At 33.9% G+C, this 72089-nt stretch overlaps 3 protein-coding genes across 5 annotated transcripts; 2 read left to right on the forward strand and 1 right to left on the reverse strand.

Annotated features, from left to right (window-relative positions):
- The first annotated feature begins 24344 nt into the window (after window positions 1-24344).
- LOC120114364 lies at window positions 24345-25329 on the forward strand. 2 transcript variants are annotated; one of them, XM_039135298.1, is made up of 2 exons: window positions 24345-24584; window positions 24909-25329. In XM_039135298.1, exon 2 carries the CDS (start codon window positions 24940-24942, stop codon window positions 25300-25302), a length of 363 nt encoding a protein of 120 aa, XP_038991229.1. In that variant the 5' UTR covers window positions 24345-24584; window positions 24909-24939; the 3' UTR covers window positions 25303-25329. The 2 variants fall into 2 exon arrangements, with proteins under 2 accessions (XP_038991229.1, XP_038991230.1); XM_039135299.1 differs by having other exon boundaries at window positions 24345-24537.
- Window positions 25300-30495, forward strand: LOC120114363 (phototropin-2-like). The gene is given in 23 exon segments (XM_039135297.1): window positions 25300-25652; window positions 25855-26037; window positions 26142-26233; window positions 26314-26587; window positions 26681-26897; window positions 27000-27070; window positions 27180-27286; window positions 27387-27436; window positions 27592-27655; window positions 27658-27695; window positions 27848-27907; window positions 28140-28229; window positions 28301-28377; window positions 28478-28562; window positions 28731-28811; window positions 28911-29014; window positions 29127-29176; window positions 29305-29411; window positions 29504-29626; window positions 29771-29822; window positions 29899-30011; window positions 30090-30230; window positions 30315-30495. Coding segments are annotated over 23 exon segments (2619 nt in total). The 5' UTR covers window positions 25300-25329; the 3' UTR covers window positions 30432-30495.
- A 2564-nt stretch (window positions 30496-33059) lies between these two features.
- On the reverse strand, window positions 33060-48553 carry LOC120114365 (brefeldin A-inhibited guanine nucleotide-exchange protein 1-like). 2 transcript variants are annotated; one of them, XM_039135301.1, is made up of 11 exons: window positions 47310-48553; window positions 41004-41321; window positions 39937-40270; window positions 39299-39724; window positions 38755-39047; window positions 38004-38277; window positions 35894-36396; window positions 35410-35731; window positions 34964-35327; window positions 33807-34489; window positions 33060-33703 (listed from the first exon to the last, which is right to left on the reverse strand). In XM_039135301.1, the coding sequence occupies exons 1-11, from the start codon at window positions 48359-48361 to the stop codon at window positions 33113-33115; spliced, it is 5160 nt and encodes a 1719-aa protein (XP_038991232.1). In that variant the 5' UTR covers window positions 48362-48553; the 3' UTR covers window positions 33060-33112. The 2 variants fall into 2 exon arrangements, with proteins under 2 accessions (XP_038991232.1, XP_038991231.1); XM_039135300.1 differs by lacking the exon at window positions 47310-48553 and having other exon boundaries at window positions 33071-33703; window positions 39937-40280; window positions 41004-41182.
- Between the last annotated feature and the right edge of the window lie 23536 nt (window positions 48554-72089).

Consider the following 72089-nt stretch of genomic DNA (forward strand, 5'->3'; position numbering starts at 1 on the left):
TGTGCAAACAAGCGAAGCACCTTGATGTACACCGAGTTTTCAGTTCCTTCAAGCTGCAAAGGCATATATGTTATATATAAATTACAAATAAACTAAAGAATCAAACCGAAAGTGGAGCAATAAAGAATACCACTGACAGGAAAAAGGAAACAGTTAATAAGCCATATCCAGCAAGAAAACAATTAGTGACGGCTTTGGTTTCTTAGATTAAAGAAAGAAGGAAAAGAAAAGAACAGAAAAGTAAAGAAAACGATAATGGAAGAGGATTTGACCTCGGCGACGGTGGGCACGGAAAAAATCTTGGAGAATGCGAAGAGGGAAGGATGCGACGTTGCTTCGACGATTACGGAACCAAGGGCCGTCCCCTTCTGAGCCGACGCTTGCTTAACGAAGTGATCAATTAACTCGGCTTACTTTTGCTCCATATCTATCTTAAAACTCGAACATTAGGAAATAGGGATAATAAATATTAGTTGATAAATATAGAAGATCAATATTAGTTGATTTAAGTATTATATTATAAGATATATATAAGTTGAAGTAAACATTGTACTAGAAACTAGTCTTGGAGCAGAGGTTGAGGCTGTGCTTAATATCCAAGGAGGTCCAGGTTTGATTCCCCCCTCACCCACTTTGGGATAATGTTGTTTCAATTTATTTTCCTTCAATCATATAATTAGAGGATTAAATATGTTGAATTAATTTAAAATTATGATCAATTTGATAGATTATGTAAGTAATAGGGGCTAAATATAAATTATATCAATTTTATTAACTGTCACATCAGCACTTCGTTAACTGTTAATGGTTAGTGGCCTGATTGAACACATTTAAATAGTTGAGTATCTGATTGACAAGAATTCAAAATGGTGATCGAAATGAAAGGGGCTATAGTTGGGTGGTCTTTAGTATAATTTATCGAAAATACTATTCAGACACTATTTGACATTGTTCATACAAGGGCACTATTCATGGATAATGAGTTTTGAAACTTTTGATTAAGTTCCGAAACTTTGCCCCTTGAAATGATTTAAACAGTCTGATTTTCTTCAACGACCATATTTTTAAGTAAGAGTTCCGAAACTTTCAATTACAATGAATTTAAGAGTTTTGAAACTTTTCATGTTCAGGTGGCCTTAATTGTACGTTTTTAAAGTTTCCAACGAATATAACTCATTCCTAACAGTCATAAATGGTTAAAGACACATTCCAACTGATAAATATAATAAAGGGACACTTGAAGAAGGTTACTGCACTAATCAAAGCTAAGAGATCAAGAGAAAATAGTCTTCAATCTTTATTCCTTCATTTTCTCTTGTACATAGTGTATAGAGTCTTATTGAATATCTTTTGTAAGCTAAATCTTTGTAAATACCTACCTTGTAAGGTATTTTTGTTTACCCAAACATCCTTTGTAAAGTGGAGAGGTTTTAGTTGAGCCTTAGTAAAAACTTGAGTTGTAAAGGTTACAACTTAGCCTAGAAAAGGTAAGAGCAAATTAGTGAACTTGTTAGAAAATTTTTAGTGTGGAGCTAAGGTATTGGATTTAGACTTCATTGGGGAAGTTAAACCACTATAAATCATTGTGCAAATTGTCTATCTTTCTTTGCTTCCACACCAAATCTTTTAAAGGCCAATTCACTCCCCCTCCTAGTTTATTTCGGTTGTTCTATAAAGCCTCAATAATCCCAACAAAATTTTAAGAAGAAGCAAACAACAATAGAATCATATTTTATTAAGTTGTCTTAGTTATATTTGTAATTTTATAGAATTATTAATTTATAATATTGAAGTGACCATAAATTTATATAAGGGTCTTTCAAAAAATTATTATCATATTAGTTTATCAAAATTATTAATTTAAGCATTGGGCTCAAGTTGAGACTGAGAAAAATATTATTTTAAAGAAATTATTAATTTACCTAGTATTAGTACAATAAATTGATAACTTGTAACTATTGTTGTTTTTGTTTCATGATTTTTAGGGTTTCTTATTAAATATGTTAATATACAAAGGAAGCCCTCAAATTCCAACCCTATGTTCAAATAAATCCTCATATTTATTTTGTAGTTTAATAAACTTTTAATCAATTATTTTTACCTATTAAATCCCTTAATTTAACAGGTAATTTATGTTTATATGAGGGAAGGCGTGACAAAATAAATTATACAATTTTCATTTATTATTATTTTTACACATGTCACGATTGTATCAGTTACAAAGATATAATCTAAACAAAGAAACAAACACAAAAAATGAGGTCATAAATTCGAACAATTGTGTCTATAGGGTGTATATACATTTTCAATAGTTAAGAAATTTTTTGAATATATATTATCTTATAATCACCACAATCTATTAAAAAACACCAACAATCGGATACCAGTGATTACTTAAAAAACCAAAAATCACTCCATTAATTAAGCAAAATGGGAGAAACAAGTGTCCTTGAACTCTGTTTTCCAATGGGATTAAGCAAATCATGAAATTAGCTGAGCAAATCATGAAATTATTTTTTTCCATTATATATCCAATAGATATCACTAATTTTTTTATACTTTCATAAAATTATTATATAATTAAAATTAATTAATCAATAAATGAAATATCAATAATAAAAATAAAACAAAATATTAGAAAACAATCAGTCAGCAACAAAGGCCTCCAATACGCCAAAATCCTTTCAATTGAATTCGAAATCTCAAGTGCTGCGGTGGCTTCAACTAAGCCCACAAATGCAGAACATGAGACAAAATATTAACTACAGTTCATGCCTCGCTAAATTATGGAATATTAAATATTAAGAATAAATAAATATATTTTATATAAAAAATTATTATTTAAATATTTTATATTTTAATGTTTCATCTAAATCAACTTAAAATCATATTTAATAATAAATTTTAAAATATAAAATTTAAAATAATAAAATCCCTAATATGATTAGGGTAACTTGGATATAAAAGGATTATTAAATTCTAATTAATTAAATATATATTTAATTAATTTGAAAAAATAAAACCCTAATATGATTAGGGTAAGTTGGCTATAATAAAAGGGTGTGTTAGGAAAAACAATATTTTAAACTTTTTTTCCTCATGGATCACTGAATCAACATTTGGAAAAAAAACTCTTTAAATAAATAATCTATAATTATGTATTAAATAAAAAAAATAGTTAGCATCATTTTTTTCACATTATTATACCATAAATGGGGCAAAATGAGTGCAATAGTCCAGGTGGATAATTTATTTAGCCTAATAGAACCATGGGTGAGCAAAACTTGAATAAAAAATTAAATTTTTTACTCAATTCGACTCGAATTGACTTCAAGTTGGAATTTCATAAACTCGACTCAACTAAAAAAAATCAAGTTCAAATTGAGTTAAATGCAACTCGAATAACTTAAAATTTTTAGTAATTATTGGATTTATTTTCAAGTTTGAGTCGAGTCTTTGACCTTTGTATGATATATGTATATCACATATAAAAAATATGAAGAAATATATTTGTATTGTATATATGGTTATAGAAATTCACTTAAATTAGAATAAAATAATATTATAATATTTTAAATATTTACAATTAAATTTAGATAGAAAATTGAAAAATCGACTCAATTTAATTCGATTCAAAAAAATTTCAAGTGAATATTGAGTTGTAAAATAGGACTCGTCAACTCGAATAACTCAAAATTTTTTGACTCGACTAAATCATACGCTCACCCCTAAATAGGACAGTTCAAAATTTATTTTAAGATCTATGACATTTAATATAATGAAAGTCAAACTCATTATGTAGAGGTGACGAGTTTAAAAAAATATTTTTATTCACACTCTTCACAAGAGCACGACTAATTTCAAAAAAAAAATTTATTAAAATATGTCACATCAAAATAATTAATTTGAATAAAAAGTATATTTTATTAAAATTCGTTGACGAGTTCTAAAACAATATAAAAAATACAGTAAATTGCTAATACCTTTTTAGTTATCCTGAAAGCCTAAATAATTATTAGGCTAGGATTAGTAATCTTATCTTTGATGATGGGCATTGAAACGTGGCTGCTAACAAACCGTACCATTATCCCATCACCATGGCTATTTTTTGTGGTCCTTGATCTTGATGTGTGTTCATGAAAATGCTTTTATTTTGGGTAAACTACACAAAGGATCACCCAACTATCATGCTCGGCCTTGAAATGACCACTATTTTAAATTTACATCAATTTTATCACTGAACTATTTAAATGGTTTTAATATAGTCGCATATCGTTAACACTTAATGGAAGTGTGTCTGTGGCAATTAGGGTTGTTCATAGACAGTTAATCATATCGTTTAGTCTAAACGGTCGGTTAACCGTTATAACGGTTATGCGATTTTTCTAACCATAATCTAACCATTAATAAATTGGTAACCGTTATTAACGGTTCAATTACAGGTTAAACTAAGGTTAACCTATTATAATTATTTGTCAATTTTTTTTCATAATTCATAATACAAAAAAATATAGCACTTAACACATACTTACACCCGTGTAAGTATGTGCATCTCCCAAAATCTTAGTACTTAACAATAAACATATAATTATATTGATGTAAATATGTTTCTATATTTTCAAAGAAATATATATATATATATATATATATATATATATATATATTAAGTTATTTGTATACAAATTTTATTAAATATACATATAAATCATAAATAATAGAAACTTATGATATCAGTATTTGTGTAAAAATAAATAATTAGAAATACAATTATAAATTTAATTTATTAAAGGTTAATAATTGGTTAACGGTTTATCAAAATTTATAATCGAACCTTAACTGTTAACCATCATTTTTAGCAGTTCAGTTAACCGAAACTGTTTAGTAGTAATGGTTCGGTTATTAACCTGTTATAACAATTATATCTGTTAATGGTTACAGTTAACATTTTCGGGGGTTTTTAACACCCCTAACGACAATTAATAAAATTGATATAATTAGGGTATAAGTCCTTGTAAAGTTATGTATTCGTAGCGCTATAACCCTATTTTGTTTTTTCTGTTTTGGTCACCACTTGTAGATAATTTTTCCTTTAATTTTTATTTAATGCAATTGATCCTGATTCTGTTTGAATTTGTCTAACACCTTAATTTGAGTATTAAATTTATAGATTAAATCCCTTAGATTTTAGAATTAATCAATTTGATCACCAAGATTAACTTTAATTCTTATTTTTAATTATGTTCTAATTTCAAGTTAATTTAATAAATTTATTTCTCAAATCAATTGATATGTCTCAATCCGATTAGATGATTTTTTTTAAATTTTAATTTAATAAATTTAATAATTTTTGATCCAATCAAAAGATGACATGTGTCACATTTTGAATTGAAATGAAAATAAATAAAGATGAGTTTTAACACCCAAGAGAATCCAACTTGGGTCCCAAGGGTAACCTGCGCATGCCTTAACAACTAAGCTAATTCTCACGCTTATTATTAAAATAATACATATGTTATATAACTGTTCAAGTTAGGCAAAAAAAAAATTAAAATAACTTAATTGGATTTGAATCCAAAATGATTTAGTAATCAAGCGAGCCTTAATCAAAAGGGTGTTAAAAAAACTTGTAATCGTTAACCGTAACTGTTAACCGGTATAGCAATTACATTTTGGGTTAATTAACCGAACCGTTAACTAAACGTTTCGGTTAATTGAACCGCTAAAACTGATAATTAACGGTTAATGTTACGGTTACGAATTTTGATAAATAGTTAATTGTTAATAATTAAATTTATAATTTTTTTTCTAATTTATTATTTATTACGCAAGTAATTAATATAATTTTCTATTAATATATATTTTATAAAATTTGTATACAACTAACTTAATATATTTTTTTATTATTTTTATTTCTTTAAAATTATAAAAACTACTACACCAATATAATTATATATTTTATAAAATAAATTTTTATTTTTATTTTTTTATTATGAGATGTGCATACTTACATTGATTTAGATATGCATTAAGTGCTACATTTTTGTAGTATGAATTATGATCATTTTTAACAAATATTATAATATGTTAATTATAGGTTAACTTGTAACCGAACCATTAATAATGGTTTCGTTTCTTAACTGTTAGTTATAGTTAGTGTCACAACCGACCCATCAGGGAAAGTCAACTAGTTACAACGATGAGGTTTTTCTTTTGAAAGTGTTTTAACGAAATATGAGAGTCGCCACCACTAATTTGTGAGGTGTGATTGGAACACTTAAAAAAAATTCATCGGATGAAAAACAAGTGTCTACAATTAGAAAAATCTCATAAACGTTATAACGATTAACCTAACATTTAGGTTAAACGGTACGATTAACTGTCCATAAACAACCATATTAACCAATAAGCTAAATCTAATATATATGAATCAATTATAACAATATATATATATATATATATATATATCTAGATATATATATATATATATATATATATATCTTTCAAATTATAATCATAACAAAAATATTTAAAATTCAAATATAATTTATTTTTTAAAATTGTGCTCGCTAGTTCAAGTATGTTAATTTAATTTTAAATATAATTTCATATATATAATCATCAATAAATAAATTTAATTTAAACATATTAAAATCTTAAATTATTATAAATAATTTTTTTAACAATTTAAGTGTTATCATATTCTCAATTGGCCTAGATAGGGCTGTAAATGAGACGAGACAAACTATGAGTTGGTAAAGATCAACTCGATCAAAGCTCTATAAATACTCGACTTGAGCTCGAGCTGGCTTGAGATCTTAATGAGCCGAAACGAGTAACTTGATATTCGACTCGAAAAGCTCGCGAGCAACTTGAAAATATAATATATTAATATTTAAAAAAATTAAATTATAATAATATAACATTTATGTGTTGATTATTTGCAGTATAATTTTCATGTATTTAAAGTTCATGTTCGATTTCGAGCTTCAATCGATTAAGTTAATATTTTTTTTATTTTGAGATTTTAAGAGCTTCAATTCATGATTTCGAGCTCGAGTCGAGCTTGAAAATTTTAGGCTCGCAAGTTTTCAACTCGTTCAGTAATACTTGAGCTCGACTCGGCTTGTTTACAGCTCTGGCCGTAGATTTGAGCCCTCACTTGTCTATTTTTATTTATATCATTAACTATAATATATAATAAATAAAAAACATTGTAATTGATTCTTAAATATTAGATTTAGCATTGGTTAAGGTTTTGCTAGTACTAACTGTCGACACGTTTTTCGCCCGGGCGGGGAAAAACTAAGTACGACTTGGGGGTTTTTCTTTGAAAAGGTTTTGAAATGTCTTGGAGTCACCATCGACCTTTTGGGTTAGGTAGGTCGAATACCCATAAACCGCCTAAAGAGTTTTTAAGAAAACATCATTTTAAAAGATGCACCGATCTACGTATAAAAAGAAATTCATTCTTTTTTGTAATAAAAAAGGGGTTCGGGAGTCGATTACGTGTGGAGAAGGATAAGCACCCTCACAATGCCCAAATTTGGTACCCCGTGGATTGTAAATTGTCTCTAATAGTGGAAATCTAAGAATTCGAATATAAATTTAAGTTACGATCATATTATTCCAAATTCAACCATACAATTTTTATTTAATGGAAAATTCTAAGGAGAAATAGAAAATATTCTAATATTTCCAATCGAAGAGAAAATAATCCCTAAAATACTTTAGGACGAATATTTCTCTTTCCAACTGAAATAGAAGGAATATAATAATTTCTCCCAAGAATTCAAGATTAAAATAATTTTATTCTCCCAAAGAAATAAATTAAGCCAATTTATCCAAATTATATATGATTAGAAAAGATTAGGGATGTTCAATTATTTAAAAATATCAGGCCTAATCCTTAATAAAATACCAAATTGTCCCTAAGTTTAAATAAGTGAATTTTCATTTCCCTTCAAACTTGATTAATTTTAAACGTAATCGATTTTTTTGGGTTTTTTTCTAGTAGGTATTTATTTATTTTAAACATCGGAATATGACCTCTAATTACTTTAAGACAGTCTCTTCTTGCTATTTAAAATAAATAAATACAACCCTTAATCCAATTATGTAATCAGTTGAGTTATGCTTTAGAGGCTTTCATATATTCGAAATGCATAGATCTATATGTACAAACAAATTACATGGAAAAGCTAAAAATTAAAAATACCAATTAGGAAGAAATAAATGGAAATTAAAAAATATAAAAATTAATGCTATTCAATGCTGGAAATAAAATTTGACTAAATTAACAAGTGCATGCTTTAAATATAATATCAAGTCAATAAACAAACAAAGAAAAATAGATACTAAAATCTCATGACAAAAAATTAAAATGCGAAAATAGTATAGCTTAATTAATAAAGGGATGTAAGTAAATTGCAATAAATGACAAGTATTCAAATGCAAATAAAGAAATTAAAGTTCCTAAAATCAAAAACATAAAATGGTATAGCAAGACAAAAAAAAGGACAGAAATAAATAAACAGAATGTAAGGTGCTATAATTAAAGGATTGAAATAAATTGCTAAAAATAAGGGATCAAAACGTAATAACACAAAAATAGTAGCCCAAATCACAAATAATAGTGACCAAAATGCATAAAATAAAGGAAACAATCAAAATAATAGTGACTGAATACATAAATTAAAAATACAACAAAAATTCATGAATAATAATAAAACAGAATACATAAAGTGACTAAATTAAAAATAAAAACAGAATCAATGACCAATTTCAAATAAATGGAAAAATAAACAAACTAATTAGAATAAAATAAAGCAAATGATAACTACGCAATAAATTTGAAAAGGGAGGTCCAGTGACCAAAATGCAAAAATACGAAAAATGTAGGGGACCTGAGCATGATTTTCCCTAATTTAAGTGACTGGAATGCAAAGAGGTATTAAACTATGAGCGCTAGAGGAATTAGACCTAAAACTAGTGACAAGAATGTAAATATACTAGAAGTACATGGACTAAAGAGTATTAACCCTAACGTCAGTGACAAAAGCATAAAATATTCTAAAATACGGGGACCTAACGTGTGATTTACCCAAAAAATTAAAATAAAACCCCCTTTATCACTTCCAAAACGCGATGAACCAAAAACCCTTCCCTCTTTCTTTCATTTCTCTTTTTTCTCCATGGCTAAACTTCCCCCCCCTTCCAAACTCGGTCGAGGACCCTCAACGCCCACCAACCGAACAAGGCTCCGGCGAGGATAATACCGTCGACGTCAAGGTAAGCTCTCTCCCTCCTCTCCTTATTGTTCTTATTAGAAGAAAAAAAATAAGAAATGAAAAAAAAACTGCTGAAAAAAAAAATTTAAGGAAATAAGCTTATATGATTGTATTCGAATATGGGAAAATTGTTACAATGCTCTCTTTTTTCCTAGAGGAATCGGCCAAAGAGAGAAAAAAAAGGGGAAAAAGAAGCCCCTTTCTTCTCTGTTTTTGGGGTCTTATTACCCATTTTGCATGCATAAATCAAAAATAAAATTGCTGATTTGGTTGTGTGGTTGTTGATGAAGTGAGGAGGCTGCTGGTAGGGCATGGATGGTGTGGAGCAGTAGGCGGTTGGTGAGCTTGGGATGGCTACTGCTGTGGCTGTATGGTGGTTCGGTTGGTAAGCTCAGGCATGGTGTAGCAGCATGGGAGGGTTAGTGGTCTGGTGGCAGCAGGGTATGGTTGTAATTAATTTTTGTTGGGATAAAATTGGTGATTACAACTGCCCCTATTTTCTCATGCTGTGAAACGAGAATAGAGCAAAAACATAAAAAACCAATTTTATCCGACTTGTGCTGCTGTAATTCTGGCGCTACAAGCTCTTCTCCTCAGCGAGTTCTTATCGATGTCAATCCACTTCTTCTGTGACAGAATCAAATAGAGTGTGATGTTGATCAAACTCCATATGTGAGGATGAGCTAAATACTGGTGTGTTCCAACTCCTTATGAAATCAATCATATTCTTTGTTGCAAAATGGTGTCATCCTTGCTTCATTTTTTGGTCTCCATCTCCAATTCTTCAAGCTTGACCCACACCAGCGTTCTTCCTTGATACTCCACCGAATCATCCTCTCATCTTATAATTTAATGGATCACCTATATGTGTATTTTAAAATCTTCTCATCTGGCTCGCTCCAACCTTACAAAAGGACTGAGAAGAATACTACCATTAATTATCACGTGTAGGAATTTATTATTATTTTCCTTTTTCTTTTTGACTTCTTTCATTTTTTGCATATCTCATTTTTAGCATTTTTTAACACCATATGAACCATATTGCCTGAAGGTCTAACATATGGCCCGAAGGACTTACTAAGTAAGAAACTTTGGAAATCGTTTTCTTATTTCAAGAAAAATCAATTTTCAGAAAAGATTTAAATGAGAAACTTTGGAAATCGTTTATCATTTTCGAAAATCATGTGAAAACATCCTGCTCGAAGGTCTTATGGATGCTCGAATGACTTATCATCTTGCTTGAAACACTTATAGATGACCTAAAGAATTTAAGAATCATGCTCGAGACTTACTGATGGCACGAAGAACTTACTAAGTAAGAAACTTTGGAAATCGTTTTCTTACTTTTCAAGAAAAATCAACTTTCAGAAAAGATTAATGAGAAACTTTGGAAATCGCTTTCTCATTTTCGAAAATCATATGAAAACATTCTGCCGGAAGGTCTTATGGATGGCCCGAAAGACTTATCATCTTGCTCGAAAAACTTATAGATGACCTGAAGGATTTAAGCATCATGCTCGAAAGGCTTACTGATGGCCCGAAGAACTTACTCATCAAGAAACTCTTGAAAATCAAGCTTAGTTCTTAAAAACTTTTGTTTATAGTTATCATCAAGAAACCCCTAAAAATCAGGCTTAGCTTCTTTAAAAATTAATTTGAAAACATCAAGAAACCCCTGAAAATCATGCTTAGTTTCTTTCAAATTCATTTGAAAACATCAAGAAACCCCTGAAAATCATGCTTAGTTTCTTTCAAATTCATTTGAAAACATTAATAAACCCCTAAAAATTAGGCTTAACTTCTTTCAAATTTATTTGAAAACATCAAGAAACCCCTGAAAATCAAGGTTAGCCTCTTTCAAATTCATTTAATACATCAAGAAACCCCTAAAAATTATGCTTAGCTTCTTTCAAATTCATTTGAAAACATCAAGAAACCCTTAAAAATTAGACTTAGCTTCTTTCAAATTCATTTGAAAACATAAAGAAACCCCTAAAAATTAGGCTTAGCTTCTTTCAAATTCATTTGAAAACATCAAGAAACCCCTAAAAATCAAGCTTAAATTCTTTCAAATTTATTTGAAAACATCAAGAAACCCCTAAAAATTAAGCTTAGCTTTTTTTTATTATTCATTTGAAAATATCATAAACCTCTAAAAATTAAGCTTAGCTTTTTCCTTTGAAAACATCAAGAAACCCCTGAAAACCATGCTTAGCTTCTTTAAAATTCATCATGTCAAGAAACCTCTGAAAATCAGACTTGATTTCTTTGAAAGCTAATTTAAAAATCATCAAGAAACTTCTGAAAATCAGACTTAGTTTCTTTAAAAACACATTTGAAAATTGTCAAGAAACTTCTGAAAATAAGGCTTAGTTTCTTTAAAAGCTCGTTTAAAAATGATCAAGAAACTTCTGAAAATCGAACTTAGTTTCTTTAAAAACTCATTTAAAATCATCAGGAATATTCTGAAAATCAGACTTATTTTCTTTGAAAGCTCATTTAAAAATAATCAAGAAACTTCCGAAAATTGGACTTAGTTTCTTTAAAAAATTGCATTAATCGAGTAACATGCCCTACTTCAAAAATGATGATTATTTTGTGTATTGAGTTCCTCAATTCTTGAGGTTCTACCGTTCTTATTCTTGAATACAAAAATGTTTATCATCAATTATTCTTCTGGATCAAGTGGAGAACTCAATCTTCCTTCACTTAATCATCTTTGAATGGGTTCTACCTTAATATCGAAGTAACAACTTGCCTGCTCAGGTTTGCAATATTCTAGGGAGTAATCTAATTATCTTGTGTAATCGTGTCTTTTATGTCTTCTATTTTTGGTTTCTTTGTGTTAGTCTTAGAAGAAGTGATCTCCTGCGTTCAGGCATATGGTCTTGATGCTTCTTTTTTGTTCTAATTCAATGGTTATATCAGGAAAGTTTGAGTAAAGTCTTCTTGTCGCATATTCTACCCTTGGCATTCCAACGGTGAGGTTCTTCACCTGTCAGCCTGATCTTGTTATCTCGATGAGATATGGTTTGGTAATGCCCCCATGCTGGTCGTAGCTCTTTTCGTGCCAAAATATTAATCTCGAATGTTTTCACTCTTGTCGCTAAACTCAATGTTATCGAATAATTTAAAGGATTCTCTTCATGATGCCATACTCAGATGGACACTTAAGAAGTGATCAATTCTTCTAACAGAAATGTCTTGAATCTTTGCCATTAGCTGAGATATGTGCCTCTTTCGACTACTACGATCATCTCCTTCTTGATGGATTACCGACAATGTCACAAAGAAGTTTAGAAGTTATATAATCCAGTTTTTCTGATCTCTCGGACTATGTGAAATGTCTTCATTACACTAGCATCGTTTATTCTTTTCTCTGATTGAGGCAGAATGAGCCTCACCAACTTCAAGAACTTTTTCACTTGAGATTGTCCCGTTTGAAAATATTCTCTTTTCTTTTATTTTAGAAATGTAAAAAAAATTGTTGAATAAATTTCAAAAATGTTATCATTTTCTTCAGGCTCACAATCAAAATAAATTGTAAAAACAAGAGTTCATTGAATATCAAATAAGTCAACTTCTCTTTTAATCCTTCAAAAATTATATACATTTGAAAAGTGTAAAGATTAATGTTGATATAAGGTTTAGGATGCCTTGGGAGGTAATGTGTTTTCAGGTTAATTTGCGAAAGTAATATGATTCAAGTTGACTTCTTTGGTTGAAATCTTGCATCCTTGATTCTGGTGTTTGTTTATTTGATACAGTAGACGTTATTCTTATCTTCTGGAAATGTTCACCGATTTCCAGCCATTGTGAGCACCTTTGGGTTGTGTAGTGCTTTGTTAAGATGTATAAGATCGTCTTCTGTGCAGTGGTTGGAAATCTTTGTATTCGAGCTGCCTTTTTAGGTTTTCAACTCAAATTCTCCTTTGGTTTCAAGACGTCATCTAAAATTTTACGTCTTGAACCCTCCTTTTATTATTTTTCCCTATCATGCATTAAAGATTTTAGAAAACTATTTTTTGCAAATAGAATTAACCCTGAGGGGCGGAATGAAATCTGAAGATAATCTCTCCACTTAGAAATCCATGTATGATTAGAAAGGACTTTTCAGGCACATAATGTAGGCTAGGGCTCAAGGTTATGAAAGAAAAGGATAAATAGGCTCAAACAAATGTTTAAGAGTTATCAAACCAAGGATCAATTCTTTTTTCCATCTTCAATTTTGCTCTGCCTGATTTGAATATGGTTACAACAATTTCATTTTCTTCATTTTCCTAGATCCCTCTAGACTACCCATTTTTGGGTTTTCACCTGAGAGTTAATCTTCATCTTGCTATGCCATCGCATTCTTGATCTTCTTATTGAATTTGGATCTTCAAACTAGTCGTACTTGATCAACCTTGTGGTTTGAGGATTATTGAGTCAATCGTCTTGAATTATTTTTTCTTTTTTCTTTCTTTATTTTTTTCTTATTCTTTCTTTCTTTTCTCTCTTTCTTTTATGTTTCTCCCTTCTTTTTGCTATATCTATTCTTCTTTTTCTCTTGTGTTATCAACTCAATTTGATCTTCGAGCGCTTCATATTTGGTCCACCTTGCGATATCTTGTTATTTCTTACTTTATTTTTCCATAACTTGCCTCTGTAACAAAATATGGATTGATGGCTTCCATTCTTGCAAGTAGATTTCCTTCACCTTGCCCCCCAGTGTGGAGGGTGATCCTTGGTTATGGTTGAATCAGAAGAAAAATACTATTGGATCAAGTGAGTACAACATGGGATATATATTTTGTGAAGTGATAAATGAAACAAAGTCGTTCATCATCTCATACACGAAAGTCCTTGTAAAAGATGTATCCCCAGGGGGATGAGTGTTTAGGATCAACCTTATTTACATGAAAACAATATAATTAATGCATTATAGAATTATTTCAATGATTCCCTTTATTTTTCTTCTTCTTCTATTTGCCCTTGGTATGCCCCAATTATTCGATTTCTCTTGTAAAACTTAATCGGTAACACTCATTTTTCTTTCTTGTAGGAATGGTTCTCTTACACACGACCATCTCATACTTTATGCCCCTAGGATTATTGAAGTTAGGAAAAGAATGCTAGTTCTGTGTCGATGAAGGGAAATGTGTGACTTTAAAATCATGATTCTGGAAAAAGGTAATGTTATGGAAAGGTTAGCTCTATCTAGGAAGGTAAAAGTACTGATTTTGGGGCCTCGAGGAGGATAAGGGCATGACTTTATTGTTTCAGGGGGAAGTGATGTCAAGTTTCAGTCTCTATTATTTCAGGTAAGAAATCAAGTAATGATTCTTTAGGCTTTGGATGGGTATAGAAGGTATAATCTTGCCGCTTGTCAAAAACATAAACTAATGAAGTAGTAGAATAACCTTTAATTCATTCGATATTCAAGAATTACGATATTAAAACTTGATTTATTGCTCAAACCTTGGAAAATGGCATAAGTTAAATAAACAAATATTTATTGAGTATACAAAGAAAAAATAAAAACACGTTCAAACAGGACAATGCCAATGCAATATGGTTTCACTGTGAATGGAATAATATTTTTCCTGATTGGCACAAGAATGTCTCATGACACGTTAAAGGTCAATACCCCTGGGTCAAACAAATTCTGGACCTTACTTTTCGGTGCCCAAAAAATCTCAATGATGTGCCTCGAACTTCAGACGACACTAACATCACGTCTTTAGCTCTCAATTCTTTTCTAAGTACGAAGGGGTGAATTCAATTTACCTTAAAAGATTTCGCGAGTTACTCCCAGGATCCGTGATTAATGCACGTTGAGATGCAATGTATATCATGCAGTATACGATGTATAGATGCTAATGCAAAATTGCAAAGATGCACATGCAAAGATGCAAAAATGGGAATGCAAAATGCAAAATGTAAATGCAACAAAGGAAATTATCCCCAAAGTAATTTTCATAAAACAACTTCCAAAGAACACACAATGTCTAAATACACTGAGGCAGATGAAAACTACAAATCACGTCATCTACTCGACTTCTTCAATTTTGATCGAACATGCAAGGAAACAATATTTTTTTTATCCTTGGCTTGATAGAAATTCCCACGCTTCACACTTCTTTTCCAAAAATGCATTTGTTAAACGACCATATGCGACTGACATCATTCACTGTCTCGTGTTGGCTATAATTGTAGCTTGATGACTTCAAACATATTATTTCTTTTCGGCTAGTTGTATCAACATCGTCATAGCACCCTTGAGAATCTTGTTTTACTACATCATTTGATCTTAATGTATTCCAGCTTGATGTACCTTTTCAATTGTTTCCTGAAGCACCCTTCTAGACCATTAATGCGTTTTTGCATTTCTATTCTACATCTTCGAGTGACATTGTCGTATTGAAAGCATTCTAATGTAACTATTAACTTAGGAATCAATACCTTCTATGACATGACATGTATGAAACATGTGTTAGTTTCAAGGTAGTTATCTTAGAACAACTTTCAAAGAACTCACAATATCCCAACATGTCAAAGCAGATAAAATATTTACCCTTTCGTGTAGCGTTATCGTTTTAAAAGCCTTCCAATTTTGATAAGAGAAAATCGCCTCAGTGACCAAAAAAAAGTTATAATATACGATTTTAACCAACTTTTTTTGGATTTGCCAAAATGACCAACAAAATCGCAACGCGAAATAAAAATCGCAACGCGATCCCCAGAATCGCAAATCAGTTTCCAGAATCGCAACGCGATTCTTGAAAATCGCGATGCGATAGTACAAATTCGCATTGCGATTTTCCATAATCGCAACGCGAATATGAAAATCGCCAACGCGAACACATAAATCGCAACGCGTCCGTAAATCGCAACGTGTATCCGTAAATCGCAACGCGTATGGGTAAATCGCAATGCGTATCCGTATATCGCAACGCGTATCCGTAAATCGCAACGCGTATCCGTAAACCGCAACGTGTATCCGTAAATCGCAACGCGTATCCGTAAATCGCAATGCGTATCCGTAAATCGCAACGCGTATCCGTAAATCGCAACGATAATCCGTAAATCGCAACGCGTATCCGTAAATCGCAACGATAATCCGTAAATCGCAACGAGAATCTGTAAATCGCAACGATAATCCGTAAATCGCAACGAGAATCTGTAAATCACAACACTGAAATTTTGGGTATATAACACTGAAATCATAAACTAAATCCCTAAATCGCAACTCATTCCATCTCCATCTATCACTCTCTCCGGCGACATCCGTTCCTATATCCAACGACATCCTTCCCCATCCGGCAACAGGTCTTAGTTTCGCATCTCGTTTGTTTAGTTACAACCATGAAATCATCTAATGTTGATCATTTTTGGATAGATTTGTGTTTTGGAGGTCATGGGATAATGTTAATGGTGTTTTACAATATATGCCTTTACCCATAAATCTTCAACTAAAATTGTCTTTACAAAAGTTAACTTATAAACTCTAATGCTACGTGTTTCAAATAAATTGAATTTAGAGCCCCTAAGTGGATTTAGGCTATCTTATCAGAGAAATGGTAAAGTTTATTTGTTAACCGACAATGAAGATGTTGAACGATTCATTGCTTACATTAGTGTTTCACAAGATGATGTTACATTGTATGTTGTTGAACCTAGAAGTAGTATTGTTGGGTCAGTAGCGGGTAGTAATCAACTAAGTTTTTCTCAAAACCCACACCTTTCTCTAATCCAAATCCCAATCAACTTTCAGCACCAAATTCCGGTTTTCGTATTGACCAGTTAGACGATGAGAGCCACAGAATTGTGAGTACTAGTCAGTATTCGAAATTTGGTCTTGGTCAATATCCGGACTTTGATATTGGTCAATACACGGATTTTGATGATGTTTCAGAAGAAGAAACAGACCATGCGTGTAATGATATTGATATTGGTCAATACCCGAATTTTGATGATGAAACAGCCGTTTGCCGAAGAATGTAATGTTGATGATAATGAGGAGGAAGTTACGACTGTGAATGAACATGTTGAACATCCATTCTGTAATTCATATAATCCTGAAGAAGAAAAAGAAGAAGAAAAAGTCCCCGAAGAAAAGAAAATGCCACGGGCGTATAACTGGAATATGCCAGAATTACTTCAGATACCGGAAGAAGAGTTGATAAAGAAAGCAGTTGATTGTTACACAAAAGTTTTTCGTATCAAGAAAGATGATTGTTTTGATACAAAGGAAGACTTGAAGATAGCTTTATATACGAAATGTGTGGAAGATGGCTATCAACTAAAAGTTAACAAATCAAGCAAAGATCGTTTCGAAACAAGGTGTATGATTGACAAAAACTGTACGTGGCGTATGATTGCAAAGAGAATAAAAGATTGCAAAATGTTTCAAGTTAGGACTTTTATTGATAAACATACATGTTCAAGAACCCAAGTTTTTCCTCACCATAGACAGGCAAACAAAAAGGTGTTGGGAATGTTGGCCTCATCATCCGTGCCATCAAAAAAATTCTGACTAGCTTGCCACCAATCAGTGGCAAGCTCTTCCTCCGTGGGTGTCAGTCTTTGTAATGGAATGTTGGCCTCCTAAAATATAAAAACTCAAACAAAGTTAAACGTCTACTATTAATAACTTGTTTATATATTATATGAAAGTATTTGTGTTAACTTACATTATTTATTGTGGCATATGGTATTAAGTCTTCCCAATCCAACAGAGTTTTCCTCTTCCAGGAAATAGCCCTGGGAATATCATTTGACGTTTTTATTGCATATGTACGCATGCTGGGGAAAGCCTCGAATATCCAAATCTACAAACAATATAATAACAAAATTAGTAATTGTTAAATAATTAATTAATTTTAGAAACATTATATAGAAATTCTTACCTTAAAGGCCCAAACAAAGCCTGACAAAGTGTATTTGGACCCATCGCCCCGCAAACTTTTGCGGTCATCAAAGGCAGACGACAACTTAGTCCAGGTAGCTTTCCATATACGAACCCCACGGAAACAGATTCCATGCATTCAGGTCCTCTACCAATATTATTAGCTCCCGATGAATAGGTTGTCTGGCCTCTCTGCCTAAAAAAGCCGGCATACACAAGTAGTAGAAGGCATACTCGGACAACATCGACGTCTTCCATCCGAGTGAAACCAGCTTTCTTATTAAATAATTTCTTCAGGTCGCGACATGTAGGTTCGGCTTCTCCATTGACTCATCCGGAAAAACCCGGGATAACCATGATGGGCGGGCGATATGACGAGTGTACCGGCCTACATCATCGTGTCCGAATCGTAGACCAGTGATTAAGCAGAACTCCTTCCGCCCAAAGCAAGTATACGCTGGTGGAAAATGAAACCATATCTCTTCCTCACCACGTTGTATACTGTCGGGTAGATTTGATGTCATGGTCTGAAGCCACAAATGGGTCAAATTAGCATCTCCACCCGGATGCTGTACTCTCAGCCATGGCCCGAAGCAGGTTTCCTCAAACAATTGTCTTTGAGCAGGTGAAAGCTTCTTTGCAATTGTAGTGGCCAGGCTGACTTTATTTCTCAAGGTCATTGAGCCGAAAAAATTTCTACAAAAACAATAAACATACCAAGTTAGATATACCAAAACTACACTGTGAAGATATACCAAAAACAATAAACATAAAAAGTAGTAGTTTATTCTTTAAACTAAAATTTGCAACACTGTTTTGTCTTTTGGTTGAAATGAAAATCGCAACGAGAGAATCGCAACGCGAGATGACAATCGCAACGAGAGAATCGCAACGCGAAATGAAAATCGCAACGAGAGAATCGCAACGCGAAATGAAAATCGCAATGCGATTTGGTTTCGCGTTGCGATTCTCTCGTTGCGATTTCCATTTCGCGTTGCGATTCTCTCGTTGCGACAGTCATTCCCTCGTTGCGATTTTCATTTATCTCGTTGCGACTCTTCTGCAAATTGAAACTTGAATGGATTGCATTACTTCAACCAAAAGACAGAACAAAGACAAAGACAAATACTAACTTGAAAATCGCAACGAGAGAATAGCAACGCGAAATGAAAATCGCAACGACAGAATCGTAACGCGAAATGAAATCTAAGTGAAATGGTTAATCTATTATTGAAATGACCAGTAAACTTATCATCAGTTTCAATATGAAAAACCTACAATAATGCAAACATTTCAAAATAAAAATAATTAAAAAAACTAACCCTCGGAGGTTGATTTTCCATTTCTGAATATTGTGAGGGATTTCTGACCGTGAATGGTTGTGAGGGATTTCGCCGGAGATGGGGACGGAAATCTTCGGAGATGGGGAACGGATTTCTTCGCCGTAGAGAGTGAGAGATGGAGATGGGACTGAGTTGTGATTTTAGGTTTTAGGTTATGAGTTGCGATTACGGGATTTTGTCTTAATATTCTTTTTGTAATTTGAAAATAAAATACGCGTAGCGATTATAATGGCGCTTTAAATATCGCGTTGCGATTTACGGATACGCGTTGCGATTTTATGTATTATCGTTGCGATTTACGGATACGCGTTGCGATATACGGATACGCATTGCGATTTACCCATACGCGTTGCGATTTACGGATACACGTTGCGATTTACGGATACGCGTTGCGATTTATGTGTTCGCGTTGCGATTTTCATATTCGCGTTGCGATTTTGGAAAATCGCAATGCGAATTTGTACTATCGCATCGCGATTTTCAAGAATCGCGTTGCGATTTTGGAAACTGATTTGCGATTCTGGAAACTGATTTGCGATTCTGGGGATCGCGTTGCGATTTTTATTTCGCGTTGCGATTTTGTTGGTCATTTTGGCAAATCCAAAAAAAGTTGGTTAAAATCGTATATTATAACTTTTTTTTGGTCACTGAGGCGATTTTCTCTTTTGATAAATAACTCGGGTATTAACAATATGTTTATGCACAAAATAAACAAACATGACAAGTAAAAGATGTTAGCAAAAATAATAATCAAAGAGAGGAAATGTATGTTAGTGAAATATGAAAATATTAAATTAAACTGGTAAATGAACCATAAAATACAGTAAATAAAACACATATAGGAAATTAAAACCCTAATCGCATGTGTTCTAATTCACATGCATTTATTCAAAAATAATATATAGCTTAAATTAAAAGACGAAGGTTGGATTTTATTTCCCCTTTGCGTACACTTATTTAGGTACCTATAGAAAGAATTTCAGCATGGTCTCAGATCGGGTGGGTTTCTACAGTTTATTATATACAGAGTTTTGGTTTTAGGAGTAAAGGTACTCAAATTTTCCTTGTCAGTGCCCCCTTAGGCGAGCCAAACCATCAATCTTCGCTCATTACAAGCTTAAGCAGATCGAGTTTAATTTGAGAGGGTACATTTCCCTATGCCTTACACGGAGAATAAATCCTCACAAAGACATAGGGCATATGAACCCTAAAACCTACTTGCTAGGTCTAACACAGAATAAATTCTCACGAAGACGTCACTTTTGACTCCCACTTAAAGAGGAAATAGCTCGAGTATAGAGCTTATGTTATGCAATGCAAGTGTCGTGTGTGAGGAGAAATTCTCAAACCTTTGACAAACAACCACACTTAAATCGAGAAAACGAATCCAAATTTCAATATCTGAAAATCAATCAAATACAAACATTAATATATAAAGATAAAACAAATAAAAATAATAAAAGAATAAAAAATTGAAAGAAATACAAAGAATCGTGAATTAAACAAAATTGAATTCTCAATTTCCAGCTATAAAGATAATATATAATCAATTTAGGGCTTGATCCACTAAGTCCCCAGCGGAGTTGCCAAGCCGTCGACACTGTTTTTCGCCCGGGCGGGGGAAAACCTAGTACAAATATTTCTCTTTCCAACTGAAATAAATTGAATATAATAATTTCTCCCAAGAATTCAAAATTAAAATAATTTTATTCGACCAAAGAAAGAAATTAAGCCAATTTATCCAAATTATATATGATTAGAAAAGATAAGGGATGTTCAATTATTTAAAAATATCGAGACCTAATCCCTAATAAAATTAGGTGAATTGTCTCGATAAGTTTAAATAAGAAAATATTTCTTTTTCCCTTCAAACTTTATTAATTTTAAACGTAATCGATTTTTTGGGTTTTTTCTAGTAGGGTATTTATTTATTTTAAAACATCGGAATAAGACCTCTAGCTACTTTAAGATAGCCCCTTTTTAATATTTTAAAATAAATAAATACTACCCTTAATCCAATTATGTAATCAGTTGAGTTATGCTTATGAGGATTTTAATATATTCGAATAGTCTAGATCTATATACACAAACAAATTTACATGGAAAAAGCTAAAATATTAAAAATACCAATTAGGAACAAATAAATGGAAATTAAAGCGAAGATAAAAATTAAATGATATTCAATGCTGGAAATAAAATTTGACTAAATTAACAAGTGCATGCTTTAAAATATAAATTCAAATAAACAAACAAAGAAAAATAGATACTAATATGATCATAACAAAAATTAAAATGTGAAAATAGTAAAGCTTAAATATTAAAGGGATGTAAGTAAATTGCAATAAATGACAAGTATTCAAATGTAAATAAAGAAATTAAAGTTCCTAAAATCAAAACAACATAAAATGGTATAGCAAGACAAAAAAAAGGACCGAAATAAAATAAACAGAATGTAAGGTGCTATAATTAAAGGACTGAAATTAAATTGCTGAAAAAAAAGGGACCAAAACATAATAAAACCAAACATAGTAGCCCAAATCAAAAATAATTAGTGACCAAAATGCATAAAATAAAGGAACAATAGCTAAATCAAAATAAATAGTGATTTAAATGCATAAATTAAAAATACAACACAAAATTCATGAATAAATAATAAAACAAAATACATAAAGTGACTAAATTAAAACAAAACAAGAATCAATGACCAATTTCGAATAAATGGAAAAATAAAAATTGACTAAATTAGAATAAAATAAAGTATAATGATAAATATGCAATAAATTAGAAAATGGAGGTCCAATGACCAAAATGCAAAAATACGACAAACGTAGGGGGGCCTGGGCATATTTTCTCTAATTTAAGTGATTGTAATGCAAAGAGGTATTAAACTGCAACGGACCTAGATGAAATTAGACCCAACACTAGTGACATGAATGAAAATACACGCTAGAAGTACGGGGACTAAAGAGTAATTAACCCCTAACATGGGTGACAAAAGCGTAAAATGCACTAAAATATGGGGAACTAACGCGTGATTTACCCAAAAAAATTAAAATGAAAACCCCCTTATCACTTCTAGAAACACGATGAACCACATATCATTCCCCATTTCTTTCATTTTCTCTTCTTTCTCCATGGCAAAACTCCCCCCCACCTTCCAAACTCAATCGAAGACCCTCAATGCTCGCCCACCGAACAAGGCTCCGGCGAGGATAAACCCGTCGACGTCAAGGTAAGCTATTTCCCTCCTATCCTTACTGTTCTTATTCGAAGGAAAAAACAAAAAAGGAAAAAACAAGCTGTTGAAAAAAGAAATTGAAGGAAAGAAGCTTGTATGCTTGTATTCGAATATGGGGAAAAATTATTACAATGCTTTCTTTTTTCCCAGAGGAATTGGCCAAAGAGAGCCAAAAAAGGGGGAAAAAGAAACCCCTATCTTATATGCTTTTGGGGTTCTTATAACCCATTTTACATGCATAAAATCAAAAATAAAATTGTTGATTTGGTTGTGTGGTTGATAATGAAGTAAGGAGGCTGCTGGCAAGGCATGGAGATGGCGTGGAGCAGCAGGCGGCTGGTGAGCTCGGGATGGTTACTGCTGGCAGTATGGTGGTTCGGTTGGTGAGCTCAGGCATGGTGCAACAGTATGGGAGGGTTGGTGGTTTGGTGGCAGCAGGGTATGACTGTAATTAATTTTTGTTGGGATAAAATTGGTGATTACACTAACTGATCTTTGGTTCAAATGCAATTAAGTTATTTAGTTTTATTTTCTTCCTAAACTTGAACAAGTTATATAACATATGTATTATCTTGATAAAAGTGTGAGAATTGGCTCAACTATTAATTCTAAAATCTAGGGATTTAATCTATAATTTAATACAGTACTATAATAAAAGATTTTAACCTAATGCTCAAATTAAGGCATTAGACAAATTAAAATAGAACTAGGATCAAGTTGCATTAAATGAAAATCCAGTGAAACAAACCATATATAATAGTGACCAAAATGAAAGAAAACAAAGCAGGGTGCCAGCGCCGCGAATACGTAACTTTACAAGGACTTGCACTCTAATTATACCAATTTTATTAACTGTCACGTTAATACCTCTGTTAAATATTAACGGTATGTGGTTGTATTGAAACCATTTAATAGTTTAATGTTCATATTGACACAAATTTAAAAATAGTGGTCGCATCGGGGTAACAAGTCACTGTAACAAATGTTGTGGATTGCTAATTAATTTTTGAATTGTCCTGAAAACCTAAGTAATTATTGCGTATTATTGGGCTAATTTTGCCCCAATGGTCCTAATTAATTTGTTGATGATGGGCATTGAACGTGGCTGCTAACAAAACCGTACCATTACCCCATCACCATGGCTATTTTTGTGGTCCTTGATCTTGATGTGTGTTCATGCAATGCTTTTATTTTGCCTCAACAAATATCGTAAAGTGAAAGCGATGTTTTAGCTTCAAGAAATTGCTGAGCATTTGGTGTCATTGTAGCCTCACAAAGTTTGATGAGTGTCTCACTTCTCAACTCCACGAATGATAATCTTTTATACAACATAGATTCCAATCGAAGAATTTGATTTATTTTATCGAGACGGATAAATAAGGGTAAAAAGATCGGATAAAATGACTGCTAATGAATAAATGAATTATTTGACCATAGCATAAAATCATGCCTCCCATCCTTACGCAAGGAATCTAAGGCCGTGATGGAAACTAAAAGGTATGGGGCCATTTGTGGGGTTGGAACTTGGAAGTCTAATATTTATGGAGCATTATCCTGATTTTAACTCTGTTTTCATTTTATCTTTTCATGCGGAAACCAGAACCAGAAACTTAAAAAGATATGTTTGTTCATGTTAGATTGCATGTGTAGCAAAAAGGGAGTCTTCAAAGTGTTAAAAAGTACCATGGAAGCTTCGTTCTCCCCGTGGAGGAGCAGTGCCATTGACACCATTGTTGTTCGAGTTGTTTGAGTTCGGACTCGATTTTGATTAAAAAAAAAGTACGCACCATTGGAGATTTCTTGCTATATAAGTTTCTGCGGCAAAGGTCCTTTTTCCCATTTCTTGACTACCCCTTCTGTGTACTTTATCTGCAAACTGTTTTCGACTTATTATTAGCTCAGAAATCTATTTTGCCAGAATTTCATTCATAGTTCTGGGCTTTGATTGTTACTTTTTGCCAAGTATTAAAGTACAAATGCTTTATGTTGGATCAAACTAGCAACTTTTCTGCATTTTTCCTAGTATAGTATCATGTAGGAGATCATTTACACGCTCTGAATTCTGAGAGACATTTTAATTGATTTCGAGTGACATGATGATGAAGTTTATTTCTCATAAGGGCCACTTTTCTGACTTGGTTTATATGCAGCCTCACACGTTCGTAGGAAATAGAGGGACCAATGGCTGGGGGACAGCCGGGGTCATCTGCATCAAGTTTTAATAGTTCGACATCATCGGTAAATGCTAAATCTAGCCGCCGGGAGCAAGAGAGATCAACCGAGGTTTTTGAATCATCGGGTACTCGAAATGTTGGACAATCTTGTGATACAGTAGAGGGTTCCAGTGCAGTGGCACAAGTGCAACAGGAAGGATCATCAATGGATGCCGTTCCTAAAGCAAGAAAAGAGCCTGCAAACAAGTGGATGGCTTTCGGAGGAGAGGCTGCCGACAAGTCCAATACCATAAGCATTGTTGATTCTATCAAAAACTTGAATGGGGAGGGAAAGATCCAAACGAAAATTCCTCTCATAGAATTTAACTGAAGCTAGCATAGCTGAAAGAACTGCAGAATGGGGTATTGCATTGCAGACAGATTCTGGAGATGGTACTTCAAAGTGATCGGCAAAACGATGAAGCCGAGCGGAGAAGACAATCAGAATAAGTTCTCTTTAGATAAATTTTCAGTGGGATCAGTAAGGACATCAGATGAATCAAGTCATGGATTGGATCAAATTCCAAGGGTGTCACAGGATCTGAAGGATGCTTTGGCAACGCTGCAACAAACTTTCGTGGTATCGGATGCCACCAAACCTGACTGCCCTATAATGTATGCAAGCAGCGGATTCTTCACCACAACCGGTTATTCCGCAAAGGAGGTCATAGGAAGAAACTGGTATGTACTTGCTGCTAGATATGTGACACAACCTGCCATCATTCTACAGCACAAAATTGTTGCAATTTTCTATGCTAATCGATGACACATGATTGATTGTAGATAATCTTTTTGACACTTGCTGTTACTGATCATTTCAAGTATTGTAAAACCGTAACTGATATGCAATGTAATCTTTATTGTCCCCGTATTTTTCGTTTAGCCGCTTTCTACAAGGACAGGACACAGACCAGAATGAGGTTGCCAAGATCAGAGATGCAGTTAAGAATGGAAAAAGCTATTGCGGCAGGCTCTTAAATTACAAGAAAGATGGAACTCCTTTCTGGAATCTTCTTACTGTGACTCCCATAAAAGATGATAATGGGAAAACCATCAAGTTCATTGGGTTAGTTTTCCTTACTTTTCTTCATATCGATATCGGATTTCGAATTACACCATTGTTTTTTCATTCCAAATGCATGCATAGTTATTGAATGTTGTTTTATGCAGAATGCAGGTGGAGGTCAGCAAATACACAGAAGGTATCGTTGAAAAGGCATTGAGGCCTAATGGACTGCCTCAGTCGTTAATTCGTTACGATGGTAAATTATGCTTTAGCTGTTGGGGGTGTTCTATAATGTGATTTCAGTCTAATATGTAATGATCCTACATTTTGAAACAGCTCGTCAGAAGGATAAGGCTTTAGATTCCATCACAGAGGTTGTCCAAACTGTAAAACGCCCTCAATCTCACATTCGAACAACATGTAATAATGCAACTAACAAGCTTGAAGAGCAGGAAAATTTCAACATTGACTATGTTCTGCCTAAATCTGCTGAAATTGAAAACAGTAGTACCCCTGGGAGATATACTCCTAGGTCCGACTTCTGTGCTTCTACTCCTATGCAGGATATTAACAAGAAAGATCGAAAATCAGCACGAATTTCTTTAATGGGGTGAGTTATTCTGGATTAAGTTCTCTCATGTATTCATTACTTTCTATTTTGAATCTGAAACAGGTATATATGATGCATGATATCTTCCCCCAGGTTAAAAGGCAGGTCTTCTAGCTATGCAGCCAGGCAAGAAAAAGAACCAATTGTTGAACCAGAGGAATTAATGACCAAAGACATTGAACCAACCGATAGTTGGGAACGCGCTGAAAGAGAGACGGACATACGCCAAGGATTCGATCTAGCAACAACATTGGAACGTATCGAAAAGAATTTCGTTATCACAGATCCTCGAATCGCCGATAATCCCATTGTAAGTAAGACCCTTTCAGTATCATTTTCCTCACCCGATTCGATTTCAATTCACAAGATAAAGTACATATATTGTATCTGAAAAACCACTACAATGTTGCAGATATTTGCATCTGATAGCTTTCTTGAATTGACTGAATATACACGAGAGGAAATCTTGGGAAGGAACTGCAGGTATGTAATTATACAACGTTAATTTTGATATTGAGCTACTTCAATCAACTGCCGATTATAAGTTGGTTTCCAATCATATCGAACCAATAACATGGCATTTTTTTAACAGATTTCTTCAAGGACCTGAAACTGATCAAGCGACTGTCTCAAAGATAAGAGATGCTATTAGAGAACAAAGGGAAATCACTGTCCAGTTAATCAACTACACCAAGAGTGGTTTGTAATATATATATATATATATATATGTTTGTATGTATGTATGCATACTGAAGGAAACATCCTTTGAGTGACCTGTTACAATTTGTATGACTTGCAGGTAAGAAATTCTGGAATTTATTTCACTTGCAACCTATGCGTGACCAGAAGGTGGTTCCTGCTACATCCAACAATCCATGTATTTATTTCATGTTTTCTTTTACATGCCACTGTCATGATTTTGACTTGTTCGTGTTATTTTTTTAGTGTCGGTGTTTAGTTTGTCTCCTCAGAAACTCTTGTGACAAGTTCCTGGTGATTTACAGAGTGAGCTTCAATATTTCATAGGCGTCCAACTTGATGGAAGTGATCATGTTGAGCCCCTACAAAACGCCTCTCAAAGCAGACAGAGCAACAAAGTGCTAAGTTGGTCTGTAATCATTTTCTTCTTCTAAATATATACATATCGTAAATGCCCGTTTTGTAGACTCTTCCTTTTTCTTAAAGTAGAGTGTTGAAAGAGTGAGCATAATCATGTCAAACATACTTGATGCTCAACTGGGATATCATTTCGTTAATCAGGTCAAAGCCACTGCAGAAAATGTTGATGAAGCAGTTCGCGAACTTCCTGATGCCAATTTGGTAAGGTATTCTTTCTTTCTCTTCGAAATATTAATAGCTTTGTCTCAGTCATCGATGAAAATATAAACAAATATGTTCTTCCAATTGCGTTGGGAACTCTATATCTCAATGTTTACACTGTCAATATTCTTTCAAGTTGCATCGAACATGGTATTCGATAACTTTTAACTAGGAGCTGTCTGATATGATTATAATTGATGAGACTTTATATGCATACTGGTAAAATATTTAGAGCCCGGAAGATTTGTGGGCGCTCCACTCTCAACCAGTCTTCCCAAGGCCTCATAAAAGAGATTGTCCTTCTTGGCTAGCAATTCAAAAGGTAACCTTTTCCGTTTTCTCAAGTCATTATTTCTTCTTGGATGCAGTCTTTGATATTTATATGTAATACAGATCACTTCTCGTGGTGAAAAAATGGGGCTGCATCATTTTAAACCCATAAAACCCTTGGGATGTGGTGACACTGGCAGGTACCTCTTTCATGTCACTGTTTGCTTTTACCTCAAGTCATTATATATGGCATGAATTCTTACTTCATTTCTGTGTCTAATCTAAGTTATTGGGTTGCAGTGTTCATCTGGTGGAACTGAAAGGTAGCGGAGAATTATTTGCTATGAAGGCAATGGAGAAGTCTATGATGTTGAACCGTAACAAGGTTTGCTTATTGTTTAATTTCTTCTATATATCAGCATTCGTCTCGAATCTGGGTTAATTGTGGATTATATGTATATGAGTGTAAGCATTTGGCATTGACGATCGAAATTGTTTGACTAAAACAAACAGTATTTGATCATTGAACTGACTCATCGAATTAATTGTACAGGTTCATCGAGCATGCGTCGAAAGGGAAATCAGCTCACTCCTGGATCACCCTTTCCTTCCCTCATTATACGCATCTTTTCAGGTTTTTGCTGTCAAATTCTTAGTTCATCCTATAATTTGCAAGTTTTATGGATCCTTAAGTTGTAATTGACATATGCTAATGATTTCTTCATCTCCTCAGACTCCCACACACGTTTGTTTGATAACAGACTTTTGCCCTGGTGGTGAGCTATTTAACTTGCTCGATAAGCAACCTATGAAATTTTTCAAAGAAGATTCTGCAAGGTACACCTATTTATTGCATAATTATAACTTCTCAATGTTCCTACTTTTTTTTTGGCAAAACAGATTTAATCTTGTTCCATTCTTACTAGGGTGTTTATGTTGCTTTTTCCAGGTTTTATGCAGCAGAGGTTGTCACTGGTTTGGAATATCTTCATTGTCTAGGTATGTTGATAAACTTTGGATTCCGATGACAAATAAAATCGAATCGAATAACGCCTTTTTGCAAGATCTAGGCTACTGCAATCTAATATAATGCTGATCAAGCTGCCATTGTTAATGGTTTGTGATAGGAATAGTATATCGAGATCTGAAGCCGGAAAATATTCTACTCCAAAAAGATGGGCATGTTGTATTAACAGACTTTGATTTATCATTTGTGACTCCCTGTAAACCCCAAGTATGTTTTTTATGTCAATCTTGCATCATATGTACCATTTTGATAAAATATGATATAGTTATGCATGAGATTAAATTTGATGAAATTTCCAGGTTTTAAAGCATGCCTTGCCTAACAAGAAAAGGAGATCCAGGAAACAACCTCATCCAACATTTGTTGCAGAGCCATCTACACAGTCCAATTCATTTGTTGGAACCGAAGAATATATTGCGCCAGTATACACTCACTCCTCTTGTTTTAAGTTCCAGACCAGAATATGAATCGGATACGAATACTTCAAGGAAAAAAAACGTGAGAGTCGAAGCGGCTCTACAATCCTTAATTTTTACTGAACATGGTTATATTTTACTTGGTTTCAGGAAATCATTACAGGTGCAGGACACAGTAGTGCAATTGATTGGTGGGCACTCGGTAAGTAGTTCTCATGTACATGTTAATAACATTGTGTTATGAACATAACATCAATGGAATTATGTTTGGAATTCAGGCATTTTGCTGTATGAGATGCTCTACGGACGTACACCGTTTCGAGGCAAAAACCGGCAGAAGACGTTCTCTAACATCTTGCACAAGGACCTCACCTTCCCGAGTAGCATTCCGGTACGATTTAATACCGAGTGTCATGTACTGGTTTACTTCTTGGAGCTGCACCGGTGAAAAATGCTTTGGTGAATGCAGGTTAGTCTTGCAGCAAGGCAGCTGATTAATGCATTGTTGAACCGAGAGCCTGGTGGGCGACTGGGGTCGCGTACCGGCGCCAACGAGATTAAAGAACATCCTTTCTTCAGGGGCATCAACTGGCCTCTTATACGCTGCATGGTACTACACACATTATGATTCAATTGTTTGTTTAAGCTCCTTTGTTGCTGCAATGATTAATAGTTTTTTTTTTTTGGTTTGCAGAGTGCACCGCCATTAGAGGTGCCGCTTGAATTAATCGGAAGAGAAAGTGAGAGCAAAGAGGTCAATTGGGAAGATGATGGGGTGCTCGTTAATTCTATTGACATGGATATTTTCTAAGGCTTCGTAGCAAGTATCAACTAGTTTCTTAGGGTTTATAATTTGTGGCAGCAATCTTCATTTTTCTGTTGGCTTCAAATAATAGCTTTTTGGAACTGGAAAATGTAATCATAAATATAGTTTTTAATGTTCATAGCTTTTGTTAATCTAATTATTATTATTTATTATATTTGTGTGGCTCAAAGATCTAATGATGATTTTTGTTTGTCTCATGTAAATCAATAATACTGCTTAAATATTACCAAACTTGTGTATTAATGTATTCATGTTTTTATTTCAAGTTAATATAAAAAAATCAAAGTTTTTGGTATATTTAAAGTATTTTTTATATTCTCATATATTCGTACACATTATTATTTTTGAAACAAAGAGAAAGATAAAGAATTTAGAGATTAGAGATATCATATGTTGATCTTATTAAGTGATTTGAAAAATAAATTTAAAGGTCTCTGATTCAATCAATTACATCTATAAAATATGCACGATGCTAATAATTTAAAAAATATTTTGAACAAATATTATTCTATAATAATTTAAATTATTCCAAATAAATAATAAGTGTTATATTAAAATTTTAAAATTAGAGATGTTACTATATAACACATACTGATATTTGCATATAAAGTTTTTCTTAAAATTGATCATGCTAGATTTTGGCATACTCTCGATAAGATGACCATAACAAAAAAATAAACGAAAGATATAACAAAATGATTGTCTCTTGAAAATATCAAATAATTATATAATTTAAATAACTTTTTTATATTTATATTAATAATTTATTTTCGTTCGTGAAATCTTATAAGTTTATTGTCTCTAAAATTTTAAAAAATTATCTATCCTAATACAAAATCCTATATCGGTCCTTATCCTTGACCTGAAACACTTTCAGACTTTTTAGCTACATGTAAAACAAATCAATTCAGTAAGCATGTTGTTAATTTACTCTTATGGAGTTGTATATTGGACATAATACCAGCCACCATAGCACCGATTATAGCTGTAGGATCACCAAGAACGGCCGAGACAATTAGCCGAACAGCCCCACCAGCAATTTTACAGAATTTCTTCGTCTTTCGTTCTCTTCCTCCGTCATAGTTTCGCAACGTCCCACCAAGGCTCGGGATCCTGGTCTGCAGCTCTCTAACCCTGTTCTTATCACCATTCAAATACATGGCTTCCCAACTCTCAACCAGCAACTCCTTAACACACGACACATGAAGATTATAACCTTTGCATTGCGACCTGTAAGACCAGCCGCTCCCTTTGTCGCCGCGCTAATGGCACGAGCTTGATACCTTAAGGCACAAGTAAAGATTATGTTCCCCGTCATCCAACACTCGGGAGGAGGTTCGCGCAACAAGGATGGAGATCGAAATCGCACTGTCTGCAGTGGCAGACAAAGCCCGTAACATCATTCCGACACGCGTTGCAGATCCTCATGCGTTGCCCCCGGATACATAGAAGAATTGGAACTCGCAGTTTTTATAAAACGGGCGAGTGATGGTCGGAGAGGGCTTGGCGCAGGTCTTGTGTAAGTCGAAATCTCAATGCCAACAACTGTATTTGAGGCCAATGCCGGCGACGTTACAGCCGTTGCAATTGAATGGTATCTCGGTGCATTGAAGCTTGAGTTTGTGGTGTGGATGGAAGGGGTTCGAGATTCCTTCGTCGATCTTCATTGGATGTCTTTTATGATACTTCAATGCGTTGTAAGGACGACAGGCATTGCTTATATACATGGAACTTAGCTTGAGTTCCACTAGCTGAGAATATAACTACGTGTAGCTGATGCAGTTGATCCATTTGGGTTCAATTGTCTGTAATATTTGGATATAAATATCTATGATATTCTTTATTTTTAGATACAGAGTTTATCAGGATTGAAAGATCAAACATAAGTTGATGATGATTTCTTCTTTTACTTTTTTGAATGCACGAGTGAATTGGTCAACGGAGAAGTTTATAATTATAGTAACGATTCCTTTTACTATTCCAAGAGAATAAAGTATCAGCAGTGTTGGGTGGACTGATATGAGGAGTTCCATGTATCATAATTTGTCCCACTCTTCTCTTTAATTATTTAAAAGCCATATTCGATAAAATTAACCCTTAATATTTGATAAAATAATTATTTTAACTCTTATTTTTAAAATATTTTATTTTGGGATAAAATATCCTCTTATAGCTTAAAATTTGTTTACAAAACATTAACAAAAAAGTGTTTTTAAAAAAATTAAAGACTAAAATGATTATTTTATTATATTAATTTTATCATTATCCCTATTTAAATGCTATTCAAAATTCGTGAAATTAAAATAAAAAGTTTAAATATCTCAGCTCTTTGAAACCTATTTGATTACCCAAACAGCATATATTTGTGTCGGCCAAAGCCAAATCTCGTGTAACAATTTCATATTTTGACCTTGTCTTGCCTGATAGAGGAAATATGGTTAATTTAATATCATTTTCTAGTAAAAGAGACTATGTAAAACCAAGTGCAGCAAACTTCAATTCATATTATCAAGGAGTCCATTAACATGTACACTCTCTTTTCTATGAAACAAAAGAAAAAGAACTCATAAAAAGCTATATCTTCGCTAATCATCAAGCCAACTATGTGATCAAAACCGTGACGTAATAATATCAAAATGCAATTTACTCTAAAACATAAAATTAAATTATTGCATGATTATTGTACCTATACACGACTGGAATATGTTGCGGAGAACATGTTGAACTGCGGCCGAGCTATGCTCGCTCCGGACAAGATCTACCAACAGATGAAAGATGTTTGATATGTATTTTCTGAAGGAATCCCTTCCCAAACCACTCAATGCCTTCAATGCTGACACAAGTAATGGACTTCTAGCTGCCAATTCTTCCTTCTCGGCAATACCTAATGGAATAATCCAATGGGTCAATGGCACATTCTGGTGATCGGTGGCACAGTTGAGGTATATTTGCAATATTTTTTCACACACTGCTACAAGTAGTGATTCTAGATTCATCTCTTTGGAGATGGACAGATTATTTTCGACAAAATCTTGGAGGAAGTTGAGGTAATTGTGATAAGCCTCGTTCTCAAAGCTAAGCATGGGAGGTTCAGAGAGCTCCAAGATTGAGCACGCTATCTGTATTTTCTGTTGCATTCTTGTCTCAGAGTTCAGTTCCAGAGCATGTGATGAAATGGAAGAAAATATCTCGACAATAACATTAGTATTTGCAGCTGACAAGAATTGCATGTGTGTTTTGTATATATCAGTTACAACCTGAAATAATGAAAACCGAAACAACTATGATTATGTCATTAGTTTCTATAGAATTAAGAATAATGTCATTAGCATGCAAGAAAATAGCACGCAGAGGGAGAACCTGTAAAATGTGTTGCTGGATGGAAATATGACTCTTCATTCTCGAAACCACATAAGCCACGGTTTGCAGATTATCACCCTCAACATCATCATTGGTGAATCCATGATCAGAACTCGTTTCGGTATTAGAATAGGATTGAGAATTGTGAGGCACTTTTATGTCATCCATGGTTCTCAAAAGCTTCTTAAACCCAGGCAAAGTTGAAGTGGCTGTTTCTTTTAAAGCAAGAAATATTTCTTGCCACTCATCTTCTGAAAGTCTGCTTCCTAACTCTCCCGTCAAACGAGACATCGCCGCAACTCCAATGCTTGCGTGACCCTTTATTGAACTTCCTAAGTACCCTGTCAGTATGTATACCACATCTGATAGCCGGGGCCTTAATACATCATAAAATCTAATAAATAAATTTACTAGACACTGAGATGCCACGGTAGAAGTTTCAGTGTCCCAGGTATTTCCATCACGATGAGGAGATTCAGCAGTTGGTGTATCCTGCTCAGTTTTTATAGCCTTATCTCTCTTTTCACACACACCATCAAATATGGGGAGAACAGCAGAACTAAAAACACAAAGCCAGAATATTCGTGAGAAAAGATGACCATGATCATTCAGGATGTTGAAAAGCACTTCCAACGAACTCTTTCGGACAGCTAATCTTGAATCAGATGTTAGTTTTGATAAACCTGAAACATAGCAAAATTCTGGAACTTCAGAACCAAAGGCATTCTTTTCTGCAATGTCAAAAAGTAAGATTGATAGGGAATCATGTTTCCTTTGAGAGAACAATTTAGTCAAAGTGGGCAGTGAAATGATTTTTTTCTTTTGCATTTAACATGTAGATAAGAGCCTAACCTGAACTCGGAGTTGTTTAATGGATTAACAATGGAAAATAGATCCTGTGCAGTGATTTAAACAACAAAAATTTTATATCTCTAGTCTCTGACATGAGACATAAACAAAGAAAGTGACAACATGTTGAACTACTAGCTATAAGGGTATGCTATCCAGTAATCAAAAAATACTGTGAACCATTTAATCAGCTCAGTTTTGATTGCTAAGGATCCAATCATAAAAAAACCTATAATGCCTTCCATATTGCATAACAATGTATAGGTTAGAGGATTACCTCTAACCTATACATCAAATTAACTGATTACCTGTTAGCAGAGGGCCCCAATAAGATCCAGGATGATCATCAACGTCAGTGAGACTTTGCACATCTGAATCATCCTCTTTAACAATTGAAACAGATGAACCATCATCCAACCTCTTAGCAGTGCAAACAAGTCCTCCCTCAGCAAGTTTGAATGCACAGAACCGGAGAAATGCAATAGCATTAAGGCTAACATCACTGTTAAATCTGCTATTTGTAAACTTGATGAGGCATCTTACACAATCAGTAAATGTAGCAGCCTCTGTCTCAGTTATATGAGGGAAGTATTCTCGCACTATTTTTTCCATCGCCTCAAAAGCAACCAAGACAATATTCTTATGCTCATCTGCAGCAGCAGCTGTGAACACCTAAGAAAAGAACATAATTGTGTGAAAAAGAAAATATTGGAGCTGCATGATAATAGAAATCTTACGTGAGCCACTAGCATACCATAAAAACACTTTTCCATCCAGATTTCACGTTCCTGACACGACTCAGGACCATCTGAGAGATGCATCGAACTATTAATTCCCTTATTTCTGCAGAGTTACTTTTCCGCATAATAATCACAAATGGCCTCAAAAATTCATTCTGGAAATTGTAATTTGCAAGCTCCTCACGTTCTAAGAATTTCATAGCAAGTTGCCTCAATGAATCCATCACAAAACTTGCTACAGATAAATTTTCAGACAATCCAACTGAAACGAAGAAATCAGAAAGAACATTCCACATGCGACTCCAAACTAATCTGATGCGATTCATATTGTAATGCCTGCAATAGGACATTGTAGAATAAGGGTTCTTCATAGGTAGACAGCAGAGGGAGACAAATGTGACAGAGAGAGCTAGGGCAAATTTATCTGAAGGTAAATAATTGAGATTCTGATGGAACTAGCATTATAGGAAATTTTCTAAAAATAGGCAAGACTCTTACGCAATTTCAACTAGCTTAGTGAGGCTAAAAACCCGAGGATCTGTAAGAGACTGCAACTCTGATATAGAAACTTTGCAAAGGGCTTTCACAAATGCCACTATTGCTTCACTGTTTAACCTTTGGCTATGTGCAAATATATGGTTCAACTCGAAATTTCCAATCTGGTCCAATAAATTCAAGTTAGCAATGAAGTGATTAATTTGCTCAGGAGATACCAGCCCAGAACTATTGACTCCAACAGAGGTGCTATCATAAGAACCTCCTCGGACAACTGCCATTACAGCTGAATTCTGGAGGGTTCCTTTGTTCTTCAGATATTGAAGATCGGCAGATTTTGCCATCCTGTCATCTGTTTCAGTGTTTGACTCAGTTAAAAAGGATGCATCAGTTGGAGCGCCTTCTCCCAACAGTTGCAAATGCTCAATTCTGGACAAGCAGGTCAATATATGCTCCCAAGCTTCCTGAAGATGGTTACCATCTTCAATGGCAATAGATATTATTGTCTGTAGAAAGTAAAAAGTTTCAAGTAGTGAGATCTAAAAAGAATATTTTACAGAAGAAAATTATATCATAAACATGAAACAGGCATTAGCATTACTAACTAAATTGAATGCATTGAATTTTAAACCTATTTTACCAACAAATAGGAACTTCTATCATCCAACCATCACAGTTTAAGCTAATTGGATATTATCTGTGCAGAGTATCATAGATGTGTAAAACACAACCCTCAAAAGGTTGCCTTCTTCAAGCAATACCATGACTAACACCATAACCGCAACTGTTGCCCACTTCAATTTATTGTTTATCAATGATGAAACCATTATCAGGCATATGGCCAATAAATTTAATCATAATTGTATTCATTGTAAAAAGCATCACACCTATGATTCACTATGCTCGCTAACAACAGTTTCATTACAAAGATCACAAGAGCAACCAAAGACTGAACATGGTCAAACATCCTTGAACATGATTTCTAAGTACTAGATTATCAATGTTCCATAAACAAGCTAATCCAAGAAAAAGGAACTAAAAGGCATAAAAGAATAAAGCCCACAACACAAGTGAACTTTATGGTATCTCTGGTGGGAGGCTGTAAAGGCAAAACAATCAGATTGACCAATGCAGCAGTTATAACACATCTCGTGATAGGTGTTGAGCAATTGTCTAGTGGGGTGGTGCAAAGACTTTGTCAAAATTGGTCTTCTCGCCAGACAAATGCAAGCGAAGGGCCTCACTGGCTTCACCTTAATGAGAGCTGCTGGTAATGCTATTTTAATGATTTTCTAAGACAATGCTTCTTTGAGAAGTGTGAAGAACGATAAATCAAAGATTCTCGAAGAGTGGTTCTCCTTAGTCGAAGCTTGGTCAGAGAGTTTGGTAATGGAGTGTCGTCGAGTATGGTTAGTTTGCGAGGGTGTTCCTTTTCACGTATGGAATTGGGATACTTTCAAGAACATTGCTGATAAGTGGGGTTTATTACTAGCTATCGACGAAGGTTGTCAGTCTCCATCATCCTTTGATCGGGCAAAAATTCAAGTCCTCACAAAGGCTGATGCGAGAATTGATGCGATGGTGGAATTGAAGGTTGGTGACAACTTCTTCAAGGTCATGGTGCATGAGATAGAGCCTTCATTCAAACCAAACTCTTGGGCTCCTGAAGAAGACGAGTCCCATTAGATCTTGTCCCTTCAATTGTAGTTGTTTTAGTCTATATGGTTGTAGGTATTGCTTTTAATTTGTATTATGTTCTGTTGCGCTGTTTTATTCCTACTGCTGGTGGTGCAATTAGATGTAAGGTGATTAGACTGTGGCTTTGGATGAGGTTATATGAGGTTAAGGTGTATGTTGTAATGGTGTACATCACCATGAGAGGATATTCCGTGGTGTCTTTTGTATCGGGTATTTTATCAATAAAATTTGAGATACTCTTTTCTTCCTTCCAATGTTCATTAACATACCTTTAGTATGTGAACGAATACGAAAGGAGTTTTAATGAGACCTCCAACTTCTATAAAAAAAAACACACATCTCGTGATATAGCATATGAGAATGCCAAGGAGAATATTACAATTACTGGCTATCATGTGCATCAAATACCACGTACCTTTACAGCATCAACATTCTTTTGTTTCATGTCTGCAGCGCAATGGAGATAAGTGAACTTTGCCACAGAGGTGACAAAAGCGTCTCTCTGTGTCTGCATGCCCAATACCGCAGTTATATGCACAGCATGTCGAAAGCCCTGTAAGCATTGAGTAGTAGCAAGTCTATTATCACTTTGATCAAGAGTAACGCTAAATGCAGCCAACATAGGTCCCCAGCAGACCTCCACCATAAATCTCAAGATTGATACATCTGAAACATAATGATAAACAGACCTGAAAAAAGAAATTTAAATGGTTATCATTTACAAATATACCTCCAGGATATTGGGGTGATTAAAGAACAAAGATCTTTTTAAAATAGAAGCAATATGGAGGGAACATATATAGAGGAACATACAAGAACTGAATTCTTTGTTTAAAGATGCAAGTTCATTTACAGTCTTTTATGCTAGCATCAACTAAGATCAAATGACTTCCTTTCCGAACATGTCACAACGTAGGGAATGTAACAAAATGTACCATAAAATCTTAAATCATATACAAAAATGTGCCCCAAAAAATTCACCTAAAGCTGCTCATAAATTAATGGCACGAAGGAAAAACATGATTCAAGACAAAACCAATATACAACCTAAACAAGCGCCACCCTTATATTCCTTGCCCCCACCAATCATCTTCCACCCTTCTATTCCTTGCCCCACCAATCATCTTCCACAGAGCAAAACATAAGAATTAGATTAAGAAACTTACTCCGATTTTCCTGCCTTTGCCTTAAACTGCTCTTGAATGTGTCTTATAAGAAGGCCATTTGCACCCAGTGGCTTATCTTCTGTTTGCTTCCAACTAACCAGATTCAGTATACCATCCAAACCCAATAACTTGTTTAAGCTATTTTCCTTCTTGCTTTGAGGAACAGCAGAATCAGCACTCATCTTAATTTCATTTTTCACAATCTGGTCATAAAGAGCACCAAGATACTCCTCAGGTAAATCCTTGCCATCATTTATTCCTCGGTTGTTTCGGATGAAATCAGATTTGGTCATCTGAATGCAGAAGCAACATATAACAGAATTGAGCAGAATCAAATCAATTGTGAGTTTATCCAAGAACAATTAAAAACATATAATAGAACGAAAGAAATTCCACATTGTTGATTGGAAAAATTTGAAGCACTCGAAAGGTTTACAATCCCCCGAATAGATTAGAAAAGACAACATATCTAAGCAAGCATGTAAAGAAAAAGTTCAAAATCCAGCGATGTACTGAAGAAACAAAAAAAGTTGGAAAAACAAACCTTATCTTTGACCATGTCATTATGAGCATCAGTGTTGAGCATTATGACAGAGTATGCCAGTACATAGGCTGTATCTGCACTAGTAAATGAGTTTGGATTGCATTTACAATAGCGTTCAGCAAACTTTTCCATGATACGATCAATTTTTTGTGCTTCACCTGGCAACCTAAATCCACGTAGGAAGAACCTAATGGCTTCACCGAAATCCATAGATTTGAAATTAAAGGAATCCACATAAGCATGCATGACTCTCAAAGCAAATTCTTCCCTTTCACCCAAATAATCGCCAATCATGGTTTCATTCAATCCAGTAGTGTTTTTCCTCAGAAAAAATGCCACTTCTTCTGGAGTGTTGTCAATTTTTTTTGTGTTCATAAGAAATTCAATGCCTTTGGATGGCTTCCTGTTGAACAATGAAACACCTTTCTGCATGTAACACGTAAAATTATCACTAAAACTAAGTTTGTTAAGAAATGGAGAAAACTAGACATACAACAAAATTACATAAAAGTACACGAAATAATAAAAGTTAATAATAAAATTACATAAAGGCAACCCTCTATGACAATTTGGTACCAAATGAGCGTGCTACTTGAAGAACCAGTAACGCTCTGTCCCCACTCAGAACAATAACTAACCTGGAGTTCAATCTTATAAGCTCGGCGTTGCTCAAGTGTAGCAGCATCTGATACTTCAGAATTCATTTCTGGATGCAACTCACATTCAGGAAGAGTTCCATCTTCAGCAGTCAGGGTTGCATAGCTCTCTGCTGAAGTGTCATTCTCAGAGCTCTTATGTAAGTTGGAGTCAACTATCATTAAATGTCCATCCATCCAAGCTCCCATTGATTTAATGATGCCAACTAAGCACTTTACTGATCCATGCCGAAAAGTAATATCCTGGATTGCAGACAAAGTTGTGGTTGAACCAGGTGGCGGCCCTAGAGCAGTTTTAAGAAGGCCATTGACAATCCTGCAAATATCTGATGGAATTATAAGAGTTTTAATACATTTTACTAAACTGCAATGCATTAAGAAACGAAAGGTAATGAGAAACTGAAAAAAAGATTACACAAGGAAAGAAGCTAAAGCAGGCTCTGAGAACATCACAAATGACTGGTGCTCAAGTTAACTCCTACGGTCTTTTTGGCTAATAATTAATTCCTATATAGAGCAGCTTTTTGCAAATTTTGCAAAAGTTTTCAAATCATATACGACATAACCATTGATTTGATTATTAACCTTTTAATACATTTAACTAAAGTGCAATATAATAAATTAAAAAAAAAAGAACAAATGAGAAATCCAAATGAAAATAATGAGATATGAAGCAAAAGGATGCTCTGAAAACATTAACCAATAACAGAGTCTTGAGTTACTTTTTATGTTGACCAACTTTAGTTTTGTGAAACTAGAGAAACACGTATCAAATTCATACAGGATTTCACATATGATTAGTTGGAAACTTCTAAATAAAACTTGACATAGTAATCAAACTTTAGGGCATGGAATCGGCACTGATATCTAACATTTGTACAAACAATTATTAGGGCATGGAATCGGCAATGATATCTAATATCTGTACAAACAATTATTTGTAAAAGTTACCTTTAAGATATGTTCGGTGAATTGACAACAAACTTGAGGACATAGAACCAGCATTCATGTCAAAAACTTATACAAACAATAATTAGGGGAAAAAATACCTTTCAAATATGTTTGGTGAATCCACGTCGCAGTCATAGTTCACAAATATATCAATGATAATCTGCGAATCCTCAAAAATCTTTTCCAACAGATTAAGGACAGTCGTTTTCTGTACAAAACTTGGCTGGAGAACATTCTCAAGAACTCGGAGGATTAACATGGGAAAGAATATTCCAATTTCAGCTTTCAACCCTGATCTATATTTTATTAGCAGGCTCATAAAAATAGAACAAGAGAGCTGGAAAATTGGCATCACTGTCAAAACACTGTTTTTTACCAATGATAAGCAGAGATACTGCTTAATTGCATTTAGAAACCTGCATGACGCATCACAGCATATAAGAACACTAGGATAAATGTAACATAAGATCATAAAAAACCAAGCAAATTATATACCAAACTAACAGTAGTAGTACAAACATACAAAACTTGCAAGATAAACAATAAATAGTACAAACACATATACGAAGAGATAATGGTTTTTGAGTATTTTTCATTTTTGTGTGCGCTTATATATAGGGGTAGAATCCACTTACATGGTGTAAAAAACAAAAAAGTTTTACACTGATTTATAATTGGATGAGTGTAAATTGATGGCTGAAATTATCCACTTCTTTTTTTTCCATAAAATTCTCCTATTTTCAACTTTTAATTTCAGCCATCAATTTATACTCATCCAATAATCCTAAATTAGTCTAAATTTTAGTTTTTCAATGTGCAAGTTGATCCCACCTATATATATATATATCAGTGTTTAAAATGGCGCAACTGAGGTGCGCCTAGGCGCTAAGGCAAGGCGAGACGCCTAATTAGGTCTAGGCGAGGCGGTTTCAATGAAGCGTAGCAAGGTGCGCCTAAGGCACAGAAAGGCGTCGCCTTTTCAATTTTTTTTGTCTATTTTATTATGTTTTACATACTAACTTATATATCAACAACAAAAAAGAGGTAAAAATAAAATGTCAGTGAAGAAAAGAGTAAACCATGGTGAGGGTGATTAGAAAAGAGAGTTTCACGGGTGATGTATGAAAATTTGGCGTGAAATACAGATAAGTGAAGTGCTTTACCTTATATAATTATTGTTTGTCTTGAAGTTTGAAAGAAAGAGAAACAAAGAGGGATGAATAGAGGCCCTTTGTGGTGTTAAAAAAGACAACTGACTAAGCAGACAAAATGCGAGAGAGGCATGCATGCACGAATTGAGAATCAGGGAGGAAAAGAAAGGTTTCATTGAGTTTTGTAGCATAGTGATGGGTTCTTGAGTAACACATTTAGCACATGGTGAAATCTGAATCCATGAGAAAGAAAGAAAAGCTTGGAAACACAATTTAGAAATACGAAAATGGAGGATTAGGATGAATAGAAGTGGGGTTTAGGGTGTAGCTAGTGTTAACAAAGTGGAAGACATGTTTGTTGAGAGCTGCGAGATGGAGGGACAAGGAGACAAGTAAGAAGTTGATGCCAACTCATTATTAGACTTTTATTTATTGTTTCAGTTTCTTATGTGGAATTGTGGACCAAGGAAGGAAGGGGTGTTTTGCTTGGGTTCTAAAGGTTCAATGATTGATGGAACAAAAGTGATGTTTAATACATAAAATGCTGATAATAAATACTCTTTGGTATTTATATTTGCATGAATTTTTCTTTTTGTTTGATTATACAACTGGAAAAAATTGTATATCTTTAATTTTTAAAAGTGCACCTCACTTCAAATAAGGCGTGCATCTTGCGCCTTGGCTATAAAACCTCTATCGCCTTAGTAAGTCTTGCGCCCTTTTTAACACTGATATATTTTTTTTATAAGAATTTCAGGCCTCGTTAAAAACCTCCTTCTTGATTAATGGAGCTTGTAGAGAAACTCCTTAATCAGTGGAATGAGGAAAAGAGTGCCTTAGGATTTTATTGCACGTAAGAAATTACAAAAGATACAACCTGGTAAACACCTATAACAGAAACCGATGAACAGAAAACAACCTTAAACCACCCATAAATAGAAACACTAGTTCAGCCAATTCATTCTATAGCTAAGACATCAACCTCTAAATTGGTTGTCCTATTAACCCATCTAACAACACCTTCTAATGCAATACTAACCAACATTACAACCAAAAACTAAAATAAAACGCCTCTGAATACAGCTACCGACCAATTAAGATCCAATTGAAGAAACAAGTTCTAATGAAAAATAGCAATCTTCGGGGACCCAAGAGTTAGGTTTGAAGGAAGAATCAATTTTATGCACCATAATCTTGAATAAATTATCACCAACCTTCAACTCCAACAACTCATCAATTCTCCCTTGAGCCTTTGAGAGTATTTGGATTTTAGCCCGATCAAAAGGCGATGGAAACTCACAACTGTTGTTGATTACTAATAATTTGCCCCACTTTGCAGCAATGTTTTTAAAAGTATCCCAATTCCAAGCGTGAAAGGAATTGCTAATAATTTGCCCCACTTTGTGGAAATGTTTTTGAAAGTATCACAATTCCAAGCGTGAAAGGAATACCTTCGCAAACTAACCACACACGACGACACTCCACCATTAGGCTCTCGGACCAAGTTTCCACTTTGGAAAACCATTCTACAAGAGTCTCTAGATAATCATCCTTCGCGATTCTCAACGAATCAGAGTCTTCAAAAACCATTTGAACTACATTTCCAGGAGCTCTCATTATCGTGAAACCAGCTAGTCCTTTGGCTTGAATTTCATTAGCAAGATTACCAATTTTGATAAAGTTCTTGCACCATCCCACCAGACAATTACTCAGCACGTGTAGTTTATCTTCGTCCACTACGCCCTCAACTTCAGAGAATTTAATCCCCGAAATCTCTTCCATCCTAGACTTACGGTGAACAACTGTCAAAGACTTTCTCCAGTATGACTGTCGTGGTTTATACTTAGCCAAAGAGACTCTAACTTTGCTGCCGTAAATATGATTACCATTCATCTTTGAAATCGCAATCCTGGCTTCTTCAATTGTTGCATAGCGTATAAACCCAAAACGAACCCCTTTCGAGTTTTTTTTTGGGAATGAAGGCATCAATAACTTTACCGCGTGTGCCAAAGATAGACCCAAGTCTCTTCCAATGGATCATCTCTGGAAGGTTTTCAATAAAAATCGTGTAACAATCATTTCTGAACCCATTCCCGATTCTTGGTTGACCTTCCTTCGACCAATTATGAAACCCACTTCTTCTCCTTCTCGCTACATCGGGAAACTCTTCATTGGAGAACCCTTTCGTAGTGCTATCCTTGTTCCATTATGATCAATATCAGCGTTAGGAAGAGCTGGAACTGCCTGAACTACTGAAAACTTCCCGACCCTATGATTTCCTCCTTGAGAAGAAGACAAACCAATGTCATCAATTCTGACAACAGGCGGCTGACAGTCCAATGTTGCTTTAATAGAGCACTGCTTCAGAGGATTGGGTGAATGTGGACTGTCGCCTGACCTCACTGAATATGTTCCCAAACTTTGATGATTTTAGGGCGTAGAAGATTTTCTGAAGGTAGTGCTGTCGGGCTCAACTATCCAACCAGCCTCACGGGCCAAGGCAGCCAATACATCGTTCATAGCAGCATGTTGGGGAAGAGGGAAATTATCGTAATGCCTCAGTCTGGCCAGCATACGTCTGATGAAAACTCACCTGTGTCGTTTCTGAATCTTTGTGCTCTCCTTATCATTCTCCTTTGCACGTTTTTCCCTACCGGGATAAGATAAAGTGGCTGCACCGACGAGTCTAGAGGTCTTGAAAAGCCTTTCTCGAGCTATTGCATCCACCAACCTTTTTAGTTCTTGTTCCCGCTTCTTCAAATCAACCACATGTGCTTTGAGTTCCTTCACTCTCGCTTCTAAATCCTTGACAAAATGAAGAGGAATATCAACAGAAGCACCACAGAAATATGGTTCAAGAGGGAATGATGAAATCCTAGACGTTGAAGAAGGAACAGAACGGTGACCCGCAAAGGATGCATCCACCGTGTCTGATGCATCAGACCTTTGAGCATCCACTGCGTCTGTTTCAGCAGACCTTCGAGGTCGCCTGGGCTGAGACGGGGTTGGGGTGCCAAGGTTAGATCGAAACTTTCACTGCAAAATGCAACGACCGCGCCTGTATCAGCAAACCTTCGAGCATCCACCACTAGGCCTGTAAATGAACTGAACGTTCAGTGAACCGTTCGTGAACCGTGCGGCGGGAAGTTCGTTTATGTGCGTTTATTTATTAAATGAACGAACATGAACAAGATTTTGTGTTCGTTTAATTAAATGAACGAACATGAACATAGGTCTCGTTCGTTCATTTACGTTCGTGAACGTTCAGTTATATTCGTTTATGTTTGTTCGGTTATGTTCGTTTATGTTCATTCATTTATGTTTAATCCAATCTTCTTAAATCAATTTTGGTGACTAATTTGTAAGTATCTTAAAAATATTAATTAATCTGATATTCTGATGACCAACTCCATAAATAACCCAATTTTATTTGGAAAATCCAACAATATTAACATGGTTTAGTTCTTTTTGAACGATCCATAAGCTGCATACCCAGCACCGTCAACATCCACTGCGCCGGAACTCTATTTGACTGCGCCACGAGCTGGTTATCCGATGAGCAAAGAGGAGTCCCAGAAACCAGTTGCTTTCGAAACCAAGTCCAAAGGTTATGGATTCCGGAAGGGATGTTAAGTATTAAGCACCGTTTCTTCTACTCAAATAATCTTCTTTTCTTTCATATATAATGGAGTATTCGAATTTACAAGTAAATAGTGATCATCCAGCAACTCAAGTCAGCTTACTTTGAACTCAAGAATCCAATAATCGAGCTCTTAATTTTTTTTTGAGTTCGAGCATTTTCGAGTTTGAGTCGAGTTTCAATATTATATTTCGAGTTCGAGTCGAGCTTGATAATTTTAAGCTCGCGAGTTTTCGAGTTGAGTCAAGCTGACTTTGAAAGTTTTCGAGTTCGAGTCGAGCTCATCAATACTCGAGCTCGACTCGGCTCGTTTACACCCCTAGGTAGGGTCCAATGTTTATGTTCGTTTATGTTCGTGTTCATTTATGTTCGTGTTCGTTTATGTTTGTGTTCGTTTATGTTTGTGCTCGTTTATGTTCGTTTATTTATTAAATGAACGAACATGAACAAGTTATATTCCTTAATAAACGAAAATGAACAAAAAACATTTTGTTCGTTTATGTTCGTGTTCGTTTATTTATTAAATGAACGAACATGAACATACCTCCGTTCGTGTGCGTTCGGTTTGTTTACAGGCCTATCCACCACGTCTGTTGCAGCAGATCTTCGAGGTCGCCTGGGCTGAGACGGGGTTTGGGGTGCCATGATTAGATCGAAACTTTCACTGCAAAGTGCAACGACCGCGTCTGTTGCAGCAGACCTTCGAGGTCGCTTGGGCTGAGACGGGGGTTGGGGTGCCATGGATAGATTGGAACTTTCACTGAAAAATGTAATGATTCTCGACGCTAGGAAACGCGGGTGTTGGTCGCGATAAGATGCCGAGTTCGGAGGTGAGACTGTGTCGAACGCAGACTGCGGGATGCGGCGGTAAACGGCAGTGGACGGCGTGTAGATCTGCTTCGATTAGCAGTCTTTTTCGCAAATCTAAGGCTAGATCCAAAATCACTGTGAGCAGACGATCTTCCCAGTAGAAAACGGCGTCAAACGGAGGTCGGAGTAAGGCGGCGGACGGTTGACAACAGCGGCAGCGGCCGGTAGGGGAAAAACTTTTTTGAAAAAACACCTGGGCTCTAGTGAGAAGCGAGAGCTTCTCTCACTTCCTGTGCACTATTTTGATCTAATTAGAAATTCTATTAACACTGATATATATAAATGATCATTCATGAAAATTGCACTACTCATAAGCCCTTGAGAAGAAAGGGTTTATTTGGCTTCGTGTGGCATAGAATAGGGAGAGGGTAACTGAGTCTTGGAAAAAGTTGAGTGACACAGATGTGTTTATATTTGGAGGATCAATACCCCAAAATGATGTCTATGTTGAGGTGTTAGACGTATCCTGCCGGGGTTAACGAATAAAAACCCTAAATATCTTCATTATATGATATCAGCATATGGATAAGATTAGCAAAATGTTCACTACCATTTTAGAGTTCTTAACACAACAATCATAGTACTAAGTATGCCAATATCCATTAGAAAAGATCTTATAACTATCAAAGATAAAGCCCAAACTAAATGCAACAACCATAACAACTAACTATATAAGATAAAAAGCCGAGGTTTCAAGGAAATAAAAGATCGGAATCCTACGTGAACATAGTATGATGACTTGCCTCTCATTTGTGCACCAAATTGAACCCCCATTGTCCATAATAACCTTGAGGAGTTCCAAAGATACTGTTTTCCCTCTCAAGAGGATCTCATCGTCAGGATTTCCCTGTGAAGAAAACTTCATGGATAACTTGCACAAATTTTTAAAAACATGAAATCCATCCTCCCTAATTTTACTAATATCGCCACTGGAACTCGATTCCATCCCTTCCTTGATACCTTCCTCACCAACTTCTTCCTTCTCCCCATTCGAAACCTTAGACTCGCCATTCTTCAACTCCGGACCCGTATTATACCGAGAAAACTTCAAATCCGGAACCCCTTCACTAGCAGTCACAACCTCGCAAATAAGATTCTGACAATAAAAAATTGAACTCCCTTCGTTTAAATTCTTATCAGTAAATTCTAAAAGCTCACTAACTGGAACTGTTTTGATAGAAACATCCATGGAATCCTCTTCTGCTCGGGTGAACACAATGAGCGCAATCTGGGCTAGAACGGACTTAGCACAGATCTGATTGGTTCCGTTCAAACCGCTTAAATACACATTATAGCAAGTTTTAAAGACGAGAAGCAAGCAATCGCCACGGACCAAAACGCAAGGGCATCGAACGGCGGACAGCAAAACTCGGAGCATAGCAAGCTCTATCGATTCCTCGCCAATGCCACCGACCCTGCAAACACTTTCGACAATTTTGAAGAGGATCGAATCGGGCAGGTTGCTGTCAATCTCGCCACGAACGTAGCCAAGAGAGAATAACTTGAAGATGCATTCAAGGGCGGGCTCGGCGAGTTTGGCGTGATTGGAGTTGAGAGTGAAGATGATAGGATTGACGGAAAATTCGACATCGGAAGCGGAAAGGCCGAGTAGAGGAGAAGAGGGATCGGGTAAGGCGGTATCGGAGAGGGTCTCGAGCTTTCCGAGGGCGGATTTGCACGAGGAAACGATGTGAGAGTGTTTACGCCAAGAGGCGTTTTTGATGATCTTGTCGAGAGATGGGCCCAGAACGCGGCCGCACCGGGAAGGACCGCCGAGCGTCTGGGGAGCTGACATCAGTGGCGATCGGATTTCACTTCCAGGTCTGTGGAATCTGACCGGAATGTTGGTTGATACGGGAAGGCATCAGAACTTGAAATGCGTTAGATTGAAGCAATCGGAGAAAAAGCCTTTTGTTTGTAAATTTGGACAAATGACTAATTCTTTTCTTGGGAGTTGAATGTAAGGCTATTTTGATTTGTCTGAGGCTGAGCAACCCAGCCGGCGGATGCGTGTTTAATCGTGCTTTCTAGCCTATTTCTCACTCGCTGCCGCACATATGGCCATTGGGCGGGGGTTATAATTCATGTCATTTTGTGTATAAATATTATTTTATACAAATATAAACGTGGGAAATATTTCCTTATGCGTAAATCACAGCTTAAATTTTAGGATAAGTAAACAACTCAACTATCATAATTTAAAATAGATAAATAAAATATTGAATAAATTAGAAATAAATACTAAGTTGTCTAATGACAGTCCTGAACAATAAAATTTCTTTACTTATTTGTTTTTTAATTAGTGAAATGCATCTTAATAATCGGTTGGCACACCTTTTGTTTGATGGTTAATCTTTTGAACTAATAAAAGTTATGACTAAAATAATAAAATATATAAGTACCGAGGATCAACTGTATAATTATACTAATTTTATTAATTATCACGTTAGCACTTCCGTCAAATATTAACGGTAAGTGACTATATTAAAACCAATTAAATGATTCAGTGATCATAGTGACAAATTTTAAAAATGATGTACTAAGCTCATGGTTATGTGGTCATACAAGTAGTTTACCCAAAAACAAATAGAATTGATGACATAGCACCGTTTTAAATTTTTTTAATGATAACATGACATTATATATTGATGATAGTCAGTATCACTATTAATTTTTTAACAGTTGGTGACCGAAATTAAACCAAAAATAATATCATGTATGATTTTGAAACAAATAATTAGGTGACCAAAATAAAATTAAAAGGATAGTTGGGTGGCTATATATATATATATATATATATATATATATAGTTTAGTCCAAATTTTATTAAGAGTGATTGTATTATATTTCAAAATTGGATGTTTTAATTTAAATTATAAAAGTATTAGTTTAAATATTTTGATTAAAATATCGTTTAAATATATGTTAATTCAGAAATGGAGATTTATTAAGTAATAAATTGTTTTATGGACATCCTAACAAGTCCATTAGTAAAAGAAATGTTAGAAAATGATATTTCAACTCGCAAACAATCTTTTAAAAGCAATCCAAACAAAGTTATGCTCTCCAGGTATCAATAACTTGTAAACTGTCCAGCTCTAATTCAACCGAAAGATTACTTCCATATAGGGATTTGGAATTGTACCGGACCCGACGGATATTGAGTTGGGGCATTTTTAGTAAAAAAACAAAACCCAAAAATTAATTTATTGGGAAAAAACCCCAACAGAGATTATTTGAAAAAAATACCCTCAAACTTTTATAGGATTACCTCTGTTCTGTAGAACATGTATATGGATCTAGCGTTATATAGGACACGAGACCCGTCCGACGTTTAAGCATTGTTCAGAAGATCAAATTTAATATTAGGATAAATGACCTCGTGGTATGTTAAACGGAAGGTCTACGAGAAATTGAACCATATCGCGAAAATTATTATAGGTTGAATTATGAATCTCCCGTCCTGCCAAACGCGAGATTTTGAATTTCCAGCCTACATTGCAAGTGTTTATAGGTACGTTTGAGGGGCATTTTCAGGTAGTTAATCTAAAAAAATTTGTAATTTATAAGATTACAGACGTAATATTGGAATTTATCTTTGAGTTGAGACCAATATCGACACATACGAGATATTGTAAGCGGCTAAAAATCGTATTGAAAATGATTCCAAAGCTTGTTTTGTGCATAAAGAAAAAACTAAAAATGGTTCGATAGGCATATTGGAGGGGTATTTATGGGTAGTTAATCCAAAAATTTCGTAATTTATAAGATCAAAGGCATAATATTATAAATTATCTTTCAACTGATGGTAATATCGATACATACGAGACATTATAAGTTGGCTACAAATCGCGTGGAAAATGGTTCCAAAGCTTGCTTTTGTGCATGAAGAAGAAGCTAAAATGGTTGGTAGGCATTTTCGAGGAGTATTTTGGGGAATTTAATCTGGAAATTTTCATAATTTATAAGATTAGAATCGTAGTATTAGTACTTATATTCCAATTTAGGCTAATATCGGCATATACGAGACATTATAAGAGGTGCAAAAATCACATTTAAAATGGTTCGAAACCAAAATAAATTGAAAAGTAATGAATATATTTTGTTATTATAAAAGTAGTGCAATGCAAAAGCAAAATTAGGACATTTGTTCTTCTTATGTCCGAGATTCTTACAGATATTGCATAGTTTCGGTAGTCCGATTCTTTCTCGATTTTTGATGGAACGAGAAATTTTCTTATAAGCCCTCCATACAAAATGCAAGGAAAAAATATGCAAAAAATATGCATAGTAAGAAGAAGATAATGTTACCAAAAGAGGATGTCTTTAATAAACAGTGTTAGTTTGATGGAACGAGAAGTTTCACAAGAAAATCAAGTTTTAACTTGGAAAGAAGATGAAGGTAATATTTATCATGACCTTGTAATAGAAATTAAAAGGGCTTCGTCTTTATAAGAGGCATCCCTTTTGGTAGCATAACTTGTAGCACTTATATTGACATAAGGATCTCTAAGTTTCATGTCAAGTCCTGCAACTAGAAAATAAGCCCCTTATAAGTAAAGACTTCACGTTCAACATTAGGATGCCACCAACAGAGAATGTTTTTTATGAAGGTGTTTTATTAAAAGAAAACTTTCAAAACCTCTTTAAAATGGGTTAAACTCATGCTAAAAATGAAGTTTAACTTCACCCTCAAAAACTCTTGGGCACAAGTCACAAAAAGATTATGCTTATATAGGCAGGCAGGGACCCGTGTTCTGTAAAAAGCAATGAGATTTGTGAAGTGGCAACACTCCGAACTACACATTTGATTTGATATGTCAATGTGTCTCACTTTATGCAAGGTGTGAGTTCAATCTAATAATTTTATTTATAAATACTATAACCATGTTAGATGAATTTTATTTCAACGAAGCTTAAAATTCTGATCAAGAAAAACATTTAATGGCAAGATTTTCTACAACTGTGTTTTTTATCGGAACTTATTTCTACACTTCGTTCAAATCAAAGATCAATAAAGTTGAGTTATATGATTTGATTTCAACGGAGCTTGAAAAATCTACAATACGACAGATGTCTTTTTTGAAAGCGAAAGCGAAAGTACACGTTGTTGAGTCTGACCCTAAAGCACAATACATGATGAACTTATCAAATGCAAGCGACATTTAGAATATGTTTAGAGCTTACACACATGTCGTTAGTAGGAACATCGAGTTGTGTGTAATATTTGAGGAAGAAGCATCTTCATCAAGCAATATGTTGAGTCAATCAATCGGATGAATTAGCCAAGAGGGGGTGAATTGGCAATTAAAATTTTGGTGGAAGCTTTGACAGAAAATAAAAATATTTGCACAGCGATTTAGAGTGTTTCGACTTTCTCAACCAAAGTCTACATCCACTACCTTAGCTATCCACACTAAGGATTTTCCACAAATTCACTAATTTGTCTTTCTCTTGAGGACAAAGAGTAACCTTACAACTCTCTCAAGAATTATACCCCAAATTTTTGAGACACTCTCTTCTCAAAGAGAAAATTACAAACTTGCAAACTTAGAAGAAAAACCTCACAAGGTAAGATGTTTGTACAATTCTAGAACAAAGAAAGAACACTCAAAAACGAATACAATTGAGCACATATTGTGTTCTTGAAAGCAAAATGAATATTGAATGGATGTTGGCTTGAATTGCTCAAACTTGTTGTTTAAGGCTTTCTCTCTTATTTCTCTATCACTTGTTATATTGCCAATGGCTTCAAGAACTTGTTTAAATACTCATTGGATGAGTTCTGAACGTTGGGAATCATAGTGGAGTCAATAGAGTCATTGTAGTGTGAAATCCACTTGAAAAGTCTGCTAGGAGCATATGGGTATCGGTACTCCTTCATAGGGGTATCGATACTACCTGTAACACCCCCAACCCGTATCCGACCCGGATACGAGTCCGAAGTGTCACATTAAACTTTTCAAACATTTATTCGTATAAAATAGTGAGTAATTTAAAAAATTTGATAACATTTAAACCTATTCAAAACGTTTACAAAAATATATCAGAATTCAAACAATTTATATCTTTAGACTACATGCCAACTACACTCTATGTACAGTACATATATTTTCTGATCTGACATTTGGTAAGGAGAACTGACCTGTCTTGCTACGCATTACTCTTACTCTTCTCGAAACCTACGTGTGAAACAATCACACGCTAAGTCGAAGACTTAGTGAGGCATAAAAACTTGTAATACACTTTATAACATATATCAATACATGCATGTTCTGTTCTATCATGTTTTACCAAATTACATGATTTCCTCATATCATGTAAAATCATATCAGATTAATTAACAATAAATACATACATACACATAACTCATCATAAACAGTTTATCATGTAATCACATACTTTTATGCTTAACATTTTCAATCAAACACTATACACACACAACATCATATCATTTCTATAACATTTATCATACCACTAACATATATTTGTTCATATCTCTGGATTAGCCCATGTACATATGTGAGAACTATAGATATGTGAGTTTATAGAGGTTGTGCACTAATACTGTCACCACAGCTCATATAAATGCACCGAAGTGCCACATAGAATTGCACCGTAGTGCCGCGTAGAATTGCACCGTAGTGCCATATAATAATGTCCATAAGGACCACATATCATTCCTTAAGAATCATATACATATACTAGGGATCAAGTATGTGTCTCACCAGACTTCACACATGTTCCAAAGAATACATATATGTCCCGAAGGACCACATAGACCCTCGACTCTTGGCATGCCAACTATACCCCTAGCTCTCAAGACACATAACATGGGCATTTTCTTTTATACTTATCATTTCACATAACACATAATTCAATTACTCATAGAACATTTTCATATGAGTCACATTTACATGTCACATAGCTTATATACTTTCTCGCGTAGTTACATAGATCCATGTCATATAACATATCATATAGCTTAGATCATTTCTCAGATATTCATATAAACATACATATCATATCTTGTTCACATATGATCATATATGCTTCATATAACACATAGAAACACCTAGAACACTTTCTCATAGCTTATATCAATTTTCAGAGTCCTTTCATATTACCTGATGATATATATCATATAGATATATAATAACTGATATTATATTATCTACCTTATGCTCCATTTCTTTGTATTCCCTTTTTCATATCAGCATACATTTAAATATTCTTATATGTCCTATCAATATCCTATAAACTTGCTCATATTCTCATATATCATATTTTAATATAATTTGTATAGTAATACTCTATAATTGTATCATATAATGATTTTACCCAAGTACTCCTTTATAAAGTTTATATTACATGTTCAATTAGTCTTATGCTATCTTATAAATAATTTCCATTTATTTTATATCATTTTCCTTTTCCACTCACATAAACCATCTATTTATTTAGTTCAATTTCTCATGACTTCCACAATACTCTTTAATAAAACTTTGTAGCTCTTCACTATAATACCTAAACCATAGTTTCCTTTAATTTATCAATCTTCCCTATATAACTTATGTATCCTTATTTATGCCCTCGAATTCATACTATTCTCTTAGAGTCTCCTAACATTTCTCGTATAATCACTTATACCATATCATATAACTTATACTTGATTATCTTATTCTCTCATGTTCATTTCATTTCTTATGACTCTATCATATAACTTATTTCATGTTCTTCCATTATTACATATTAAAGTCTTACATACATCATATAGCATATACAAAGCATATCATTATCTTTAGTCATGCATACATACAATCAATGTAATACAGATAATCACATATAATTATAACCACACATAATCATGTCCATGACTTCATGCATATTACTCTAGGAAATAGACTCATCGCAAGTCTTATTTCCATTAAACACTACATATCACTAGTATGCACTCAGCTGGCCTCACTAGTCCATTCCAATCTCTTATCTTCCCTTTTTATCGATCTTACTTGTCAATGATTCCGGAACTCGTTTAGGCTCTGAATCTACATAATAATTCATTGATACTTATCAGTATACTAATTAGTATATTCTAAACTATCATTTCTTAGGCTAAAAGAAAAGCCATTTTCATCTTTTAATGGAGGCATGCATCGATGCACTCCTGATGCATCGATGCACTGAGGGTATTTGATGTTCATTTTATTAGAAATGCATCGATGCACTCCTTATGCATCGATGCACTGACGACATTCGATGTTTGTATTTAAATTAATGCATCGATGCACTTCATATGCATCGATGCACCTTCAACAAATTTCTAGGATTTATCATTGATGCATCGGTGCATAATGAATGTGCATCGATGCACATTGCCCAGAAATGTCATTTAAGCATGAAAATCTCTTTTTACTCTTCTTGACACTTTATATTTCCCTTCTTTTAATATCCCTAACTTGCATACTCTTACTTAAACTAATTATTATCCATTAAATACTTCTAAAACTTAGAAATCTAATTCTCCATGTAGAATTTAAGAATCTAATCCAAATTCCAACATGTTCTAATTTGAATTCTAACACCTCATACTTCTTAGTTAGCTTTATGACAAGTCAAATCCCACTTTCAATTCTTATTATGAACTCTACTTCAAGATTTCACTTTTCTACTTCATTTCTTTAATTCTTCATATACTCCTCATCTTATGGTTTTAAGATAATCTAAGCTTTCCTTAAGCTTAGTTCTTATCTAAGGATCAATAAGCAATCTTAAATTCATCAAGAATTTGATCCACAAGAAAACTCACCTTTAGCTTGGCTTTCCCACGTATGAAGAAGAAGAAAGGAGAAGAGAACTCTGGATGTTTCTCATTTCCCACGTTTATATCACCTTTAAAAGAAAGATAAAAAAATCTTTCTGGTCAAATGACCATTTAACCCTTAACTTCTTTTAATAATTACTAAATAACCTTCATCATATATTTCCAATAATCATTAAATTATTTCATTCTTATACGTTAATCACCAAATTCTGAAACTTTTCAATTTAGTCACTAACCCGGTATTGCGGATGTTACAACTCTCCCCTCCTTATAAGAAAATTCATCCTTGAATTTTCACTGCACATCTTAATAAGAACATATCTTCTAATGTTCTTATGTTGCTTCCCTGACTTATTCTTTCTTGTCATCATCAGAAACTTACTTTTCAATCCTTTAGTTTTCCAACTATCTTTTTTGTTTATACATTCATCTTCTGTTGCTTATCATATAAACAATAACCAGTAATACCAATCCATTGTTGTCTTTTCTCTCATTCGATTATGCATTTTCCTTTGACCTTTCTAAAATTCCATATAATGTCACTCATCACGTTGACAGTAACATCCATCTCATCACTCTATATCATAAATCCATCTATTTCTTCATAATTCTCTAATTACCTTATAACCATACCAACTTGTATTTCGTCATCATTTGACCAAAACACAACTTTAAATCTTCTTCAATTGTGATTAAACATATACTTTAAGGAGTCAAACAATATTTCACATCACCTTGCACACTTTTCGTGTTTCTATATCGAACTTATCATTTACACTTCTATACAAATCCTCACTTCATTCACTATATCACGTTTATGTAATCAAAATATACAACTATATCTAATATAATTTCATCACAAAATCTTGTTAGTCAACGCTAACTTTTTCATTCTAAAGTACAAATCCTTATCATCTCCACACTCTTTCTTATACACAATACTATCCCTTTGTTTCAAATTCATAACTCTGATTTCATTCATATAATGTTACTTATCCTGTAGACAGTAACATCAATTCTTATCACTCAAAATCAAAGATCAATCAATTGATTTCTTTCCTCATTTTCTAATTAATTCTCCACAATCCAAACTTTTACTCATTCTTTCATCATTGTCTGTATTACGATACATATAATCTCTTCATATAACCTTACATACTTTTATTACTTCTAATCAAACTTATAATCTGCACTTCCTTATAACCCTTTATCATATTTAATCATTTAAACACCATCTTTTCATTTCTTTATCCATTTATCCTTTTATTATCAAAATCTTCTTATATACAAATCATATCTTTCCTTCCATGTTCACATACTATTGTCTTATCACTTATTTTTATCTCTGTGTAACCATCTTCATTGCATCCTCATAACTTTGATATCCCTATTTCTTCTACCGGTCTTTATTCTTTATCATCTCTTGTATTTGTATTTTCTTCTTTAAAGCCGCTTTTTAAAACATACCAATGCTTATCTCTTTGCCTACATCATATCTGTATGATCAAGATACATAACCACATCCAGATTCATATCATATTTGATTAACTCCACTTTATCTTTCCTCCAATCTTATAACTCTAGCACCTTTACTCTGACAGCTAGATAATAACTTTTGTTCAATCTAGGGCACAAGCCCTATTATACCAATCATATACATCCTTTCCAATCTAAATTATCTCAAAATTCACTTACTCAACTTATCAATTTCACCTCTATTCTCATATATCCTGAAATTTCTTTGCTCAAACTCAATATTCTGACTTCCTGTGTCCTATAATCTGATCATCGATATACACATTCTCAAACTCTTCTTATCAATCCTCAGCTTTACTTAAATATACAAATTCTTACTTCCTTTTCCTTTACTATTCCACATTACTATGATCCAAATATGCAACTGTATCCAGATCCATTGCAGATTTAGTTATCATATCCTGACAATATCTTATAATCTTATAATTCCAGTACATTTTTATCACATACTCTAGTTAGCCAATGCTAACTCTTTCCATCTTAACTGCAAACCCTTATCATAAACATACTCTTGTTTATGCGCAATACTATCACTTCGTTTCAAACTCATAAGCTCTAACTTTATACATCTTATACACTTGTCACTGATGCACTTATCCTTGAGTTCTTCTATACGTACTCACTACGTAATTAGATCTTTTTAGCATTCTTATGGTGACACTTGTTCACCATATTCTATCTTATCCACATAATAACAAAACTACTCTATATCGTGTTTCCGATTCAAAACAATGAAAACTTTCTATCATTATTCAGATATGATTTCAGCTTTCTGAAATTAACTTTTGATCTTACTAGGCATTTCCTAAGGTGTCCGCTCTTCATCCTGCCTGGCCAGGGCAGGTGAATAGCTATCACAATCAGGAATATCACCTTTCACTTACTTTGAAATTATCACGATCGGATTTCTACTGTATTAAACTATTCTTATTATATTAGCAAGACAACATATTCCTTACACTATCAGATCAGAAATTTTTAAATCTATGTTGGCATGTACACCTTTTATGACACTGGACTTCGGTTTATGCCAAGAATCGGCTAAACCTTAACTCTGATACCATTAAATGTAACACCCCCAACCCGTATCCGACCCGGATACGAGTCCGAAGTGTCACATTGAACTTTTCAAACATTTATTCGTATAAAATAGTGAGTAATTTAAAAACTTTGATAACATTTAAACCTATTCAAAACGTTTACAAAAATATATCAGAATTCATACAATTTATATCTTTAGACTACATGCAACTACACTCTATGTACAGTACATATATTTTCTGATCTGACATTTGGTAAGGAGAACTGACCTGTCTTGCTCTGCATTACTCTTACTCTTCTCGAAACCTACGTGTGAAACAATCACACGCTAAGTCGAAGACTTAGTGAGGCATAAAAACTTGTAATACACTTTATAACATATATCAATACATATATGTTCTGTTCTATCATGTTTTACCAAATTACATGATTTCCTCATATCATGTAAAATCATATCAGATTAATTAACAATAAATACATACATACACATAACTCATCATTAACAGTTTATCATGTAATCACATACTTTTATGCTTAACCTTTTCAATCAAACACTATACACACACAACATCATATATCATTTCTATAACATTTATCATACCACTAACATATATTTGTTCATATCTCTGGATTAGCCCATGTACATATGTGAGAACTATAGATATGTGAGTTTATAGAGGTTGTGCACTAATGCTGTCACCACAGCTCATATAAATGCACCGAAGTGCCACATAGAATTGCACCGTAGTGCCGCGTAGAATTGCACCGTAGTGCCATATAATAATGTCCATAAGGACCACATATCATTCCTTAAGAATCATATACATATACTAGGGATCAAGTATGTGTCTCACCAGACTTCACACATGTTCCAAAGAATACATATATGTCCCGAAAGACCACATAGACCCTCGACTCTTGGCATGCCAACTATACCCCTAGCTCTCAAGACACATAACATGGGCATTTTCTTTTATACTTATCATTTCACATAACACATAATTCAAATTACTCATAGAACATTTTCATATGAGTCACATTTACATGTCACATAGCTTATATACTTTCTCGCGTAGTTACATAGATCAATGTCATATAACATATCATATAGCTTAGATCATTTCTCAGATATTCATATAAACATACATATCATATCTTGTTCACATATGATCATATATGCTTCATATAACACATAGAAACACCTAGAACACTTTCTCATAGCTTATATCAATTTTCAGAGTACTTTCATATTACCTGATGACATATATCATATAGATATATAATAACTGATATTATATTATCTACATTATGCTCCATTTCTTTGTATTTCCTTTTTCATATCAGCATACATTTAAATATTCTTATATGTCCTATCAATATCCTATAAACTTACTCATATTCTCATATATCATATTTTAATATAATTTGTATAGTAATACTCTATAATTGTATCATATAATGATTTTACCCAAGTACTCCTTTATAAAGTTTATATTACATGTTCAATTAGTCTCATGCTATCTTATAAATAATTTCCATTTATTTTATATCATTTTCCTTTTCCACTCACATAAACCATCTATTTATTTAGTTCAATTTCTCATGACTTCCACAATACTCTTTAATAAAACTTTCTAGCTCTTCACTATAATACCTAAACCATAGTTTCCTTTAATTTATCAATCTTCCCTATATAACTTATGTATCCTTATTTATGCCCTTGAATTCATACTATTCTCTTAGAGTCTCCTAACATTTCTCGTATAATCACTTATATCATATCATATAACTTATACTTGATTATCTTATTCTCTCATGTTCATTTCATTTCTTATGACTCTATCATATAACTTATTTCATGTTCTTCCATTATTACATATTAAAGTCTTACATACATCATATATCATATACAAAGCATATCATTATCTTTAGTCATGCATACATACAATCAATGTAATACAGATAATCACATATAATTATAACCACACATAATCATGTCCATGACTTCATGCATATTACTCTAGGAAATAGACTCATCGCAAGTCTTATTTCCATTAAACACTACATATCACTAGTATGCACTCAGCTGGCCTCACTAGTCCATTCCAATCTCTTATCTTCCCTTTTTATCGATCTTACTTGTCAATGATTCCGGAACTCGTTTAGGCTCTGAATCTACATAATAATTCATTGATACTTATCAGTATACTAATTAGTATATTCTAAACTATCATTTCTTAGGCTAAAAGAAAAGCCATTTTCATCTTTTAATGGAGGCATGCATCGATGCACTCCTGATGCATCGATGCACTGAGGGTATTCGATGTTCATTTTATTAGAAATGCATCGATGCACTCCTTATGCATCGATGCACTGACGACATTCGATGTTTGTATTTAAATTAATGCATCGATGCACTTCATATGCATCGATGCACCTTCAACAAATTTCTAGGATTTATCATTGATGCATCGGTGCATAATGAATGTGCATCGATGCACATTGCCCAGAAATGTCATTTAAGCATGAAAATCTCTTCTTACTCTTCTTGACACTTTATATTTCCCCTCTTTTAATATCCCTAACTTGCATACTCTTACTTAAATTAATTATTATCCATTAAATACTTCTAAAACTTAGAAATCTAATTCTCCATGTAGAATTTAAGAATCTAACCCAAATTCCAACATGTTCTAATTTGAATTCTAACACCTCATACTTCTTAGTTAGCTTTATGACAAGTCAAATCCCACTTTCAATTCTTATTATGAACTCTACTTCAAGATTTCACTTTTCTACTTCCTTTCTTTAATTCTTCATATACTCCTCATCTTATGGTTTTAAGATAATCTAAGCTTTCCTTAAGCTTAGTTCTTATCTAAGGATCAATAAGCAATCTTAAATTCATCAAGAATTTGATCCACAAGAAAACTCATCTTTAGCTTGGCTTTCCCACGTATGAAGAAGAAGAAAGGAGAAGAGAACTCTGGATGTTTCTCATTTCCCACGTTTATATCACCTTTAAAAGAAAGATAAAAAAAATCTTTCTGGTCAAATGACCATTTAACCCTTAACTTCTTTTAATAATTACTAAATAACCTTCATCATATATTTCCAATAATCATTAAATTATTTCATTCTTATACGTTAATCACCAAATTCTGAAACTTTTCAATTTATTCACTAACCCGGTATTGCGGATGTTACACTACCTGTATAAAATTTAAATATTTAGACCGTTGCAAAACAAACGATATCGATACCTCTAAAGGAGTATCGATACTACTATATAAAGTAGTATCGATACCGGTCATAGTATTGGTACCCTATTTGCATTAAGTTATTTCTCGGAGTCAAAAACAAAGGATTAGTATCGATACCATTGGCTATGGTATCGATACTACTATATATAAGGGTATCGATACCGTGTAGAGTATCGGTACCTCTTTTGCACTCGATGTTTGGGGGTATCGATACTGTTAAGGCAGTATATGTACTATCCTATTTAAAACTCAATTTTGACTCGGTTATGGTTCGAAATACTTTGTAAAAATTGTTTCAAAAATATTTTAAGTATAAATCTCAATTTTTCACTTTATAAAGAGTAAAAATTGATATTTGAAAACTTGGAGTAATATTTGTGATATTCGAATATAATATTTAAATCAAATACAAAATTTCAATCTAATATAAAATCTTAAATTTCATTAACATAATTATTTGTAATATCGAAATATCAAAATGTTTTCAACAATCTCCCTCTTTTTGATATAACAAAATATTTTAGAAATTTTAAGATTTCTCCCCCTTTTTGTTAAATAAAAAAGACTCTATAATTTTTAAACAAGATAACCAATTGATATATATATATATATATATAGCTGCTAAGATCAAGCCAAGAGAAATATTAGTCATTAGTCCACATAATCAATATTCATAAACAATATGTAATTGGGATTGGTCATAATTGAACTAAGATGTAAAAGATGCATGAACTAATGAAATCAACATAAAAATTCTATTTACGTTCAACATATCAATAATCATTCATAATAAAAAAACACACAAGTAAAAAAAATATTCAAATAACCAAATCCATCAAAATGTTTAGACAATGCATAGTTCTAAGACATAGTTTAACCAAAGAAAACTAGCAAGATAAGGTTAGTCATCCAGTAGAGGATCGGGAGAAGATAGATGTGCTCGTATTGCATCCACATCTCATGTAAAATCATCGATCCTAGCATTGAGTGCTTAATTTTCCCGTTGTTGCTCTAGATGTTGAACAGTGAGTTGGGACTCTAGGGATGCAAACCTCAAGTCGAATGTCTCCATGAATGATAAAAAATATGAAGGCATCAGACTCTCTTGCCTGGTTGGCTCATCATAGGGCTGGTTTACGGGATCGTCGACATCCCGTAAGAGATCTTCAAGCTCCGGAGCTGGAGTCGGAGCTGCTCGTGAAGAGCTAGCACCGGGAGTTTTCTTTGTTGAGCGAACCCATTGGACTTTTTCTCCCTTCTATCCAGATTTTTGAAGATATTTGAGGTTTATTTTTGTTCCTAAATGGATGGCCACATCAAGGTGTACCTTAAGACCGGCTCTCATGAACATATTACTAAGTAGGCAACTATAAACTAAAGTTTCGACTCGTTTCAAAGGAATGTTGTTTACGATGTCTACTAGTTACCCAAAGATAATTTGAGGGAGATTTATTTTCTTATTATGTTGGATGCAATGGATCCGCCATAAGTCAAGAGCTCTAAACGTGGAGTATTTTCCTCTAGATGGTCTAAACCACCAAGAGATCATAAGATGAAGGAAACGTTCTTGGTACTCTAAAATACTTGCACTCAACTTAACTTTATAGGGATATTGCACTAAATCTCTCTCTCATTATCTACTCATTGATTATCTAATCCAAAGTGTTGAGTTAATCGATCGATGGAATAAGCCAAGAGGGGGGTGAATTGGCAATAAAAATTTCGGTGGAAGCTTTTGCAGAAAATTGAAAATATTTGCACAGCGATTTAGAGTGGTTCGACTTTCTCAACCAAAGACTACGTCCACTACCTTAGCTATCCACACTAAGGATTTTCCACAAATTCACTAATTTGTCTTTCTTTTGAGGACAAAGAGTAATCTTACAAATCCCTCAAGAATTATACCCCAAATTCTTGAGAACACTCTTTCCCAAAGAGAACAATACAAAGTTTGCAAACTTACAAGAAAATCTTCACAAGGAAAGATGTTTGCACAATTCTAGAACAAAGAAAGAACACTCAATAATAATACAATTGAGCATAATAAGTGTTCTTGAAAGAAAAAATGAATATTGAATGAAATAGGCTTGAAAATGCTTAAACTTGAGGTTTGATGCATTCTCTTTGACTCTCTCTTGATTCTTGATAATTGTTATTGATCAATGGCTTCTAAGTTTGTTTAAATACTCCTTGGATCATTTATGAACGTTGGGGATCATTAGTGGAGTTAATAGAGCCGTTATTGTGTGAAAACAATTAATAAAACAACTTGGAGCATTGGGGGTATCGGTACCCTACATAGGGTATCGGTACCCTACTATGTAAAATTCAAATATTTTGACCATTATGAGATGGGGGTATCGGTACCTCCTGGGGGTATCGGTACTCTCCGAGCAATATGTTATTTCTCGGAGTCAAATCTTACATGGGGGTATTGGTACCCTCTTGGGGATATCGGTACCCTCTGGGCAATCTGGTTTTTCAGTTTAAGATTTATTAAGAAAATATTTTTTTGGCTCGATTAAAGGCTCGAAATACTTTGTAAAATTGTTTAAAGGATTAAAACATACTTTTACACTTAATTAAGGATTGAATTTGACATTTGAAAAACTTGGAGTAATATTTTGATATTCAAATAGTTTGATCGAATATATATTTGAAAATGATTAGAAAATCTTGGAATCCAATAACATTTAATGTTATATCGAAACATCAAAAAGTTTTCAACAATCTCCCCTTTTTTGATATAACAAAACATTTTAGTAATTTTAAGATTTTCTAATTGAAAAACATTTATAAAATCAAGTTTTGAAAAATTACTCCCCCTTATACTTTGAAAATAAATTACTCCCGCTTACTCTTAAAAACTCTTAAAAATTACTCCCCCTTACTCTTAACACTTTTCCCCCTTTTTGTTAAATAAAAAAGATTCTAAAACGTTTTTAATCAAGGGTTTTGGAAGTTAAGTCAATTGATAGAATAATAAAGCGTAAGCTTCTAATATCACAATCAAGAGAAATGTTAGCCATTAGTTCCATAATTCAATATTCATAAAGGAATGTGAAAAGGCAAAATTGGTCATATATATAAAATGATGTAAATGATACATAAACTTAAACTAAACCAAATAAATATAAGCATTAAAAGTTAAACATTCAACATCCACAACAAATTCAAACAGCCAATCCAAAATACATCAAAATGTTTATCGATTCAAGGTTCTAAATCTAAAGCAAAAATCGAAACTAGGCAAGGTCTACTCTATTGGAGGATCAGGAGGAGATAGATGCGTCCATATATTGGCCACATCTCGTGTAAGAGCATCGAAGTCTATCGTCTATAACATTGAATTGACTATCCATTGCTTCACGATTAGCCCGAATCTCTTGTTGATTCTCCAATTGTTGAGTCCATATAGCAGATAAATGAGACTCCATGGATGTAAACCGTGAATCCATTGATGCATACCGGAAGTCGAATGTCTCCATAAAATATCATAAATATGGAGGCATTTGATCCTATTGTTGTGCTTGTTCCTCGTGTTGCTCCGGCTAATCGTCGGGAACTTCGTCAATGTCTTGCTTCAGCTGTTGAAGTTCGGGATCATCGTCCGCTCCCGGTGCCGTTGGAGCTCTTGAAGTACTAGCTCCTGGTGTATGCTCAGCAGATTGAACCCATTACCCGGTTTTCTTATCCTTTATCCATCCCGATTTTATTAAGGAAATGAGGTTAATTTGATTTTTGAGAGGAATTGTGGTATCAAGGCTTATCCTAAGCTCGACTTTGGCAAACAGATTACTTAGAATACAACCGTAAACTAGAGGTGAACAGAGTTTCTTATTAGGAGCAAAGTTTACGGTTTCAACAATTTCAGCAAAGATAATCTGAGGTAGGTTTATTTTATTATTGTTTTGGATACAATGTATCCACCAAAGATCTAGGGCTCTAAGAGTGGAGTATTTTCCTCTGGATTGTCAAAACTACCAAGAGATCATCAGATTAAGGAAACGATCATGGAGATCTAATACACTCGTACTCTTCTTTCTTTTATAAGGAGTACCTATAGTTTGTTTTTCATTGTCTAAGCCGACATTATCTAGTCCAAATGCACTAGCTATGTATTCCGGGTCAATATAGATGAATTTTCCTAGAAGATAGGATCTAATTCCTAAGGTTTCGGTTTTATCTCGGTTTTGGACATAAATGGCATTGAAATAGAAAATTCAAACAAGTTGATGATAAACTATTGGTTCGAGTTCAAAAAGTTTATAAAATTTCCACTCTTATAGGATAGGAAGATATCTAAAATCTATCTCTAACATAGCTTGAACAGATGGGATTCGTTCCTCCTGGATTTTGTATGACTCAAAATATTGTGAATACCTGAAGAAGAGATTTTGTCTACAACTAGGTTCATTGAAACACGAATCATGAATAGTCATATTAGGATCATCGGGATTAGGAAATTGTTGGATATGAGGTGGATTTAAAGGTGGGTTTGGAGGTTGGTTTGAACTACTAGAGGATGTTCTAGGGCGTTTTTGAGACATGACTTAAGAAATCGGAATAGAAAAGATTAACCTGCAATTTTAAAACATATGTATGCAATAATATCAAAGGGGGGATCGATACCCATTCAATGGGGGTATCGATACCTCCTGCACTAAAACTAAAAATTCTGTGTTTTAAACACTCAAATGCTAAATTAATCTTCCCTAGTGGTATTGACAACTCATATTATGAAAATTAAATATGTTCAATCAATCAAATCTATCTTTAAAATCTATTTGAACATATAATCAATTTTCACTAAGAATCATAAACTCCCCCCAACTAAAAGCAAAGAATGCAATCAAAAGTATCATTTTCATGAGCATTTTTCATTTCTATTTAAAAGTGCTAAAATTTTCTTAAACACTAATTGAACATAGGCCAGTTAAACCTAATTCTCTCCTAAGTGTCCAAAATCTTTCTTTGTCAACATTCGCTAATTGGTGCAAAGTATCAACAAATTTTAGAACTACATCTTCCTTAGTGACATGGTCTCTAATGAAATGATGTCTAATTTCAATGTGTTTAGTTCTAGAGTGTTGGATGGGATTTTTAGTGAGACAAATAACACTAATATTGTCACACTTGATAGGTATGATACCTACTTCAATTCCATAATCAAAACGTTTTTGTTTCATCTATAAAACTTGTGCACAACAACTACCAGCTAAAATGTATTTCGCTTCAGTGGTAGATAATGCAACACAATTTTGTTTCTTTGAAAACCAAGAAATCAACATATTTCCTAGGAATTGGCAAGTACCGGAGGTGATTTTCCTATCTATTTTGAATCCTCCATAATCTGCATCAGAGAAGGCATGCAAGCTAAAGCTAGAGTCTCTAGGATACCAAAGTCCTAAACTAGGAGTGTCCTTAAGGTATCTAAAGATCCTCTTAACAGATAGTAAATGTGATTCTTTAGGGCATGATTGAAATCTAGCACATAAGCAAACACTAAACATAATGTCCAGTCTACTTGCGGTTAGATAGAGCAAAGAGTCAATCATTGATCTATATAATTTAACATCCACACATTTACTTCCTTCATGTTTGTCAAGTTTTGTAGAAGAACTCATTGGAGTGGCATGCGGTTTCCCATTTTCCAGTCCAAACTTTTTTAGCACATCCTTGATGTATTTAGCTTAATTGATGAAGATGTCATCTTTTCTTTGCTTGATTTGGAGTCCCAAGAAAAATGAGAGCTCCCCCATCATGCTCATCTCGAATTCACTTTGCATTAGCTTAGAAAATTCTTGGCAAAGAACATCATTAGTAGAACCAAATATTATATCATCAACATAAAGTTGAACTACTAATAAATCTTTACCTTTATGCTTTAAAAACAATGTAGTGTCAACCTTCCCTTTTGAAAAACCTTTTTCAATTAAGAAGTTTTGACAATCTTTCATACCAAGCTCTAGGAGCATGTTTTAAACCGTAAAGCGCTTTTGTTAATTTAAAAACAAGATTTGGAAATTTTGAATCTTCAAAACCAGGAGGTTGTTCCACATAAACTTCTTCTTTTATAAAACCATTTAAAAATGCACTTTTAACATCCATTTTATATAATTTAAATTCATTGAAATATGCAAATACTAATAACACTCTAATTGCTTCCATCCTAGCTACGGGAGCGTATGTTTCATCATAGTCTATGCCCTCTTCTTGAGTATACCCTTGAGCAACAAGTCTAGCCTTGTTTCTCACTATATTACCACTTTCATCAAGCTTATTCCTAAATACCCATCTAGTACCTACAGTAGATTTATTACTAGGCCTTTCAACTAATGTTCATACTTTACTTCTCTCAAATTGATTTAACTCTTCTTGCATAGCCATAATCCAATGTTTATCATTTAATGATTCTTTAATATTTTTAGGCTCTATGCATGAAATAAATGCAACATAATTACATATATTTCTAAGAGAAGATCGAGTTGTTACCCCTTTGGATGGATCACCTATTATTTCACCATCCTTGACATAGTTGTATTCCCTTGGGTAAGAGACTTCCCTTTCTTTAACGATTGGATTCTCTAGAGGATCTTGAGTTTCCTCATCTTTCATTTCTTACTTTGATGATAGTTCACCAACGTCAAATCTAACGTCATTTGTGTTTATAATACATATATCATCATTCACACAAGAATCCTTCCTCGGAAGGGAATTATCATCGAAAAACAACATGTATAGACTATTCTACAACTAAAGTTCTTTTATTAAATACTCGATAAGCTTTAGAATTTAAGGAATAACCCAGAAAAATTCCTTCATCACTTTTAGCATCAAATTTGCCAAGATTTTATTTACCGTTGTTTAAAACAAAACATTTACATCCAAAAGGATTAAAATAACTAATGTTAGGCTTTTTATTTTTGAAAAGTTCATATGAAGTTTTCTTCAAAATAGGCCTAATCATTACTCGATTAATAATATAACAAGCAGTATTTGTGCTTCTGCCCAAAAATATTTTGTTAAATTGTTTTCACAAAGCATGATTCTAGCCATTTCTTCAAAAGTTTGATTTTTCCTCTCAACAACTCCATTTTGTTGAGGGATTCTAGGTGCTGAAAAATTATGGCTAATACCATTATAATTATAAAATTCAGTAAATCCAATATTTTCAAATTCAGTTCCATGATCACTCCTAACACTAGTTATAGAGTAACCTTTTTCGTTTTGGATTACTTTTGAAAACGTGATGAATTTTTCTAATGCTTCATCTTTAGTTCTTAAAAATAGAACCCAAGTATATCTAGAATAGTCATCTACCAAGACAAATGCATATTGTTTTCCACCCAAGCTAGTAGTCCTAGATGGCCCAAAAAGATTTATATGGATCAATTGTAATACTCTACTAGTGAATACGTCGTTAATGGATTTAAAAGAAATTCCCTTTTGTTTTCCTTTAGCACAAGCATCATAGATTTTATCATTATCAAATTTTAGTTTAGATAGCCCTCAAACTAAATCTCCTTGAATTAGTCGTTGTAAGATACTCATACTAGCATGTCCTAGTCTCATATGCCATAACCAATTATCATGCTCATCCTTAACGACTGGGCATAAATTAGTCATATCTATAGAATCTAAATGCACCATGTATATGTTTCCTATTCTATGACCAACAAGCATAATCCGATTAGATGCAATATCAACAACTTTATAACCACTAGTCTCAAACATGACATTGAATCCCTTATCGCATAATTAACTAATACTAAATAGATTATGTTTTAATCCATTCATATATAATACATTTTTAATTTTTATGGAAGAGGTATTACTTATAGTAGTTATACCTTCAATGTGACCTTTTGAATTATCACTAAAAGTCACCTCTCCTTTATTTTTGGCGTTAAGCTCAATTAGCCGGCTCTTGTCTCCTGTCATGTTTCTTGAGCATCCACTATCAAGGTACCATGAGTTTGAATTTGTTTCCCGTGCCTTGTAGTAATGCTCCTTTTCCTACAAACATAGATTAATTTTTTATTTTTGGTACCCAAGTTCTTTTGGTTCCATATTCATTAGTCTCCAAAATTCTAGTCCCCTTAGGTATCCATTTGTATAAGATATCCTTATCTTTAGTAGTAATGAGTTCTTTAGGAACACATATACTTCTAACGATTTTTCCATTAGAGGTTCTTCGGGGACCTCTATGATTGTAGTTTTTAAAACTTTTTCTAACAAAGTTGGATTTTTAACTTTATCCATTTTCAAAACGTTTTGTTCCAACTTTATCAAAAGAAGCTTTAAGATCATCAACTTTCTTATGATGATCATCATTAACCTTTGAAAATAATTTTTTCAAATCAGAATTTTTCTTTTCAAACTCTTCTAGTTTGATTTGCAATTCTTTGACCTTACTTTCAAGATCATTGTTGGTTTTGGACATAAGACTATTTTCATTTTTATATTTTGAAACATCATTTTTATATTTTGAAAATAAAGTCTTATAATCCGAAGCCAACCCATTATAATCCTCTAATAACTCATCATAAGATAAATCATCTAAATCAAATGAGTTAGAGGTTACCTGAGAGTTTTCCCCAATGGCCATCAAGCATAAGTTTGCAACTTCTTGTTCCTCTTCATCGGAACCTTCTTTCTCCCTCCATGTAGCCACATGAGCCTTGTGCTTCTTCATTGATTGACACTTTTTCTTCAATAGAGGGCAATCATATTTGACATGCCCCAGCTTTTTGCACTCATAGCAAATGATAGGGTCTTTCTCATTCGGTTAATTTTTGAAGCCTTCATTGCGTTTGAATTTTCTTCCTCGGTTAGGCCTCATTAATTTTTTGAACCGTTTAGCAAATAAAGCCATCTCTTCGTCATCGTCATATTCATCTGAATCATTATCATCTTTTATGGATTTGAGATCAACTATCATGTTCTTCTTCTTTTCCATCTCTTTCTTTATCTCGTCCGTCTTTTCGAGGTCTACCTCATCTTGAAGAATATTTTCATGAGTGAGGAGAGAACCAATAAGCTCATTGAGAGTTAAGGATTTTAAGTTCTTAGCCTCGATGATCGTCGTCTTTTTTGATTGCCAAGATTTTGGAAGAGAGTAAACTAAATTCCTCACAAGCTTCTCTATTGGAATGATCTCTCCAAATGATTTGAGACCATTGACAATCGTGGAAAATCTATCTGCATAGCTTTGATATCTTCATCTTGTTTCATCCTGAAATTTTCATAGCTATGAGTTAGAAGAATAATTTTAGATTTTTTTACCTCGTTTGTACCTTAATGAGTGACTTGTAGTTTATCCCATATTTTCTTGGTGATTGTACAAGATGAAAACTCTCCCGTATTCATCCGGTCCAAGAGCACAAAAAATAATATGGATAGCTTTGGAGTTGAGCTGGAACATTATTGTCTCTCTTTCACTCCACAATCTTGGATAAGTGGAGGGTTTGATGTATTCGTCTTCTATGATATTACATGCTCTCATTCACTTTCTTGAATGAAGTAAATCATTTTATTCTTCCAATAAGCATAATTAGCTCTATTGAAGAAAGGAGGCTTATTGACGGGCAATTAATCAAGACCAAAGTCGTGGTTTAAAATGGAGGCCATTGATGACTTGATTATCGATGTAACTCTTCCCGAATCGACTCAAGAGGTGATTAAACCTTTAAATGAGTGAGGCTCTGATACCAATTGTTGAGTTAATCGATCGATGGAATAAGCCAAGAGGGGGTGAATTAGCAATAAAAATTTCGGTGGAAGCTTTTGCAGAAAATTGAAAATATTTGCACAGCGATTTAGAGTGGTTTGACTTTCTCAACCAAAGTCTACGTCCACTACCTTAGCTATCCACACTAAGGATTTTCCACAAATTCACTAATTTGTCTTTCTTTTGAGGACAAAGAGTAACCTTACAAATCCCTCATGAATTATACCCCAAATTCTTGAGAACACTATCTCCCAAAGAGAACAATACAAATTTTGCAAACTTACAAGAAAATCCTCACAAAGAAAGATGTTTGCACAATTATAGAACAAAGAAAGAATACTCAAGAATAATACAATTGAGCACAATAAGTGTTCTTGAAAGAAAAAATGAATATTGAATGAAATAGGCTTGAAAATGCTCAAACTTTAGGTTTAATGCTTTCTCTTTGATTCTCTCTTGATTCTTGATAATTGTTATTGATCAATGGCTTCTAAGCTTGTTTAAATACTCCTTGGATCATTTCTGAACGTTTGGGATCATTAGAGGAGTTAATAGAGCCGTTATTGTGTGAAAATAATTAATAAAATAGCTTGGAGCGTTGGGGGGTATCGATACCCCTACATAGGGTATCGGTACCCTGCTGTGTAAAATTCAAATATTTCGACCGTTATAAGATAGGGGTATCGGTACCTCCTGGAGGGTATCGGTACCCTCCGAGCAATCTGTTATTTCTCGGAGCCAAATCTTACATGGGGGTATCGGTACCCTCCAAGAAATCTGTTATTTCTCGGAGTCAAATCTTACATGGAGGTATCGGTACCCTCTGGGCAATCTGGTTTTTCAGTCTAAGATTTATTAAGAAAATATTTTTAGCTCGATTAAAGGATCGAAATACTTTGTAAAATTGTTTAGAGGATTAAAACACACTTTTACACTTGAGTAAGGATTGAATTTGAAATTTGAAAAACTTTAAGTAATATTTTGATATTCGAATAGTTTGATCGAATATATATTTGAAAATGATTAGAAAATCTTAGAATCCAATAACATTTAATTTGTTATATCGAAACATCAAAAAGTTTTCAACACAAAGGCTACAGCTATGTAATCCGAGTCTATGGAAATG

The sequence above is a fragment of the Hibiscus syriacus genome, unplaced genomic scaffold (genome assembly GCF_006381635.1).
Source record: "Hibiscus syriacus cultivar Baekdansim isolate YM2019G1 unplaced genomic scaffold, ASM638163v2 tig00110223_pilon, whole genome shotgun sequence".
In the NCBI taxonomy this organism is placed as follows: domain Eukaryota; kingdom Viridiplantae; phylum Streptophyta; class Magnoliopsida; order Malvales; family Malvaceae; genus Hibiscus; species Hibiscus syriacus.

Coding starts and splice junctions, on each gene's coding strand:
- LOC120114364 (XM_039135298.1), top strand. CDS start 24,940: ATGGCTGGGGGACAGCCGGGGTCATCTGCATCAAGTTTTAATAGTTCG.
- LOC120114365 (XM_039135301.1), bottom strand. CDS start 48,361: ATGTCAGCTCCCCAGACGCTCGGCGGTCCTTCCCGGTGCGGCCGCGTT. Junction 40,271..41,003: donor TCACCAAACATATTTGAAAG/GTATTTTTTCCC, acceptor AGATATTTGCAG/GATTGTCAATGGCCTTCTTA. Junction 38,278..38,754: donor GCAAAGGCAGGAAAATCGGA/GTAAGTTTCTTA, acceptor TTCTTTTTTCAG/GTCTGTTTATCATTATGTTT.